The sequence below is a fragment of the Ictidomys tridecemlineatus genome, chromosome 3 (genome assembly GCF_052094955.1).
Source record: "Ictidomys tridecemlineatus isolate mIctTri1 chromosome 3, mIctTri1.hap1, whole genome shotgun sequence".
NCBI lineage: Eukaryota > Metazoa > Chordata > Mammalia > Rodentia > Sciuridae > Ictidomys > Ictidomys tridecemlineatus.
Genome location: NC_135479.1, coordinates 103,262,960 through 103,335,048, shown reverse-complemented (window position 1 = coordinate 103,335,048; position 72,089 = coordinate 103,262,960). Strand labels below are relative to the sequence as shown.

The following is a 72,089-nucleotide window of genomic DNA, read 5'->3' as shown; positions in this document are numbered from 1 at the left end:
TCCAGCGCAACTAATGTTCCTTCTCACAGAGGTGAGAGAGGCTGAAGGGACAGTCCAAGTTCATGTCTCCTTTTCTATGACAGATATGTTCCAGATAGAGGACAAGTAGGTACATTTTCTGAAAACCTTCTAAGTATAGAAAGAAGTTCACACATCTGACACAGGCTCATCATCTTATTTGGGCAGATGGTTACTATATCCTAGCTTCCACCCTGACCCCTGATGAGCATGCCTACCTCCTCCATGCGCAAAGCTTCCTTGCCCATCCTGTAGAAGATGCTGTCATCCCTGAAGTTGAACCTAATTGGGCATATCAACCTCAAGGTGCCAGGCTCACTAGACTCCAACATATAATTACTTCTTAAGGCATGACAAAAACTCTCATACCCAGTTTAATTATGACAACATCAGAGAAATCACCAGGGATGTGATGAAATCCCCGCCCTTGTTTTGGCTCAACTTTCTGAGGCTATTACCAGGTACACAAAGCTAGACCTTGATACTCCTCCTTGTACCCTCTTTCTCCATGTTCAACTGATCAGCAGGTCTGCACCTGATTTCTGTAAAAAGCTTAAACAGAGAAGGGCCCAGAGGCTCCTCAGCAATAGCTTCTAGATGCTGCTTTTAAAGTCTTTAATAATAGAGAAGACAAGGCCAAAAGGGAGAAAGAAAAGCATCTTAAAGCTAAATATCAGCTCCCGGCATCAGCCATCCTTATCTGTGGCCCTGCAGCCAGTAGCTTCACAAGATCTTCTAACACACCTGTTGGGCCCTGCTCCCAATGTGGGCAGGTGGGACATTGGGCAAAAGCCTACCCTAACCTGAGGTTCCAACCAATTCCTTTCACAACTGTGAGCAATGGGGACACTGGAAGGTGAACTGTCCCCAGGGAAAAAACCCCTCCCCTCAGTGTAGTCACCTGCTTCTCAAGTCCCATTGACTGAATTGCTGGAATGAGGGAGCCTGAGCTCCACTGCTACTACCACCTCAGATGGCACATCCCAGTAGCCCTGGGTCACACAGATGGTGAACAGCCACACAGTCTCATTTGTGGTTAATACTTGGGTGAGTCTTTTGCTTCAGACTAAATGGCATAGACTCACTTTCAAGGCAAATACCTCTATTAGGAGAGTCATAGGAACTCCTATATATCCACTAAAGACACCTCTCCTTTTTTTGCATGCTTGGGTCCCTCTCACTATCCTTTTCTTTTATAGTTGTACCAAGTTGCCCCATTCCCCTACTGGGTCTGGATCTCCTCCACAAATTAAAAGCCTCCATTATCACCCCCCCCTTAAGGTCCACTACCTTCTTTTTAATACATTCAATCAGAGATCTAGACTCTGCACACTTTAAGCCTCCTGATCATTCTTTGCTCTCTGGAATTTACCCCATAGCCTGAGATATCTTTCAATATAACATTGCTAAACACCATTACCCTGTTCATAGCCAACTAAAAGTCCCAACTCACTATATCACCCTTCCCCAATATTCTCAAACTTTTTTAATTCTCAAGAATTTATAGTCCATCATCTCCCGTTTTTACAGGCCCATATTTTACCAACCCACTACCCACACAACTTCCCCATCTTCAAAGTGAAGAAACCCAATGGGTCATGCTGGCTATTATAGAACCTCAGAATAATCAATGAGGCAGTTGTCCCAAGATATCCTGTGGTACATAATCCCTACACTCTTTTTCTCATATCCCATTCTCTACCACCCATTTCTCAGCATTAGATATGAAGGATGTCTTTTCACTATTTCTCCCCATCCTGCCTCACACCCACTTTTTGCCTGGACTGACCCAGACACTAATTTATCTCAGCAGCTCATCTGTATCATTTTCCCAAAGACTTCCAAGATGGCCCCCACTACTTTGGCCAGACACTCCAATGGGGTGCAGCCACCTTACATTTATCCCCCATCCACCTTATACAGTATGGAGATAAACTCATGCTCTTCACTAGAACACTCCAAACATCAAACTGCCATCCATTTTAACTGCCTGGCCTCTTGGGAGTATAGGGTCTCTTAATTTAAGACCCAGCTCTGCTCCCTTCAGGAGCAATATTTAGGCATGCTGTTAACTCCCACTACCCATACCATGCCCCATAAAGACTCTAGGCTTTAAAAACCAATGCCTATCTTCCACTAAAAGGGATATGCTTTCCCTCTTAGGGCTTTTCAATTATTTTTGCATCTGGATGCCAAAATTCTCCCTCATGGCCAAACCACTTTATGAAGACTCAAAAGGGTTTCTTTCAGATCCTGTTCTTTTTCTTCTATTTCAACTCTTCAGAGTTACTTCTCTAGTCCTAAATTCTTTATTCACCAAACCCTAGTAAGCCTTTCTTCCTGTCACTCAACTCAGAACAAGAACAGCACTAGGAGTTCTTTACCAATCAGGGAATTCCTCCCACCCCATTGCATTTCTATCCAAACAATTAGACTTAGTCTATCAAGGCTGGCCCCAATGCCTCAAGAATTTAGGGACAGCAGTTCTCCTCATCCATGAGGCCCCATTGATACTTTATATCAACCCATTACTCTTCTCACCACATACTCCATTGCAGATCTTCTTCACCAAGCCAGAGACCAATTACTGCATGCACAACACCTGGATCCCCTGGCTACATTCCAGAAAGACCCTTCATTAAACCCCACCACTCTTCTCTCAGAAAAAAACACTTCTCACACTTGTACTGACACTCTCAATGTTTTAGTAAAGTCATTTTAATATATAACTGATCAACTGCTTCCTGTCTCCCCAGACTGGTTCATAAATAGAGCCTTCCCAAAGAGTCCCTGTACCTTGCATGTTACACAATGATTCATAGGGAATATAGAGCAGATTCTCTGTTCATACTAACTCAAATAATTGAGGACTCCCCTCTCCCCTCAGACACAACTTCCCAACAGGCTGAACTAGTCCCCCTCACTTGAGCCTTATCACTAGCCAGAGGCAAATCAATCAACATATTTATTGATTCCAAATACACTTATAACATTATTCTTTCCAACATCTTAATCTAAAGAGAGCAAGGTATTCTCTCTCAGGGATGAACACTCATTCTCAATGCCACCTACATAAAAAAAATTGCTTGAAGCTGCTCTCTTACCCTGCAAGGTGGCTATACTTCACGGTAGAGAACATCAATCCACTAAGCAGTACATTTTCTTAGAAAATAATGAAGCTGACAGACTGGCTACACAAGTGGTTGTCTCTGGCCACCACTCTCAATCATCCCAAATTCCTAGTTCAATTTTATATTCAATTCCCACAAAACTCTGACTTCCCTCTGATGAAACTAGAGTTCCCTATTGTCCTACCTACACAGCTTATTCCACCACGACCTTCTCTCCCTCCACCTATTTCTAAAGAATTAAATAAACCTGTCCTTTTTAAAGTTACAGTATCTCCAACAAGTTTCTCAAACCTGCATCACCTGCCTCAAGGTTAATCCTAACTTCAATGTGAGACCATCCCCACACCTTACAACCAAGTGGAGGGAGTTCTTCCTGCCATGAACTGGTGACTTGATTCACCCACATGTGCCCTGTAAGAAAAATTAAATAGCTCCTATTCTTGGTAGACACATTTACTGGATGGGTGGAGGCCTTTTCAATTGCCAATAAAAGGGCTTCTACAATTGCAACACAACTTTGCCCAGATATAATTCCATTTTGTGATTTACATGCCACCTTCCCAGTTTGATAATGGCCCCAAATTTACCTATTCTATTACCCAAGAATTGGCTAAAAATTTATATATAAAATGAAACTTCCACATTCCCTACCACCAACAGTGCTGAGGAAATGTTAAAAGAACAAGTAGAAACATAAAGTCTACCTTATGAAACTATCTATAAAAACTCACAGTTCAGATTGAACTTCTCCCTTTGGCCCTTCTCTGAATTCAAACTCTCTTCCAAGAAGCCCCTCATGATTAGCTCATGTGAAATTCTCTATGGGTAACCTCCCTTTCCACCTACTATTCAACCTCAATCACCAACATTTCTCCTGATGTCCTAACCCCCCTCCTAGCTCACCTCATGATGGTTCTCTGTGAATAGGCCAACCCTCCCCTCCCCCACCCTCCTATTTTTGTAGGAAACTTCATTTACCTCTCTTCTTCCCAACATGTAGCCTCCTTATAAGAAAAAGGGAAGGGTCTCTTCAAAGTTATTCTGACCACCCCAACTAGGCCATCCATCTTGAATCTATTTGAGCAATTTAAATCTTGTTTCTCTTAATGCCTCTTATCAATCTATTCTCACAGACCCCACCTGAGTACCAATTACCCACCTCTCAGCCATTCCCGAGGAAGCTGCTGACCCTTATGCCCAAAATTACTAATGTCCCTTACTCAGATGTCCTTCTACCTTTTCTTAATACTCAAGAGATATATTAAATTTATCATATTTATTTCCCCTTCAACTTCCTACTCCCCAAATAGTACACCTCATTTGTGATCACTGATTTTAAGGAATATTCATTGACCTGAGCCCCACCCAAATTTCTTTATTCTCCTTATGGTTTCTACATATCATCTTTAAACTCACAAACAGCCACAACAGACCTGAAACAACAGAGACAACAACTAGCTCATTCCTGATAAACAGCTGATGGATTAAGTGGGAATCCCATCACTACAGGCAAAAATGTCAATGCCTCAAATTAGGAATGCACACCTCATGCCATGGGGACAGTTTAAGAAAACAACAGACATAACAGAGGGGCAGTAGAGATAAATGAGCAAGCTTATTATTCTTACTAATAGGTACCTCATGATGGTCTCCATCATATGTACTACTGTGAACATAACTGGTGACATGGTGATTTGTTGGGCCCACATTTCACAACCTGCCATAACTCACCCAGTTAAATGGTTTCATCTTCCCCCTTCAGTCTATCCTAATTCCACCACCTTTTTGCCAAGTTCTTTGTAAACTGCTGGATCCTCTCAAGCACTTCTTTTCAATTATTTAGGATTGTGCTCCCAACTGCCACTTTGAATTTTCCTCCATAACTCATATTGTCACCACACTGGGCCTCAGTCTTGGTTTGCATATAACCATGAAAATCAGAATCAAAGACCAGACATATATTCCTCACTGGCAGGGAGTTAATGCTACTTACTCAATAAAAGACCCTTATACTCTTACCTCGAACACTGGGACCCTTCAGATGAATTGTCATGATGGTGTGTGATGAAGTCCGGCTGGGAAAAATAACTGGGGGGGAGACAAGCAACTTGAAGGTTGAAACGGAAACACTTTATTGCGAGTGAACTCAGCGGGAACTGAGCCAGAACTCAAAGTAGCAGGCACCCAAGGTAGCAGGAGCTGCTTCTCTGTGGGACAGCAGAGGTACATATACCCAACTAATTACACACAGCTTAACTTAATTAACATCATCTAGATACAGCAGTCAGCAATTAAGGAATCCTAATCATCTCAATGGTTCGCTGGCGTTACTACACAAACCACTCCTCCTGGCAAACTGCCAGGCACCATCTTGACTTGATTTACATCTCCAACAGGTGTGACTGTATTACATCCCATGCTTGAAATCTTTCCCTTGTAGGAAAACATGCTGTAGTTTGGGTAACTGATTGGTGCTGAATCCAGAGCTTTGGTGTGAGGATTGTCTTACAGGTACAGTTTAGATCATGTTTACAGAACTGCTTTACATTCCAACTCCACTATTCACTAGTCAAAGGGAAGATTGTCATCTCCAACCATGAGAATGAATTTGGGATCCACTCAGGAAACTATTGAGATGGGTTTGATTCAGGAGCCATTTGGAGTCTAGAATAGTGATTATCATTACAACTGTTTTTTCAAAGTTACTTATGTGAACATTTTTCTTCATAAGAAATTCTATCTCACAGCGTGTGTATTCAATCTCTATGTTTTATTCTATGGACACATTCCAGTACAATATAATGCCCCCCAAAAATTATTATGTTAAGTTTAAGAACTGTATGCTACAAAAATGTGTCAAGTGAACTTTATGGCAAAGTTCAGGACAAACTGTTATAATTCTCAAAAATCCAGTAGCTATCTGGCTCTCTGTAAAATTTAAAAAATCATGGAATGTGACCCCTTTAGTAGCATTTATGCAGGAACTTCTGCAACATGTGAAAAACCATGCTAAACTCTTTTTCTGGTGGCTGATTGCTGACATGGATGTTCTTGATGGTACCATCACCCCTGCATCTACTGAAGTAGTGATATTACATCAGCAGGTACAACCTACTTATTACCTTCAACAATTCCAAAAGAATTTTACTGAGACCTGAAAAACTTAAATATATATTTACCAAAAAATTTTGACCAAATTTAATAATTAAAAGATTCTATTGTATGGCCAGAATAGTAAGTGCAAGATTTACAATGGGCTCAGAGACTTCAAAAAAATTATAACATTACCCAATTTTGTGTTACTAGAGTTCCATATAATGATACTGGGATTCAAAGGCAAAATGTATGTAATCACCTAATGGGTCTTGATCCTTTTCATAATGCTTCTTTGGATGTGTTAAAGTTACAATCTCAGGCTCTGGCCATGACTAATGGAAAAGCACCTACCTTTAATAATGGAAAAGTCTGAGGTATTTGTCTAAAGGAATTTCTTCCCTTAACCCTTTTATATACTTTTCTAAACATGTAGCTGGGTTCCCAGGTATAAATGTACTGGTAATTTTATTTATGTTATTGTTTTTCATAGTTTATCAAGTAGAATGGAGGCAATTAAAACTTCAAAAAACACGGTTCCAAAGTTAATCCTGATTGCTATGCTCCAAAGGACTTGAACTCCTGACATCATTGAGAGTGCACCTTGAATTTGAGTGGGACATGATGGTCTTGATTAAGAAAAACTAAGGTCTCAACTATATTACCTTCTAAGTACTTTACGTGTATGATTCCTGGCACTTTTGGAAGAACATATCCCATTTTGATACTGGGAAAAGTGTTTTCTTAACAGTAGCAAATCAGTTAACCTTAATCTCTCTTATAATAATCTTTCTTCTCCATATTCTTAATTTTGAACAGAAATAGTTTCTTAGTAAGATGATCTGCTCATCTCAACCTGCCTCTTGGGATTATGTCAAATCCATTCTCCTCCTGCACTCACCCTCTCACTCTCTGAAAACATAAAAAGACAACTTCACCTACAATGACCTCAAGGATCCTCCTGCATATACTCCATTGCATCCTCAGCCACCAGGGTCTCCATGTTCTCTTTCAGAACTCTGAAAGGAGGTGTCCCCTTATTTTTCTATTCTTAGCAGGAAGCATCCAGATCTGGTATTGGCACTCCAATTATTACCCCCTTTCAGAGTCTGGAAAATAATCTCCCCCATGACTTCCTGGGAGGAGAAATGGAGAAAGAAGGCAAGCTTTAATCCTTCCCAGTAACAATGGGAGGAGGCAAATACTGAGCCCTTGACTTTCAGCCTTTTCCATTGTAGAAGAGTACTGAAAGGACACTGAATAACAAAGGATCCCAGAGGAATAAGATAAGTCAATCAAACAGAAACCAAGTAAAGGTAAAAACCAAAAATAAAACAAAATGTGCAGGAATATAAATCATGTTTTAATAATAACCCTAAATGTGAATAGTCTAAAGTCATCAATTAAAATACATAGACTGGGGATGGGGTTGAGGCTTAGTGGTAGAGCACTTGCCTAACATGTGTGAGGCTCTGCATTTGACTCTCAGCACCACATATAAATAAATAAATGTCTATGGACAACTAAAATAAATTTTTTAAATGACATATTGGATTAAAACATAAAAAGACCCAACAATATGTTGCCATCAAGAGACTCAGCTCACAGGAAAAGATATCCAGAGACTTAAGATGAAAGGGTGAGGAAAAAACAACACTCACACTAACCACATAAACAAGCAGGGAATTTCATCTTCATATGAGATGAAGTGAACTTCAAACCAAAGCTAGTGAAAAGAGATTAAGAAGGACATTTCATACTACTTAAGGGATTTATACATCAACAAGACATAATAATCACAAATATCTATGCTCCAAATAATAGTGGATCCAAGTCAAACAAACTCTTCTCAAATACAAGAATCAAATAGACCACAACACAATAGTACTGGGTGCTTCAATACATTTCTCTCACCACTGTATATATCTTCCCATCAAAAACTAAATAAAGAAACTATAAAACTCAATAATGCAATCAATAAGTTGTACTTAACAGACATAAGTAGAATATTCCATCTATCAACAAGTGAATACACTTTCTTCTCAGCAGCACATGAATCCTGATCCAAAACAGACAGTATATTATGCCACAAAGCAACTATAAACAAATACAAGAGAGAGAGAGAGAGGGAGAGAGAGAGAGAGAGAGAGAGATACTACCCTGCATTTCATAAGATCATAACAAAATAAAATTAGAAATCAAATGTAAAATTTCAAAAAGGACCTACTCTAACACCAGGAGACTAAATAATACACTATTGAATGACCAATAGATGGCAGAAGAAATCAGGAATGGAATAAAAATAAATACTTAGAAGTAAACGAGAATAGTGGTATGACATATAAAAATTTCTGGGACACTATGAAGGCAGTTCTAAGAGAAAAGTTTATTGCATTCAGCTCATTCATTAAAACAATAGAAAATAACAAAATAAAAAACCTAATATTGCATCTCAAAGCCCTAGAAAAAGAAGAACAAATCAACACTAAAAGCAATAGAAGACAAAATAATTAAAATCAGAGCTAAAATCAATAAAATTGAAACAAAAGAAAAAATTCAACAAATTAAAAAAACAAAAAGGTGGTTTGTGAAAAAAAATTAATAAAATTGATAAACATTTAGCCAAGATAACAAAAAGAGAAAGAACTAAAATTATTAAAACTTGTGATGAAAAATGAAATATTATGACAGACACTATTGGATCAAAAACTTAGTTACTAGAACAGAGACCCTGTGTCTAACAAAAATAAATAATTAAATAAAATTTTTAAAATGCCCCATTTAAGCATGTTAGCTTAGGAACCAAATTTCTCAACAAAACACATAAAGTGCAAGAAATAAAATCAAAATCAATCAATAGACTGGTATCAAACTAAAAAACTTCTTAATAGAAAAGCAAAATCAAGAACATGAAGATGGGAGAAAACCTTTACCTCCTACACTTCAGATAGAGCATTAATCTCCACACTATATAGAGACCTCAAAAAACTTAAAAGCAGAAAAACAAATAACCTAATCAATACATGTTGTAATGAACTGAACAGACACTTCATAGAAGAAGAAATGTAATCAGTAAAAAAAACATAAAAAATTCAATATTTCTCACAATTATAGAAAGGAAAATTAAGACTTCACTGAGATTTTATCTCATTTGAGTCAAAATGGCAATTATCAAGAATACAACAAGCAACATTAGGTATCTGTGAGGATGTAGGGTAAATGTTACAATTATACATTGTAGATGGTACTGCACATCTGTGCAACCCCTCTGGAAAGCAGTATGGAGATTCCTCAGAACATTAAATTGAACCAAGATTTGACCCAGGTTTTCTACCCAGAGGATTTCAAATCAGCATACTACAATTACACAGCTACATTAATATTTATAGCAGCTCAATTTGCAATAGCTAAACTGTGAAATCAACCTAGGTGCCCTTGAACAGAATGAATAGAGAAAATGTGATATACGTAAACAATGCAATCCTTCTTCGCCTTAAGGAAGAATGAAATTATGACATTTTGCTTTAAATGGATGCAATTGGACACTATCAAGCTGAGTGAAATAAGCCAATCCTTCCCCAAAAAACAAAGGCTGAATGTTTTCTCTGATATGCAGATGATAATTCACAATGGGAGGATAAATGAAAAAGAGAAGTAGTTTGGATTAAACAAAGGGGAAGTGTGGGTAATAGAAATAGAAAATATATTAGAATGAAACATTACTATCCTACCTTCATGTACGATTACATGACAAATGTGATTCTACAACATGTACAACCAGAAGATTGAGAAGTTATACTTCATATACCTATAATATGTCAAAATATATTCTACTATCATGTATAACTCATTAAAACAAGGTGTTTAAAAAAATACAAAAAGGATGTTTCCAAATTAAAACTAAATGATAACACTATATAAATGTATATCCTAAACCATGTTTTAGAGAATCAGAAGCCAGGCTTGGTTTACACCAGCTTAAGAGACAGTCATTATTTCATTCCTTTTCTCATTACATATACTATGAGAGTCCTTAGGTCACCTTGCAAGGGCCAAGGCCACTTCTCCAAATTACACTTTTCCCACTGCTTAGGCACCAGGGAGCCCCTGCCTGTGGGTATAAAGAACATGGACGCTGAATGCAGACCAGGCTGGGGTGAATGGCCACTACACCACACACTTGCTATGTTTGGACCTCCAAGTCACACTGTCTATACTTCAGGCACAAGAAGAAGGCTTTGAGGACAAGCTAGGGGCAAGAATCACTCCTGAGCATCAAAGCCTCTAGGATGATGTTCCAAAGCACACCTTCCAGGGAATGGGGATTACAGGAACTCAAATGGGAAACACAGCAGCCAACACATGCAGGTACACAGAAATTCCACATTATCCCACCAGAGGGAGGGACTACAAAAGCTGAACACTGGTGTCTTTTGTCTCCCTACATGGGGAAACTGAGTCCAGTGGAAAGACTTTGGGGTCTCATCATAGGCCAAAGAGCACTCAGTTCCTACTTTCCCTTTGAGGCTGAAAGGCATCAATCCACAGTGACATCTGATAGAATTCTCAGGGTATTTAAACCTCTCCCAGATGCCCTTGCACTAGGTCCACCCATCATGCATTCACAACCACTGCATTCTACTTCCCTGGCTTTGGCTGTACCTGATCAACTCTGCCTATCACTTCTGCTTTAACTAGACCCCAATGGATACCTCTAGACCCACCCTGACCATCTTCTGGGTTATACTAAGTCCAAATTCTCATTATCTTCCATCAATTATAACAGTGATGAATGGCAGGATTAACCTGACTTCATGATCACTTGCTAGATATGACTCTGCCCATTCTGAACATATTCATATCTTATATATATATATATATATATATATATATATATATATATATATAATATCTTACATGTATTCACATATTCCTTCAGAAATGTTCATGTACATTCATCAGTATATACTTGTAAAATTCTGTACTGAAACCAACACTTAACCATAATACTGTCCCATCCATAAAGTATTAGCATATAAAACCATGTGTATTTACTTGTATATTCACATATATTTTCCAATATATTGTTATATATTCACTTACAGTAGTTATATATTTTAATATACATCTACATAATTGTATCCTAGCTCCAAACCAAATAATAAACTTCCTTCTGAGTAGAAAACTAACCATATAACATACCATATATATTTACATATTTTCTTGTATACTTTTACATTTTATTTATATTTATATTCATATTTATAGATATAAATGTTTAAATCCTAACACTAACCCTAGTCTGCAACTGAGAAATCAACCAAACACTTCCCAAACACATGATTATTTTATGTAAATATTATCCATATCCATATATATTGCTTCAAATACAAAATCAAATAAAAATCTTTAACTTTATATACATTTATATATGTGTGTGTGTGTGTGTGTGTGTGTATGAACCAAAATGGTAACCATAATATTCCCCCATATGAAACACAAAACTTAATCTAAAACCAATCCCTAATGCATATGAAACCCTAATCATATCCATGTATATTTACAAATTTATTATCATTTAAAATAAATATTTTAAATACACAAAAATATCTATATATCTATATATTCATGTGTATTTATATATGAATTACTACCATAACTCTAACTGTATCCCTAAAATTAAAAACCACATCAAATTCCATAACTAAACTCAATATTCACATATTCTAATAGTTATATAAAGACTTAAAAGCCCTTCTGCACCTAACCTTAACTCTGACCTGACATTCTGACAATTCTATATATACTCCTATATATGTAATTTTTAATTACAATAATGCATATACATATACAAATATATAAATTACAGGATACAATCAATACTAAATCTATAATTACACCATACATAATTATGGTTGTGCATATTTATGTATATATATTGATCTGTATTTTCATACATATACAGAGATTATACATTTACATAATAATTCATGTATCCTATCATATATATTTTTTACATACTTATACATTATTCTACCTAAAAATGAAACTCACTTTAACATTAAATATGAACATATCCATATCCAAAATCAGATACATAGTATAGTCTTACATATAATCTTACATATATTCACATATTACTTCACAAATGTATCCAGGTGTATTCATATAATCATTCTTATAAAAACCTATACTTAAACCAACACTTAAACATATTCCTAACATAACACTCCCCCATCCATAAAATATTCACATATAAATGTCACATATATATACCATAATCTTTAAAGAAAATTTAAATATTTATCAGAATGCTAAAGTAACCATATCCAATACCATATATTTTCATATATTATCTTTTATATTCTTATATATTTATTTATTTTGTTTTCATATATATAGATATAAATGTTCAAAGCCTAAACCTAACCATAAGCATATATATTTATAGACTTTCAAGTTCTTTTCACATATATATTCATATTTGTATTTATATATAAATATAAATGTATTAAATATAAACCTAAACCTCACACTATTTCTAAAATTAGTCCTATTCCAACAATAATGCCTTAAAATCTTTTATATATTACCCATGAAAGTATGAATTAATAGATTCACATAAAATTCTTATATATATATATATATATATATATATATATATATATATATCAGATTAAACACAAAATATAACAATATTCCTAACATTAAAAATATCCACATGTGGCACATGCCTATAATCCCTATGGCTATGACTTGGGAGGCTTAGACAGGAAGATTAAGAGTTCAAAGCCAGCCTCGGCAAAAAATGAGGCACTAAGCAACTCAGTGAAACCCTATCTCTAAACAAAATACAACATAGAAGTGGGGATGTGACTCAATGTATGTGTACCCCTGAATTCAATCCCTGAAAACCCCCATAATTATTATCAATATATAAAAGTGTATATATTTATAATTTCTATGTATAATTTAACTTTTATGTTCATATTTATATATACATATATTGATATATATGGTTCAACATTAACCCTCCTACTAAACCTAGCCTGCATGTCAAAACTAAACCTACAATTACTCCTAACTCTGAGCCTGTTATATATAAAATATAATGATTTCATTGAATATCCATAAATATTTTCACATACATTCATATACATCTCTATATACATTTACATATGTCTCTATATACATTTACATTTATGTTTGAACCATGATCTTACCCCTAAATAATATCCAAACTTTATAAAAAGAAAATCCAACCCTAATGAAACTGAAAACCCTAAAAGTACTCATTTATATTTTAAATCAGTTATGTTTGTAATTAATATTTATATACACATACAAAATGCATATCTATATAATGTTCATCTATGTTTATATAGAAATTACAACCACAACAGTATCTGTGGCCCTATGTTTAAACATCAAAACATAAACCCTATGACTACAACCCACATTCATTGCTCTTAGATGCTAAATTCTAAATGGTATATGTAGTCTTCAAAGATCTTCTAATTCTAACCCCAATCCTAAATATAGCATATATATCCAAGTCTAAAATTAATGTTAAATCTGTATTTAAAGCTAAACATCATGATAGTCTCATGCATATTTATGAGTTTATATAAATATTCATTGATTATATTATTCATAAAAAGAAAAATGCATTCACATTTCCAATCATGAATCCAATCACACACACACACACACACACACACACACACACACACACATATATATATATATATAAATATATATATATGTATATGTATGTACATGTTTATGTTATTATATATTATCATGCTCTAAATCTAAAATTAATAATACCCTCTCTGAATATATTCATACCTATAATAATATAAAACATGTACTTATAATCATACATACACTCACTCATTCTTTCACAAATATATTTATGTACATTCATATACATATTCTTGTAAAAATCTATACTTACACCAACACTTAAACACATTTCTATCTATAACACTACCCCACCCATTAAATACTCACATATAAACACACATGTATTTATACATATAAAACACATGTATTTATATGAATATTTATGTAATAAATAATAATATAATAAATAATAAATAATAAGTTCACTTTATATAAAATGACTCACAGATTTAAAGCAAATTAAAGTAGAAAAACATACTATGCAAACACCAACCAAAAATGTAGGAATGTCTCAATTGATGTAAGAAGAAATTCTAGACAGAAGAAAATTACTAAGGATCAAGGGGCATCACATAATGACAGAGGGTTTATTCCCTAGGATGATAGAATAATCCTTAGCACGCACAAGTAACCATACAGTATCAGTATGCATGAAGAATATTTTGACAAAACCACAAAGAGAAACAGATTAATTCATATTGTAATTGGAGACTTTAATACTCCTCAAACAGGAATGAATAGATCCAGCAGATAGAAATCAGTAAGGATATGGCTGAAATCAACAGTATCACCAATCAACTGGCTCTAATTGACATCTACACACTATTTCATCTGAAAGCAGAACTCACATATATATATATATATATATATATATATATATATATATAGAGAGAGAGAGAGAGAGAGAGAGAGAGAGAGAGAGAGAGCAGCATGTTGGTTACCAGGAATGGGGTTAGGGTGAAGTGGGGTGCTTGTCTGTGATTGATATAAAATTTCAATTGTATAAGATAAATAACTTCTAGATTTTTACAAAATAATTCTGTGCTTATAGTTTACAATACTGTAATGTGGACTTATAAATGTTTTCAAAGTACAGTTATCATATTTAGTGTTCTTACTGTTATGGAAGGAAGGAAGGAAGAAAGGGAAGGATAATGGAGAGAGAGGAGAAGTCAGGCAATGATTGGCTTACACCATGGGTGTTCCTCCTACACAGTCAGGATGCCTGCTCAAAGTGGACCTGTGTATGATTGAGTACTCTGATGTTGCTTTTATAAATTTTTTATTGATTTTTATCTTAGTACTTATTATTCAGAAGTGAATTTCAGTAAGGCAAAGGACCACATGTATGAACAGAGCATATACATGCAATCTGGATGTATCTGGCCACCTCATGCATATTAAAGAGTTTTAATTCCCATCAGCACAGAAGTCCAGTGGGCCAAGAAAATATGGGTGCTGAAATAGGGTCATGCACAAGGGGACTATGTCCTATCTACCACATCATTACAATTCCCTGGTTTTCCATTTCCCTTACTGGACACCCTCACTCTCTGTCTCCTTCATAGACTTCTCCTCTTCTCCATTGATAAATATATGTGTCCCCAGCTTAGAGCAAGGTTCTATGTGCTTCTCCAGCTTCACCCTTCACCCTTCACCCTAGGTCACTCTCAGTCTTATGGCAATAAGTATATTCCACATTCCCCTGCCTCCCAAATGTCCATCTTCTTTCCAGCCCTCTCCTCTCACCTTCAGACCTATCCATGTTGATATCTAGGAGGCATCACAAACAAAAGTGCAAAGCCTTCCTGAAGACCAATGTTCTTTTTCCTGCCTCATGTTGTCTTTCTGTCTCATCCAGTATTGAGTACCAGTAAACCCCTAGCTTGGCTCAATATAAAAATTTAGGGACTGACATTGGCCTTTTGGCTCTCACACCCACAGCAATCTGCCACAAATCCCTGTTTATTTTAGAGACAAAATTACACATGTGTGTGTGTGTGTGTGTGTGTATTCACAAAATTATAAATGCATAATTATATGAATATAATACTATAATTATAAATAAATAAGGTTCACCCAGTGTATCCCCTGTCACCTAGTCATGCCATCATGTTATATAATATGTATTTTATTGACACACATGCCCATGGTGGCAAGTTCTGCAAAATGACCACAAATCCTCCTCATATCAAAGAGATTTAAAGGCTGCTTTTGCTTTTAAAAGCACTGATTTTTCACTAAAGCCTATAGATGTCCAGTGGATAACTGCAAGTTAGATAAGAGATAACACTTGGCATGTCTGAGAAGTATGTAATGCATTTATTGGCTTGTATCAATCAGAGCCTAGGAAGGAACACAAAATGCCTCCAACATAAAGAAAGATTCCTGAATCTTCCCAGAAAAACTGCTGGAGGAAGAGGCCAGGACTGAATTCAGACCTTTCCTTCCCTTCCTAATGAAGTTGTTATATATATATTTCTATATATATCTATATATCTCCACTTTCTTCTCCACTGTGACAATAAACAATCTTGGTAGTACATTTAAGAGTGCTCCTTTTATTAGTGGGAATAATTAATTCTATATATAAAATTCATTGAGAGTTTCATAGGGGAAAAAAAGAACAAAATAAGCTGCTTGTAAAACAAGTACTGCGGGGCTTTCTAAAACTTCCAACCAAGCCAGCCAATTGGTAGGCACATACTCTGGTGGATTCTAGAAATAAAGTCCTAAGTAAAATTCTGGTGGCTTCTACTGTCTAATAAGAAGTTAGCACTTCAAACAAGAGAAAAAATCTCACCTCAAGCAAAGAGGTGTGAACTGGGAGAGGTGAGACAGGTGTTCTTGAATCCTTGAAGAGGGTGTGGATATACAACTGGAGAAGCAAGCAAGTGTCAGCTCCTGAAGGAGGCCTTTATCTCAGAACTAGCAAATAATTGTAGACAGATAAGTGACATGATGAGGGCTGCATTTTAGAATAATTTAGCAGGTGAAACATTGCCATGGATGGTAATATTGGACCACATGCTTAATGGGGTCAATGCCTGAATTCTTGGACCAGACCAATGGAACAGCAGTTTCTTAAGAGAAGGGAAGCAATGATTCCTGACTGATTTGTTTTTATCTATGTCCTGACTTTTTAGAACAGAGCCTGATACATAATAGTTTTTACTTTAAAAAAAAAGAATATATTTTCCACATGTAAATATTCGTCATAACACGTCCAGACATTCTATTTTTAAACTGTCTTAGAGAATCACAAAGCTGGGGCTTGGCTTCCCACCAGCTTGAGAGAAAGGCCTCACTCTTTTTCCTACTTTACAGATGCAGTGAGTCTCCAAAGGTCACCCCTGGAAAAGGTCAATGCCACAGCCATTATCTATGCTTCTCTCACTGCCCAGGCACCAGGAAGACCCTACTTGTGACAGAGGTGGATTGTGGATCTGAACCAGGCTTCAGAAAGTGACAGCTGTGTCACATATTTACCCTCTCTGAAACTTCAGGCTACACCATCTACACAGCAGGCACCAGGATAAGTCTCTGTAAACATGCCAGAACAATGGCCACTCCCAGAAAATAAAAATCTCTAAGCCATCATTCCACAGAACCTTTCCAAGAAATCCCATGGAATCCTAAACTAACTAATACACATAAATTTCACAGCATGCCGTGAGACAGAGAGACTGAGGAAGGCTGGGCCACCCTTCATTGCCTCATCTGTAACTGGGGAAACTGAAGCCCCAATGAAACAGACTCATGTCACATCTTAGGCTATGGGCGCCCAAGGGCCTGGTTCCTTGTTGGGCCCACACTGAAGGCATTTCCAGAGCATATGCATCTCTCTGGCTCCATTCTCCTGCTGCAGATGCACCCACCATGACCTCCACTCCCATGTTTGGCTCTTGGTTCTCACACTGAGCTTACCTGAGGAGCCCTGGGTGGAGCCAGCCCCCCACATGCTTCTACTAGCCCTCCTCTGCCCACTGCTGCTATGGGTTGCACCTAACTAGCTCCACTGGGTTCCTACCAGATAGCTCTGCCCCTTAACTGGGCTCCACTCAGCCCAGCTTGGCTCTGGACTACCAACTCTGCTAATTCAATCTTATCCACTCAGCTCCTCTTGGCTCCACCCTACCAACTATGCCCATTTTTGGGTTCTGCTGGAGTCACTCTACTTACCCCTTTGGCTCCACTTGCCTAGCTCAACTTCGTATCATAAGCTTTGTCCTACAGTTGGACTCCCCTTTTTGCCCTCTGCAGTACCATACCCATGTCACCCACTTGCTCCATGGCATTCTGCCCACTTGTCTTGTCCTCTTCTGTCATATTTAACATATTTGCATGGCATGCTTTCCCCTCTAAACCTGGAACATTTTGAGGTCCACCTTATCTGAATTCCATTGACATCAGCACCATCCCAAATAGCTCTCTTCTTCTTGACCAGCCTTGCTCTTCAGTCAAGGTCACTCCTAGACCTGCCACCCCCAAACCCACTTGAAAGCTCCACTGCTTCTTCAGAGCATCCTCAGAAATGAATAAAGGGGTTTCTTGCAGAGTTGCCCATGGTACCTGACACCCTATCCCTCAGGCTGTGGGACAATTGGACTTGGAGGTCTGTTCTCCTTGGGCCCAACATCACCAATGGATGTCCTTGGACTACACTTCTCAACTCTGAGTCACAATGTTTCTGTTTACAGTTCAGCTGGTGATTATACTTTATTATCATACATAAGAGCATGTTTTGAATGCCTTCTGTGTGTCAGATACAGTATAGAAGAAGAGGAGACACTTGTGATCAAAGATAGGAAGGTCTATGACCTGCTTGTGGAGGAACTCAGCCAGGATTAAAGAAGAGCTTGTGTGCACAGGAGCTTACGCTCTGGTTTTCTCCAGCTTTGTGGCCTTCAAAACCTTCTCTTAGCCTTCAAGCACAGGATGGGCACAGCTTCTGTGCAAAGAAGAGGCATCTGTTCTCTCCTCACCAACCAGCCCTGGACTGCTCAGAATGAGGCAGCACCAGTGTCTGACCATGCTCCATCTTTCTAAAGTTTGGGTCTTAGGAGGAGAGACTCTTCATCATAACCTCTGTGTAACTATCCTTCATTCTGAAAGTCTGAATCAATGCTGACAAGACAAGGCAGCAGCTGGGAACCTGGGTTGCAAGCTGCAGAATATGAACTGGGTGATTTAAATAAAAACAATTTGTTAGAGGACATTGGAGAGATCAAGGGAACGTGATAGCAAAGTTCAGTAAATGAGGAGCTGATCTGTGCCAGTTGTTGTCAGTGCCCCATCTCCTGCACAGTCTTCCATGGACATTTCTCTGTGCTGCTATGTGAGCACACTATAAGACTTTCTGCTATCTCTTCATCACTGCTCAGATTTTATATCTCCAAAGAAAAGTTCTAATTGGCTGGGTGTAGGTATCGGGAATTCTTCACATTCAAGTAGGCATTGAAGGATGAGTAGAAATTTGCTAAAGGGCAAAGGAAAGGACATTCCAGGTAAGAACAACCTGTATGGCCCCACAAAGGAATTGGAGGTCTCTTAGAATCATATGGCCATACTATGTCAGGTGCATTCCTCATTTCAAAGCCCCCATATCTTTCAAAACTAGTGTTAATTTTTTTGGAAAACTCATGATGTTGTCTTATAAAAATGCTAAAGGCTCTTATACAAAATTCAAAGTATATAGCAGAATACTAAAACACTGGGCAGGGGGTGGGGATTATGAAAACCTACTGTCACAAACACCAGAATCAGCTTTAGGCCACTTTATCCCAGATGCCTTTCTACTCATATAAGTGAGAAGAAGTGAGGGGGAATGGGAGAGGAAGGACAGGTAGAAAGAAGTAAAAAAATGATTAAAATGAAATCAAATGTATATGACAATTTTAAAATAAAACATTTTCACTTTAATTTAAGAATAGAAACCCAAATTCAGGAGAAAAAGAAGCATTTGCTAACTTTTAAGGTAGAGGGAAGTAATGGGAAGGGAGGGGAGGGAATGTGGGGATAGGGCATAGGAAAGATAGTAAAATAAAACAGACATTATTACTGTATATATATATGTGACTACATGACTGATATGATTCTGCAACTTGTACATTTTTTTTTTTTGGTGAGGAAAATACCTATTGATATGAGATCATGGCAGGGCAGTGATTAAAAAATTTCTCTCGCTAATTTTAAAAGAAAATATTTTTTTAAAAGGGAGTGATGTGTCTCAGTAGTTAAGCCCTGCTAGTTTCAATCCCTGATGCAGAATATAAACTAGGTGATTTATATATATATTTGTATATATATATATTTGTGGATCTTTTTCATAAATTATATATTTCAATTTTAGTACTTACATTTCTCTGTTGTGACAGATGAGAAAAATAAGTATTTCATATATTCTTTCATGCCCACACCCAATAATTTGCTGCCAGGATATTGTTTTATGTGAAGTTTTCTATTTTATCTGCTACCTTCCTTCCCTTCAGTTCTGGGACCCTGAATTTTTCATTTCTGTGTTCATTTAAATCCAAGTCTTTAGGTGGAACAAACTCACTATAAGATGGGAGAAACAAGGCTTTATTTTTTATGTCACTTTCTCCATGGCTAATCAGAGAAGGAATTGGGATTCAGACCTTTGTTTGCCAATTGTGGAGAGCCACAGGGGTCCTGAGATTTTGGACTTGAGTGTTCACATCAAGAGTAAAGTGACTTACTCTCTGAGCATTCTAGGAAGGGTGAAGTATCCTGAGCAGGACTCACAGCTAACTCTGTCCAAAGGGCTCACATTAGGGACTGGACAGATTTACTGTGGTGTTTCCATTCCATTCCCACCTCCAGAGATCTGAGAAAGGAATTGGCAACAAAGGTTGGTCCTCCTCTTGGACTAGATTTTTCTCAAATCTGAGGACTATGAACAGAAAGTAGAATGAGGAGGAAATGCAATAAATCTGTTTTTTTCTCTACTAGAAAAATACACCTGCCAAATACTGATTTTTTTTTCCTTTCACTTGAATAGAAGAAAGCCCAGAAGGGGGTAGTTTGGGCTTCTATGGCTACTGAATCATGCCATAAGGTTCCAGGACACTTCATGTTTTTCATTCTACCACTTTTCTCAGGACCAATATCAGGGGAATGGGGAAAAACAAAGGAAAAACCAAGAGCTAGAGGCCCAGTGCTTTCCATCCACACCTCATTGGCCAGTGTATAATCATAGCTATTCCTATATTCAAAGGATGTTGGGGAATTAACTTGTTTTTGGCTTTTGGTCATTGGTTCTGTTTGGCTTTTGGTTCTGGGGAAAGAATCCGGGAATGACTAAACACTGAGTCACGTCCCCAGCCCTTTTTATCTTTTAGAGATGCTCTCTCTAAGTTGCTTTGTGCCTCAATAAGTTGTTGAGGCTGTTGTTAAACTTGTGATCCTCCTGCCTCAGCTTTCAGAGCCTGTGGAATTACAGGAATGTGCCACCATGCCTGGCTATTTTATTTATTTATTTTATTTATTTAGATGCTAGTATGGGAACTGAAAGTCATGCACATGTTAAACACTTGTTCTACCACTGAGCAACACTGAACAACACTTACATGATTCTAAACCTGTTATTTTGTAGTGCTAGCAATATAATTATTAAAAAAGAGTCAAATAGAACAAATGAGGATTGTCTGGAGTTACCCCTGTGGTAATCATTGTTTACTACAACTTAGCTGCTGTTATTAACTTTCCATTTTTATGCTTTTGCTTGTTATTTCTAGAATTACATGGCAGTGGAATATATTTTTATTTATTGTATATTCATTGAATATAACTTTGGATTATTGTGGCTGTACATATTGTGAAGTTTCAGTGGTTGTATATTCATATATGAACATAGGAAAGTGGTGTCCCATTCATTTTATTGTCTTTTATATTCCCATTCCATCTCTCTTCCCATCATCTCCCAATCTCTAATCCAATGGACATCTCCCCACCCCTGTTATTGACTTTAAAAATTGTTGCTCTTTCTATACACTTGTCAATTTCAACAAGCCTAGAGGTGAAGTATCTCTTCATAGCATAAAGTAAGCTATGGAGCTTCAAAAGCCAAAGAGATCAGGGAGTTCAAAGCACAAGAGTAGAGCTTCAGACCTAAGGAGAACCACCCTGGATGCCCAAGGCTCTGCAAGGAAGACAAAGGACCTCACCAAAGGGTGGGGAGTAGTGTTTTTTGTGTACTTTCAGGTGTCCATGGGTTGCTAAAAGCTTTCTTTAGGTCTCTTGCTGTGGCAGCCAGAACTCTGATAGTTCCTGTTAGTTATATTTTATTCACGGATCTTAAGGGCTTTAGAGAGAATTTTTGATTATCCTCAGCAAGTGATGTCACCAAGAAAGGAAGCAGACATGGATCAGGCATCATTATAGTTTAACTTAATGAAATTTTTCTGTTAAATGTAAATCAATATTTTAAGACAAAGTAGGGTGGGTTTGCATGTGTGTGTGTTTCAAATATAGTTTTGGTAAGTTTTCCTGGGCTCAGTGATTCTTCCACCTCAGCCTCCTGAGAAACTGGGACTACAGCTGTGTGCCATTATACCTGCCTAACCAAAAGCATAATTAACAAGTGAATAAAGACTAAATAAGTCCTATTACTTTCAAGTCACTATAACAAATAGGTTTCTTTTGGTTCACAAGTTTAGAAGTTTCAATTCATCATTGGTTGATCATGTTGTCTTGAGTTTATAGAGAGGGAGCACATCATGATAGGGGCTATAGTGGAAGATTTCAAACAATTATAGAGAGGAGGGGGCTGGGGTTCCATGATCTCACTAGGTTATGCTCCCAATAACCTACTGTGTTCCATTTACCTATCTCTTTATCTATCTCTCCTTCAATTGAGATGAAACCCAAGGCCTTGCACATACTAGAGAATAACACCAAAGAGGGAACATAAACACCCAAAATCCAGACCACTCACACAGGAAAGCCAATGAGGGCTCTGCCACATGTTGAGGAATTACATGAAATAAATTGGGTAATACCTGCAAACATAGGAGAATATTTGGTGGTTTCCAGTAGAATGTCTATGCAACAGAACCATGCAAGAGAGGAAAAACAGAGTATAAATATACAAATAATATGAAATTATGAAATTTACAGAGCTGCTTTAAAAATTAAAAATATAAATTCCAAAGACATTTTTTTTCAACAAGAAGAAAAGTTTATCACAAACATCTTTTCAGTTTTATGTAAGTTAAAAAGAGACAAACAAACAAACACGTGGCTGTAGTGCAGAATTAGCTTGTTAGTGGCAGGGCAAATGGCCACATATGGCCCTTAGGTGATGTCATCATTTGGGATTAGGTATCTGAAGAGCTGACATCATGTTTCTCTTTGCTGTTTATTATGGTAATAGACTGGCAGAATTAACTTGGACATATATTCTCTATGGAAGTATGGCAGCTGCCATTCTTTGTGATCTTTGTGTCCCTGTCAGCTCCATACTACAGCTTCAGACTGCTTGACAACAGCTAATAGATAATGGAAGATAATTATGAATATAATCATGTGGTGATGCAATTTATAGTGGCAATTTCAAGCATCTTGATTGTGACTTATTAATATGTCAAATACTTTTCCATTCCCATTGGTAATCAGATAAAAATGACTTTCCATTATATAACAGGGTTTGTAATTACTTTGACCATCTTGCCCTAGTGCTATAACCATTCTCTTCCTCTCTATAATGATAATGTCTTCAATATACTGGCAATCTTGGTATAGTATTTGACATCTGACAGAACCTGTCCTGCAGTAGGCAGAGAGGGAGTCTCAAGTGGAAAAGAGAAAAAAGAAATTCATTTCATTCTCATACAATAATGAACAAGCACCATCTGAATCAAAACTTTTTGATTATACCTCTCATTGTCCAAGAAAAGTGACTCTGAGTTTTCAAATGGGTATCAATCTTAAAAAGCCAATTGATGGTCTCGTGTACGTGTATTACAAATGGTAGGACTTATCATAAAATAAAGTGTAATAAGAAAGATATTTAATGTTTTTGAATATATATATATATATATATATATATATATATATACATTTTGAAGATATATGTCTGAGGTCTGTCTACTGAAATTAGGTCAAATTAATGCCAAACATCATCAATTCATGTAGCTCACAGTGAGCTTTGAGTTCTAAATGCCTTGGTTGTGAGAAGAAAATATGGACACCAAACTGGAAAATATAGGCCTCGTATAATAGGAAGGAAGAGACTGCATAAGATTAGGAGAAAATACAGATGGAGGAAAGAAAAATAAGAAGGAAAGAAGAAGTTTATGACTAATGGTATTACTGTAATTGGACATTGACCCAAGATTAAAGAGGCCTCTTTCTTGAGTAAGCCAGTTTTCTCTGCATTGAGGTGATTGTAACTTCCCTCAGTAACTATGGGTCCTCAGTTAAACTCCCATTTTAGTCAATTTCTTCACTTCTCTCATTCAAGTTAAGCTTCAATTTGCAGATCTGTTCTCATTATTGAATACCAACTCCCAAGGAAGGTACATGGGCCATGGCTCTTCTTGGAGGTAATTTCTGCAGCTTCTGTAGATTGTAGCTTAGCCAAAAGCAGGTGCTGTAAGAACCATGGATGTCAATCCCTAAATACTGTCTTCTTCCCACTTTAGTATCTGCAGAACAGAACACCTTTGCTGTAAACTTTGGCTAAGTAATGTAGGTTATGCTTATGACTAGCCCTTATTGTGTCTTCCTATTATGAGGATACAGAGGAACTGAGCTGGCTAGAATTGACTCACAGGTCCTGATCCCTGCTTCTGGTTGGTAGTGTCAGTCTCCACAAAAGTCTAGAAAAGGATCACTCACAAGAGAAAGATTATGTTATTAGAAATATAGAAAAACAATATGGGGCTTCCTCAAATGGCAAATATGATTATTCTCTAATCAACAATTCTGTGTTTTTAATAACATCAGCCACAATTTAATTGTTTTTTAAATGTGCATCAGCACACCTCTTTATGTAAATTATCTCACTGAATTTTCATGTAAGCTCTTTCAGGTGTACAAAAGTATAGTATTCTTATTTTATATGTTACATGGTAGTAGTGAGAAGGACTTTAAAAAATAAAAACATTCCATGTAATTTTCTCTTTAGCATGAGTGTAATAAAGTGATTTTTTAAAAAAATCTACCTCAGTAAGGAAGGACTATCAGTATTATAGGGAGCTAACTCACTACTCATGTTTGAGTAAAATTTGACTTTGAATATGTAAGTTACTGCTTTTCTCCATAGAGTCATTTGTTTACTTTTCTGAATAAAGTGAGTGAAAATTTTAAACATAGACTTGATTGGCCTTGTGTGTATTCCAAATGAGTTAGGAATATATTACCAAAAATTCAAAGAGAAGACAGGGTTGTTGTGCATCATTAATTCTCAGCACAAAAGCATATATGTTCAGTAGGTAAGGCTAGCAAACCTCTGAGCATGTTCTGTCTGTTCTAATTAACTCACTTTTGTAATTAGGGCAGTTTTATATTTATGGAAAAATTGAGCATATAGTCTAAGCTCTCATATGCATTTCACTGCCCCCTTTCCCTCTCTTTTTATTAGTACTTAGACACAATACTTTTTTAAATTATTTTTATGTGGTGCTGAGGATTAAATCCAGGTCCTTGCATGTGCCAGGAATGTGCTCTACTGATGAGCCACAAACCCAATCCTCCCTTGTTTATGTTTTGCATTACTGTGATACAGATGTCACTCTTCCCAAATTAATATGTTATAAATATTGAAATATCAGTTATAGTTACTTGCTGTGCAGTCATATATGTATAAAGAAATTCAGAGTTGTGAGTATTCACATTAGAGTAGCTGACAGAATAGACTGGGAATCTGAAGGACCCATAATCAAACTCTTTACCCTCTCCCATATTCCCTGAATCACTGACAGCAATTAATTATTTTTGTTGTATCTTGTTTTGCCTTTTTCAGAAGGTCATATTGTTGTCTCACAAAAATTTTGCAGTTCAGACCACTTGTTACCCTAGCAACATAGGTTTATGTCTTTTCATGTTCCCCTAATTTTTTTTTTTATTGCTGAGTGACACTCCACTGTTTGGATTTCTCACAGGCTTTTAAAATTAATAATACATGATAGCTTCTGGAGGATATCTTGGTTTCTTTTTGTTCTTAGCAATCATAAATAAAGCAATTTAAACATTTGGGTGCAGGTTTTTAAAATTTCAACTCCAGTGGATTATTAGCTAGGAATGTGATGGCAGAATCATATGGAAGACTAATTTTCACTTTGTAAGAATCTGCCAAACTCTCTTCAGGGTGCCTGTGAAATTTTGTGATCCCATCACAAGTGTAGGAGACATTGAATTTCTCCTCATACTCGTTAGCCATTGGTGATTTCAGGTTTGGGACTTTGCCCATTATTATAGTTGTGTTTAATTTACTATTTTGTAATGATGTATGAAGTTCAGCATCTTATGCTTATTTGCCATCCAAATGTATTCTTAGTAGAAGTGTATTCAGTCTTTCTTATAAAAAGAACTTTATTCAGGTAAAAAATGATTTGCAATGAACTACATATATTTACTGAACCATTTGCTGTTTTGTGATACACACACACACACACACACACACACACACACACACACACACACACTGGTAAAACTATCACCATCATCACGATAGCAAACATTGATATGACAACCAAAAGTTTTATGATGTCCCTAACTTCTCATTCTTACTTTCAATTCAATCCAGGAATCACCATTGACTGGATTTTTATCTTTGTAGACTAAACTGTAGTTCATACTTCAGATAAATCTGTACTCAGAGCCCTAGGCTGCATGGTAGGTGATCTTGGGACAGTATGTCACCCAGCCCTAGTTCTTCAACTATACAATGAGCATTTCTCCAATCAAATCTGAAGACCATGGGGAAGATTACCAATAAAGTAAATAATAACCTGGAACAGCTGCAGATACATAGTAGGCTCTCAGTTTCTGGAGTGTTACCAGTTACACTTTGGGTAGGTGGTCCGGGAGTTTGGGGGATTCCGTAGCTACACAGTGCATTCCAACCACCCTTAGCTTCTATCCCTTCAGTAGAGTATAGTTCATTGTTTTCATTGTTTAAAAGATATTTTATTTGAGGCTAAATTTTCATAAAAGTGACCATTTCAAATGTGTAATTTAGGTACATTTACAATGTGGTATTGAAATTAACACATTTTCCTGTTTCTGATCTTATTATTATTATTTTTTAATTTGTTCTACTTAGTTGTTACATGAAACATAATGCTTTTCAATTCATCATAAACAAAATGGAGTGCAACATTTCAATTCTCTGGTTGTACATTATATAGAGACACACTATTCATGCAATCATACATGTACTTAGGCTAATGATGTCCATCTCATTCCACCATATTTCCTACCCCCATAAAACCTCCCCTTTGCCTAATCCAGAGTTTATCCATTCTTTCCATGTCCCTCTATCATAGATCAGTATCCACTTATCAGAGAAAACATTTTGCCTTTAGGTTTTTAGGGTTGTCTTATTTTTATTAACATGATATTCTCTCATTTCCATGCATTTACCTGCAAATGCTATGATTTTATTTTCTTTTAATGCTAAGTAATATTATATATATTATATATTTTATACTATATATAAAATATTATATATATACATATATATATATATATATATATATCATAGTTTTTTTTTAATCCATTCATCTGTTGCTGGGCATCTAGGTTAGTTACACAGTTTAGCTATTGTGAATTCAGCTGTTATAAACATTGATGTGGCTATTACTATAGTATTGGTTTTTAAGTCCTTTGAGTATATACCAAGGAGTGAGATAGCCAGATCAAATGGTGGTTCCATTTCAAGTTTTTTGAGTAATCTCTACACTGCTTTCCAAAGTGGTTGCACCAAGCTTCAATCCCACCAGGGTTATATGGAGCACCTTTTCCCCAAAATTTTCTCCAAAACATGTTATTGCTTATATTCTTGATAACTGCCATTCTGACTGAGGGTGAGATGAAATTTTAGAGTAGTTTTGATTTGCATTTTTCTAATTAGTAAAGATGCTGAACACTTTTTATATTTTTGTTGATCACTTTTATACCTTCTTCCGAAAAGTGTCTGTTCAGTTCCCTAGCCCATTTATTGATTGGGTTGTTAGTTCTTGGGGAACTAAGTTTTCTGAGTTCTTTATATATCCTAGAGATTAATACTCTATCTGATGTGCATGTGGTAGAAGTTTGGTTCCATACAGCAGCCTCTCTCTTCACCTCAGTATTGTTTCTTTGGTTGAGAAGAAGCTTTTTAGTTTGAATTCACCTCATTTACGGATACTTGATTTTATTTCTTGCACTTTAGTAGTGGTGTTAAGGAATTTGGGGCCTAATCTGACATTATAAAAATTTTGGCCTACCTTATTCTATTAGATTTAGGGTCTTCTGGTCTAATTCTTAGGTTCTTGATTCATTTTATTTGAGTTTTTTTGCATGGTAAGAAATAGATATTTAATTTCATTTTGATACATGTGGATATCCAGTTTTCCCAGCACCATTTGTTGAAGAGGCTATATTTTCTCCCATGTATGTGTTTGGCACCTTTGTCTACTATGACATAAGTGTATTTATATGGCTTTGTCTTTGTGTCTTCTATTTATACTATTGGGCTACATGTCTATTTTTGTGCAAATACCATGCTATTTTTGCTACTATTCCTCTATAGTATAGTTTAAAGTCGAGTACTGTGATGCCTCCTGCTTCACTTTTCTGGCTAAGTAGCTTTGGCTTCTCAAGGTCTCTTTTTTTTCCAAAAAAAATTATGATTGCTTTTTCTAGATTTATGAATAATGTCATTAATATTTTAATAGGAATTGCATTACGTCTGTATGAAAGTTTTGGTAGTATGGCCATTTTGGCAATATTAAATTTGCCTATTCAAGAGCAGGGGAGATCTTTCCATCTTCTAAGGTATTCTTCAATTTTCTTCTTTATTGTTCTTTACTTTTTATGGTAGAAGATTTTCACCTCTTTTGTTAGATTGATTAGCAAGTATTTTATGTTCTTTGAGGCTAATTTGAGTGGAATAGTTTTCTAATTTCTCTTGCAGTGGGTTCATAATTGATGTAGAGAAATGAATTCTGATTTATGGGTATTGATTTTATATTCTTCTACTTTGCTGGATTCATTTATTAGTACTAGAAGTTTTCTTGTGGAATTATTTGGACCACTAAGGGAAAAATCATGTCATCAGCAAATAGTGATAGTTTGAATTCTTATTTTCCTATGTATATCCCTTTAATTTCTGCTGTCCCACTGTTTGCTCTGGCTAGACTTTCCAGGACTATGTTGAATAGAAGTGTTGAAAAGGGGCATCTTTGTCTTATTCTGATTTGTAGAGGGAATACTTTGCATTTTTCTGCATTTAGAATGGTGTTGGCCTTGGGGTTAACATAGATAGATTTTATAATGTTGAGTTATGATCCTACTATTCCTAGTTTGTCTAGTGTTTTGAATATGAAGAGGTGCTGTATTTTATTGAATGCTTTTTCAGCATCTATTGAGATAATCATTTGATGCTTTTCTTTAAGTCTATTGATGTGATTATTACATTTATTGATTTCCATATGTTGAACAAACCTTACATCATGTCTTCTTCCCAAACATATAATCACCACAAAAAATTCTTGTGATAATTACAAAGTCACTCACTCACATGCCCTCCCAGGTGCTGGTAGCCACCTTTCCACTTTCTGACTCTAGGATTTTCAAATTATGGATATTTTATATGGATAAAGCATATAATCTGTGATTTTTTTCATGTCTGATTTTGTTTTCTTAGCTTAATAGATTTGAGATATATTCCTTTGATTATTCCATGGCAGAATAATATTCTAGAATAGATATAAATTATCTGTATTCTTACATATTTATACATGCATGTAAATACATGTGCTTATTTATACATTTATTTATATGTGTGTATACATTCACACACACACACACACACACACACAAACATGCCATGTTCATTATTTTGTTGATGTGCATTTGAGTTTTCACCTTTTAGCTTGCATGAATGGTACTGCTATGGGCATTCATGGACAAGTGATTGAGTATCTGATTTTAATTCCTATTTTTATACAGCTAGGCAAGAAATTTGTGAGTAATAAGACAATTTCCTGATTATTGTCTTAGAAAACATCAAAATTCTTTATACACTTATTCTCTCATTTATTCCCATAAATATACAGGGCCACTTTCTCTACAACATTAGTAATACTTGTTATTTAAATTTTCAAAAAATAATACCTTCCTAGTTTGTGTAGAGTGCTTTATGTTTGTTTTTTTTTTTTGCCCTAGCTATTTGTTAAAGGGAAACAAGCCAATACAAGGTCTACAATGAGCTGCTACCCCAGCCTTGATTAATATTTTTTGTTGTTGTTGTTTCTTTTGTTTTCTTTTCTTTTCTTTTTGAGTCAGTTTCTCTGTTGCCAAGTGTGGCCTCGCAGAAAAAATCCCCCTGTTTCAACCTACTAAATAGCTTTAATTACAGGTATGTGCCATAATGCCTGCTTGCTAGAATATTCCTTTAAAAAGAGTGCACCATAGCTATTTTTGGAGAAGTTCATAGACGTCTAATAGAATTTCAGTAAAATAATTTTTAAGAAATTAAAAAAATGAATAAACATTTAAGATACAAATTAAAAAGAAGCTAAAAATTTGTTCATTAATATATAGGGTAAAATTATACATAAAGTTCTTGCTTAGCCATATGTATGATTTTTTTTCTGAGAAAAAATTGACATATTACATTACTTAATTTATTTTGAAGAAAAATTTCTGTATCATAGAGAAATATTTTTAACAAGAGTAATAAAGTTGCCTTAGATCAGTTTTTCAGCAGCTGGCCTTTATCTCCCCATACAGTTTCAATAACTTTTATTATTTGAGTATTGGCACTGATCAGCACCAAAGAACACACTGTGCCATAGCCATTGGCCACAAGCATGTGAACACAGGTCAGGATGAGATCCATGGTCTGTGTTATGCCTATTGAAAAGGAAATGATGACGTCTGCTCAGTACAAGCTGGTACAGAAGCTAATGAGCACCAGAAAGTTCGGAGTGGCCCTTTGTTATGGGGAGTGGATTGGAAAGAACTGGAAAATGTGAAAATGCTGGAACAATTGTGTGTTTCTGTAGAAGTACTATGTACCCACTGAAAAAAATCATAAGCCCTACAAAGAAGACATCATTATATGTTATCTGACTTATAAAGAAGTCCTTGTGGATATAGCTCATGGACAGAAAGGAATAGTGGCCTGTGACTAATAGAAATCCAGTTTGTGTATTATTGGGCATGACCACAAGGCCAATAAGTTGGTACCTAGAGATGAAAGTAGATAAGATCCATAAGAAGAGAAATAGCCACAGAATGGGATTCATGAATTTAAATTTGAAGTTGGCCACCCAGGAGCCTCTGGCGCTAATGATGATGGCCTGAAGCACACTGCAGGTACAGGTGGTACAGTTGGATAATCCCCTCATGACCTTGTGCAGAAAGACAAGCACTTTGCACTTGAACTCACCTGGAATGTCCTGTGCTTCCCAAATGTCTGTAGATACCAAAAGCCCCATGGTGAGTAGCATGAGGATGTAGATTAGAGCCCAGTAGATGATGGGGATGTTGGTGTGTCTGGACTTGGGACCCACAAGGACAGAAATGGTGTGGAGGCAAAACAGAAATGTATTTTCTGAGATCCTAATGCCAGCCTGAATATAGAAAACATTGCTATGGCAATATAACTTAACTGTTTGTTCATCTTCATGTAATGTTGAACAAATAATGTGTTTCTGGAAAGAAAAACAGAAGTGTTTGACAGAAGCAGCATTTTCATTCAGGTCATTCAATTTCCTTTTTAAAAAACTTACCCTTTATAATATCTGGAATTATTGTCTAATTAAATGAATTATTTATAAGTAGAATAGTTTTTTATGCCATATGTAAATTTCAAGCCATGAGTGGACGTGTGTCTTAGTGGCAGAACATTGGCCTAGCATCATGAAGCTCTGATCCATCTCAGTACTGATAAAAAGATCCCAGCAGCTCAGGAGGCTGAATTAGGAGGATTGTGGGTTCAAACCCAGCCTCAGCAAAAGCAAGGCACTAAGAAACATACTGAGAACCTGTCTATAAATAAAATATAAAATAGGGTTATGAATGTGGCTCCATGGTCAAGTGCCCCTGATTTTATCCCCAGTACACACACACACATGCACACAAACGAATAAAAATTTCAATTGAAGAATATCTCATTCTTCCAAGGAATAATTTTGTATATCTTCTGTTTAACTCATGGTGATTCTCATGTCTTACCCTTGTTTGTGAGCCTGTAATGCATAGGTTATTTTTCTGTATAGAATAATTCATATTATATTGTAATCATTTGCTTGTTTTTCTTTTGTCCAGATTTTTTAAGGGTAACAATCCAGTTTTATTTGGCTTTGGAATCATAGTATTCAAAATACTGCTATATACATAGAAATTGCTCACACACACAAAATAACTGTCAGTTTAAAGTTTGGGTAAGTGCAAATGAATCTTCCAGGGAGATATTCCCCTCATGCTCATTCTAACAGTTTCTTTATAGATGTGAAAAATTCTGAATGGCTTAGTAATATATGTCTGCACTCATATAGATTTATTTAATTTAGGTCACATTACCTACTATCTGGATGAGCAATGTTATCTCATGTAACTACTTTTGTCTCGGTTTATATGATGACTAAAAGAAGGACATGGATAGCACTCTTCAAGCATTGTTGGAGTATCAAGTAAAGATATGCTTAAGATATATGATGCACTAGAGAATTGTTACCACTGATTAGTCATCTCAATCTAACATCCTTAGGAGAATCAATGCGGCAGATTAAGGATTTTCTGGCTTATAGAAGAATTGCCTACCATGAGACTGATCTTCTTTGGCAACCTTCTAACCTTAAATGTTGGTACTATTCTAGCTTCTCCCCCACCCAATTTATAATTTCTCCAGGAAAATATTCAGATGTTTACACACTCACAACACATTAAAAGGAAAAAGGAAGATAATTTGTAGTGTACCTTCTCCTTTTTTATCTGTAGTAAGGAATACCAATGTTTATGCTTTCATTCTGTGCCAGATATTTATTGGAGAAAATAGTCCCACCATTATCATGGTGCTGGGGGACTTTCTTACATCAAATGTCTCATACTAGTTGTTCAGTCACATCTTGAAAGATGTCTAGTTGTTCTGCAGTACACATTGACATCAAATGTCCTTCAATTGGTCTTTCATTGGATCTAGAGTTCTGCATGTACATGGTAATTATTGAGTAGGAGGTCCATGGTTCCAATTTAGGACCTTTACTCCAAGTTTTAAAACCAAGTCCTTAAAATGTTTTCTTCTGACCAACACTATGAATTGGTTGTAACTTTTTCCTGAGTCTTCTATGAATAATGTTGAAGAGGCATATAATATTTAATTTTCACTTCACTCTTATAAAACTTCTCTTCTAATGGAAGTTAGTATTGTTGAGATTCCATGTCCTTGGTATAATGCTTATGAAATAAAGGACAAATCATAGACATTGGTACAGAGAATCACAGGGGGCTCAGTGAAGCCACAGAGCCTCTGTGTAGAATGTCCAAGTCCCACATGAGCAGAAGGACACTCAGTAGGCACTTTTGCATTAAAAGGGTTGATTACATGAAAGGAAAGGTGGTGCAAGCATATTTTTTTATTTGTTTTTTTGGTATTTAGAGTTTTGAGTTCTTTATATGCCCTAGATATTAGTGCTCTATCTGATGTATGAGGAGTAAAGACTTGCTCCCAAGATATAGGCTCTCTATTCACCTCAAAGACCATCACATTTTATAAGTACTATATCATTATATATATATATATATATATATATATATATATATATATATATATATATATATATATATATATATATATATATCTCAGGAACAGCAGAAGAGTTGAGAACAGCAGAAGGCCTTTCAGACCCTGAGGAGTGAACAAGACCACAACTCCAGAGGGTTGGATGGTGCAGGTGCATTTGTCATTCTCTGTAGCAGTAGCTGAGTCCCATGAATATTGAAAACTATAACACTTTGCACTTGGGAGAAATGACTGGCAACTGCATCTAAATTGAGCAGAGTAGAAACACTGGGATAAAAGAATAAAAAAGTCAAGATTTTAAAAAAAGAGGAAAGGGACAGAGCAACAAGGATATATTCTCCACCACTGTGAAATGAAAAATGATCTTGAGAATGTGCAACTAGTAATGCTGTTCTGGCTCATAGCTCTCCCCTGGGGAAAAAAAAACAGGAAAACCTGTTTCTTTTAATAATGGGAAACAACAACAACAACAAAAACAAAAGCCAGTCAATTTCTCCTTTAATAAGAAATTAAAACAGAGAGAATAAGGAATAGAAAAATATTCTTATAGAGAATGAAAACACATCAAGAAGACACACAAATTGTAATGCAATTGTTTATTTTATTTATTTTTTTGAAATGCTGGGGATTGAACCCAGAGCTTTGCTCATGCTGGGAAAGTGCTCTACCACTGAACTATACCTAGTAACATTTTTAAATGAAGGTTATAATAGCAATGGATAAAAAACAAGTTAGAATCATGAAAATTCACAAATTAGGTGATTAGTACATGACTTAGGAGAAGAAAAACTTCCACAAAGGAGAAATGAAAGGAAAATTTATCTTGGAAATAAAGAGTCAACTAGAAGGAACACAAGAATGCATAAACATAATGGCTTCTATTTAAATAAATCGAAGATGTGAAAACTACAAAGTAATGAAAAAAGAATTCACAAAATATTCAAGAGAAAAAATAGGCCAAGAAGATCTAACACACATGTGTTTAGAGTCCCCAAAAAGGAAAACAAAATGAAGAGGATTTTTGGAACTATAATTCAAGATAACTCTCTCTTGAAAGAAATATTGAAAGTATATTCCAAAGTCACCTTTGGTACCTGGAAAATTTTACTTGGAATGGGGTAATTCTAACACTTTTGATTAAGTAGAGTCAGTGGTTTTAAAACTTAATAACATTGTGAAGAAGGGGCTTTTCTTGTCATAGCAGGTATTTTTAATATAGTAATTAGGAATATAATTATGAAGATTATTAAAACAATGGTCAACCTAAGGCTTGAATGATATTACTAATTAAAAATTGAAGTTTTAGAAATTTGGATATATTAACTACAAATAGAGGTGCATCTTTTTACATATATCAAATTAACAATAGAATTTAAAGTTTCTAAGGTAATTCATGTGTTTTTAAATGATTTACAAAAAATACATGAGTATTTTTTATTTGTTGAAAAATAAAAAAGCTTTGTAAATCAGGTTAAATTTCCCTTTTACGGCCACATTCTTCCAACTTCCAAGGGATCACCATGTTGCCATTTATTCTTGCAAATGATTAGCATATTTATGTGCAAACACATATATGCACATAACAAATTTATGATTTGCACAGATGTCTTAAAACACCACAGAATATATTGATTGTTTGTTGAGTTTAAATATGGCTTTCCACTATATGTTTTGTTTTTTTTTCTACTTTTTCAGTATTACCAATAGTAGCTGACATTTTTTGAGTAAGTACCATGTGCGAGGCAGGATACTTAGTATTTTTCTTGTAATTTAGTCTCATAATCTTCATAATGACCTTCAGAGTATGTTAAATGTTGGTTTTATATGAATAAAACCCCACTTTTTATACCCTACATTTACATTAAATTACTTAATTAGTAATTTGGCATTCACACTTCATTTAGAATGATTGTTTTAATTTGGTAAAAATATAAGTCTGAGTTCTGTTAATTTTGTTATTATTGTGTAGCTGGCTTTTACCAATTGCCTGGAGGCAGGTATTTTCTTGTTGTGCAGAAGGTGGGAGTGTGAGTCTGACTCCTGCTCACCTTTTAAGAAAGATAAGGTGTAGTATGTGTCATATTGACCCATTCTAAATGAGTAACAAACAACCTCAGACATTTCTTCACTTGTCAATGGTTTTAAAAGCCCATCTCTGTGTTGATCTCCTTATTTTGAGGACAGTAATATGATATAAGAACTAGTTTTAAGAAGCTTTGACTTTGAAAGATGCCTTTTGCTGTGCCTTTAGTCACAATGGTATGAGAAGATTTAGGCTTCTGAAATGGAAACACTTGAGAATTTTCATGAGAATTGGTATGAAAGGGATTCATATTGGCTGTGTTGAAAGAAAAACTGTGCCTATTATGTATAATAATCTTTGGAGTTTGGATGAGAATAATTTCAACATTACCTGACAAAGTAAAGAACTTCTAGTGAATGGAGTATCTCTCAAAAAAACTTAAGTCTCAGCTTAGCTGCTTAAGTAGTAGCAGACCTTGAAAAAGCCTCTTTATACTGTTTTAATCAAATCATGATAATAATATCTATTTATATAGTCCTGGGATTTAAATTACATAAAGTATTTTATACATTGCTAAGTACTGTACAGATGTGCCAATATTAGGCAGTATTCTTATGATTTTCAATGTCAAAAGGGTTGTTAAGGCTTATTACAATTTGCTTCTATTATTGATGCCTCTTTACCAAAGACTTAACCTGCTTGTTTCTGTCCTTTATTAACTTGAAAGACGTGAAATCTTATTAGAGTTCTGTTATTTTCAGAATAAAGAGACCCTGTTTCTGAGTAATTTAACAGATGTATATCAATCAGCATTTCTTATGGCTGAATGCCAGAAGAGATCAGTTAGAGTAACTCTCAAGGAGAGGAGAAAGTATATGTTAAAGTTTCCAATCAATAACATCTCACTATTAGCAATACATTTGTGTTCCTAGGTCCTTTTGATCTTAAATATTTTAACAAATATTAACGTATATCCACTTACTAAAAAACGTGTCAGTAAATTTTGTTTTAGATTTTGTTTGCTAAGCAGAACACTTAAAATTATCAAATTATCTTGTTTTGGTTTCTTTTTGGTTCTAATTCTTACTTTACTTTGAAATCTTGAATAGTGTTCAAGGAGGAAATGAGGTTTTTATGTTTAACAAAAGAGCACAAGTTAAAAATAGTTAAGTTTTTATTTCCAGAATATGCACTCATTTCCAGATGAAGAGACTAAGCTCCAGAAAGTTTGCATTTGTTGTACATTTTGGTCCAATTATAATGGGGAAATGGAAGCCCAATCAGAAGTCTGGCATATTTGGGTTTGGTTACTGTTTTCCTCTCTCTCATTCTGCTAATATTTTCCCAGTACAAGTGTTATAACCATTCAGAATATGTGAATGACTACCTTTAGCTTGTTATAGTCCAGAGATGATGTTCTCTTTGTCAGTACTAGAGAAATTAAACTCCAGTTAAGCCAATTGACATGCCAACAATTTAAATCTCATTTGCTGTTTTGAGGAATGTGCCATTTATTGTACATAGGGTATTCCTTGAAGAAGACTGTGTGCTTCAGAGGAAGTACATAGCTGAGAAAGTACTTGTTGTTGTTGTTGTTCCTTCTATGGATAATTTTGAAAGGTCAACCCTTTTGATATTTATTGGTGATTTGCATTGCCATTTCTGTATTAATTTTCTTCTTTTTTTATACCTACTCTTTATGGCAAATTGTCCTAAAGTTATAGTAATAGAAGAAGTTAAATCTTCTTTCAGAGTGATCTATGAAAGTCCATTCCTTATCTTAAAATTAGTCCATTTGGAAATATCACTGTATTTCTCCATTTTATCTGGTTTCCTCACCTATGAGGACTGTGTGTGTATGTGGGGGAAGGGGAGCATGCATTTTAGTTAATATATCTTAAATTCACCTGCTTATGGAAACTGAGCATTTCTCCTCTTTCTTAGACACAGGTGTGGTAACAATGTCTTTTTTTGTTTGTTTTCTTAGGATCCCAACCAGGGGTCTCTAAAGGTATCTAAGATCTGCAGTTACATTAGCATTTCCAAGTTAACAACTAGAAATATTTTAACTTGACTATAGCTAAGCTACTCTTTCAAATACTGATCATTTGAATTGTCTTAAGTTTCTGACTTAGAATATTGAAGAAAATTTACATTGATTAGATAATGGATATAATAAGAATTTCTGATTCTATTGCCTGTTATTTACTGTGGAGAGAATACTTTCCCTACAGAATGACTAGGAATAAGATAGTAAAAAATGTAAGCTAGGAAGGAAAGCCATTTTTTGGTCAGCTTTATACAAGACGTGCTTCCCTACTTATGAATCTTCCAGTTATTCCATATACCCATCCCTGTATGATTCTTCAAGTTTCTTTGAAGAGTATGCTTAGTGCTCTGTTGAGTAAGGTAGTAATGCAGTGCATGTGTGGAGATGTCAAAAGCTGAAGGTTGTTTCCTAGAGCAGCCGTATTTTTATATTATGAACTTTTACTTTGCACTGTGTGTGTATGTGTGTGTGTTTGTGTGTGGTGTGTGTAAGAAATGTCTTTTTTCCCTTTTGTCCAATCATTCTCTGCTCTTGTATGTTAACAAAATAAGAAGGCAGCAGGACTGCATTTGTCAGAGGCAGTAGGAGGAAGTACAAAATTACGAAAGGGTTACTGTTCACATTTCCCTCTAATCTTACTGAGATGTAATTCCTTTCTCTTCTTTTTGGATAGATACTGCTCCAAGTCCCTTTGTCATTAAACAGTTAATTACTTCATAATCTCATGTTCCCAAGCCCTAAGGTAGTCTATACCTCAGTGGCTTAGCCATAACTTTGCTCTCTCATAGAAAAAAAAATGATGTGTAGTCATCAGTTATTTAGAGATAATACATCAACATTCTTAAAACTGATAAACAAATTCATTATTTTCATAGTAGAAAAACACTTCAAAATAAGAGAGCTCTTGTATAATGGCATAATTTGGCCTAAACATACTTTATAAACAGAGTTACAAAAAATTGTGCTGTGAATGGATAATTATGAATGTAACACATTCCACTATTGTCATGTATGTAAAAAATAAAAAAAGAACTAAAAAAAAAAAGAAAAACACTTTTCCCAAAGATTAACTGTTATTAGGTGAAACTAAAGAGTAGTGTCAGTCAACAAACATTTACAGAATATAATATAAGCAGCATTGTTCTTGGAATTGTGGGCTCTCCAGGTATGTATACTATCTTATTTGTGTCATTCTAAATTCCCCATACTTCTCAGGAATCAGGACATGTATACTAGTCAAACCAAACACTAAATTAAATTACACTGAATATGGTTGGATGCTAATTGAGAGGCATGAACCAGAAGCAGATAGTTTAGGGAAGGGAGAAATGATTTGGGATTGAATTAGAGAGTGGAGTGTAATTTATAGAGAAAACAAGAATAGGATGTTAAACAAATAATTAGTATTTGTATATAAGGAGTGAGTAGGCTAACATTTATAAATAAGGGGAACAGTTCTCATACCTCTTGTTCCCAGCAGCAATATATCAAAAATGGCAAAACCTTAAATGGGTGGTGGAGACAATACACTTGTATTCTCCTGAAGTCGACTTTTAGCTTCCACTTAGAACCCACAACAGCTATTTTAGCTACCATAAGATCACTTCCACAGGAGATGCTTCTGAATTTCAGTAGAAAGATAGAAATAGGAAAGTTATATTGAAAAGCTGTCATTCATGACTACACAAAGGTTCATCCAATCTCAATGAAAAGTTGAATGGTATTCATTGCTGAGTGATATCTTGACTTGAATTCTAACATGTAAGAAGGTATTTCCAATTTCACTATTATTTGATCATATCTAGGTTTCTGTAGGTACTCTAGATAAACTTCACAGCATGTTTTTGTTAACCTCTTAAAATTTTTTTAGAGTAAAGTAATTATTCTAGTAATATCACAGATTATTTTCATCCCAGTCCTTACTTTTGTGGAAAAAATTATAGAATTTACAGATATCTTTTAGATGTATTTAATTTTAAAAGGCAAATACACTAGCATATTTAGGGTCAATTTTTTTCTTTCATTGCACAGCCAAAGGGAAAATCAAAAAGTTGTACAGAAATGAAGCCAGTTTTATTAACATAGTAAAGACAGAATTTTAAGGCAATCTGCTGATTTTATTCTTTTAGTTTTGAACAGTGGCAAATTTATGTGGCCCTGTGCATGTTTCTGAATCTCCACATATGTTCAACTGAATGAACTGCTTTCAGTAAGACAATAGAGAAGAAACTATAACTAACTGGTTTCTCATACAATATTTTTGTAAAGTTCTATAGTTTTTAAAAATATTACTAGTTAGTCAATGATTAAAGGGCTTAGTAGTCAGTTACTTTTAGAAACAGTGGGAACAATCACAGTATATATGGATATTTTATTTAACCCAGAATTTAACAAATTTATTTGAACTTGGAAATACTCCATCTTCCTTCAAACTTCCATTGTTTCTTTCCTTTAAAAGCATGCTTATTAAAATCTCCCCCAGGACAAATCAGGAATTGTCACTAAGAAGTTTCCTACACACAGGCGTGTGCACACATATTATTTTTGGTTCTTTTACTTTAGATTGCTCTGAATAATCAGGAGTTAACCAAGCATGGTAGAAGTTAAAGTTATTTCTGGAGGATAGAAAAGGATAGGTTAGAGATAAAAATGAAACGTTCCCTTTGTAGCCTGAATACTTGCTGTATATGCTCTTTCCCATTCGTCTAAATTCCTTTTGTAAAGTCAAGAACAACAATAACAAAAAACAAGTGAAAAGATGCTTGTCCAATAATAGCAAGTCCTCCAGGCCAGCTGCCACTGCCAACAGAGCACAGAAAAGGAGGAGCCACAGGAGCCACAACTGCCTCCCAGAAGGAGTGGCCAAAGCACAAGAGACAAAGCTGCCGCTGGAGAACAGGAGCTGCTGGAGCCAAAGGTACCGCTAGCTGGAGGAGCCACCGCCGCCTTGAATTTGCTGGAGTGCAGGAGGCAATCCTGCTGCCAGAGTGAGGGAACCAATGAGGCTGCCACCAGAGTGCGGAACCCAACATCACCTTGTTGGTGGCATCAAGAATTCAGAATCCCTCAAGGCTGCCAACAGAGTAGCGGAGATGTTGGGGTGCAGGACCCAATGCTGTTGCAGCTGGAATGCAGGAGCTGCTGCCACCAGAGCTCAGAGCCGCCTTCTATGGGACACAAGCTGAAGGAAGTGGCAGCAGCGCCTCTGTGAAGACAGATGATGAACCCAGATGTGGCACCAAGCAGGGACTACAGAACCTAAGGATAGTGGCTACATGAACATGACCAAGAGATGCTGGACCACACGACCCCAGCATTTTGACGAGGCACAAAAGACCTGTGTGCGAATGCCACCTTGAGCTCAGCTGCCAGGTAAGGACTGCACTCATTACCTGATGCTCAGTCAAGCGAATGGCAGTAGTGGTTCCTTGGTTTAGCTCCTTGCTAAAGGAGGAAAATATTTTATGCGCTACTAGGAAATAGGAAATGTTTTTGCTGGAGAAGTTGAAAGAAGAAACTTCGGAGAGAACAAATAAGATTGTTTTGTAAATTTGGGGCTGGGTTGGGATTGAACCTGACAAGGCAGTCTGCTGCCTACAAAATTAGAAAATCCTCATGCTTGCTAACATTGAAAGAGATTGGCATGCCCGCATTTTACCATTGATTTCCTTTCCTATAGTTTATGTTCACTTAAAGTGCTTAATTCTAATCTAATTACTATATACCTTGTGAGAAAGCATAAAGTAGAGATAAGAGATTAGAAAACTTTAATGTTTAACATGGGATTTTTTCAAATCCTGATTTCTTTTGTGTAATGGCTTCAAATCTGATGATTGATGTTGGTGGTGTATTATATATGGAAGTGTTTCTATAGTATTTTTGAAAAATTTGAAATATTCAGAGTTAACATATTGGTCAGAAAATGAGTCTTTCAATCAAAAATTTTATACTGTAGTTAGTTGTATGTCAATATTAATAAGTTTGATATTGCATCTTTTAACCAAATTCAAATTCTTGCAGATTATACTTTGAGCACTTATTTATCTGCAGAGGATGGAAAATATTCTATATGTTACTGTTTTAGAAATGTATGTTAAATAAAAATATACTAAAATGCATTGAGAAGTCTATCTGAGATTTTAAAAAATTTTCCAAAATCTTGATAAGTTCATAAAGTGTAGCTTTAAAAACAAATTTTATAAGATATAACAAAACATTCTTTTAAAGTAGTAGTCAGAATTCTTTTATTTTGGTGGAGGAAAGAGTGAAGGAAAGCCACAACTTTTTAAAAAACAAAATTGGTGCAAGAAAATCTTTTGAGTAATATATATAAAACTGCACTGTTCCGTTTATTATCCATTTTACAGAAGGAAAGATGCAGGATTTTTTTCCTGCTTTAGGTAAATTTTAAGTCTGGTGAGTTGCCATTTTTAACTTTGTTTTCTTTTATGTGAGATTCAGATACACAGTGATATCTATCTGGTTCTTTGAAAGGTTTTTCAGCTGCTGAGGAAGTGTATTTATGTTTTCAGTTCAAAAGAATGGATTCCCTGGAAAGCACTGAAAAAATGAGGATATTTCAGAATTATTTTCGGATTATTTTTTATATTCCTATTGATGCTATAAGTTATTATATCTGTTAGAGTTAAAAAGCACTTTTTTAGAATCTTTATTTTTTTAGGTATAGATGGACACAACACAACACGTTTATTTATTTATTTTTTATGTGGTGCTGAGGATCGAATCTGGTCCCCCCATGCTAAGCGCTCTACCACTGAGCCGCAATGCCATCACTTAAGCACTTTTTTATGAAGTAAAATTTAGACTATATTTAGAAAAAAAATAACTAGCTATATCTGATTTTTAAAAGATGTTTTGTCAAAAGCATAAATTAACAGAGGTGACAAGTTAATGGAGATGGACAAGAAAATACCATATGCTTGCTGATATCAGAGCACGTACAGGATTCCCTGGAGCCCTTAGTTTGGGCAATGATTTAGCAGATAAAACTACACATGACATATATATTTTCTCTACATAGAAGAAGCTACAAATTTTCATGAAAGGTTCCATGTCAATGCTAATACTTTACAAAAGCATTTTAAAATAACTAAGGAACAAGCTAGACAAATAATAAAACAATGTTAAAATGCTGTGACCTTTTTACCACAAGTTAATATTGGAGTCAATCCTAGAGGACTGGTACCTAACCATATTTGGCAGATGGATGTCACACACTTGCCAGAATTTGGAAAATTAAAATATTTGTATGTTTACAGTTGATACTTCTTCTGGATTTTTAGTGGGCTCCCTTCATGTCGGAGAAAAAACTAAAGATATTATAGCTCATTGCTTACAAAATTTTTACCACTGTTGGCGTTGCGAAAGGGTTCCAAAATGGTAACACTTCTACCTCTTTTAAACAATTTTGCTCATCATTTGGCATTACTCACATAACAGGAATTCCATACAATCCACAAGGACAAGGCATAGTTGAAAGAGCTCATCAAACTATTAAAATGTACTTATTAAAGTAAAAAGAGGAAATTGGGAAGGGGCACATATCCCCCAATGTTAAACTTAAAATAACCCTTTTTTCTCTAAACTTTTAAAATTTGGATTCATCAGGGCTTAGTGCTATGGAAAGGCATATGTATCCAAAAAATGTACATAAGCCTAAGGTACTTTGGAAGCATATTCTAACAGGACAATGGAAAGGTCCTGACCCCGTAATTGTCTGGAGTTGGCGGTTCTGTTTGTGTGTTTCCACTGGGAGAACAGCAGCCAATTTGGATTCCAGAGAGACTAACCAAAGTGATTTCTACAGACCAAAAAGAAGATGATTTGACTCAAATCCATAACAGCTGATATCCAGAGCTCCAGCTTGGCTATTCTTACATCTGTGACAGTGATTCTCCCACCCCTAGAGGCTAATGAATAATGAACACCATTAAGGCCTCTTTCAAATGTAAAAAACCTTGAGGCTTGCTTGTGGGAATACCTTCAGACCCATATGCAAGTTACAGAAAAAAGAATGGGATATCCAAATAAGAGTCAAACCCAGGTGGTAACCAGGATGCTTTTTTCAATATCTATTTCATTATTGCCTTTTCCCACATCATAAAGTTCTATTTCATTTTTTGAGCTCATACAGACCTAGGTTAATGTTTTTCTGATCAGTTTTATTTTTTGACTGTGGAGTTTTTAAACATTGCAATGGAGATTTCACCTGAGTAAAGCTATAAGGCCTTTACTATTTTCTTATATGTTGTATATTTGTGTGCACACTTGTGTTTTGTGTTGTATGTCTGTATGTGCGTATGTCCATACATCATATATGAGGAGTGCTCATGAAAAAATGGATCCAAATTTTTTTTTATTCATGTGACTTAAATGGTTTAATTTAAATTGGGTAAACAGCTGTTGAGGATTTTTTTAATATGTGAACAAATAAGGAGGTTAACAAATCTGTTTGTTTACTATCACCTTTTTTCATTATATTTAATAATTCTGCTCAGGATAATGTAAATTGTTCAGAAAATTGTTTTCTTAGTGCCTGTTTGCATGTTACATATTTTTATTTTTAGCCATTATTGCTAGAATTCCTATCTTCATCTTAGTGCTGGTGAAGACAAAGATAAAACCAAACTACAGCTTCTTTGATTGCTATTACAGTAAACTGTATAAACTGATACATCAATGGATAATAATTCAACAAGTAATGCTCAATCAAGGAGTCAATTTACTTAGGGAGGGAATGGACTTATTGATAGATTCCTCTACTTTGAACTGCTTGCAGAACTTGCCTGGACTATGTATCACTTGTATGCATTGTGAACTATCTGTTGGTGCAGCGAATTTGCGTAGTGCCAGAGTGATTGTGTCACCAGTGGTACAGTTTTTCCAAAGGAGCCATCATTTGGGTCCTCCCTTCTGCTAGTGATGGTCTAATATTTGGGGGCCAAAAGAGGTGAGGCAAAGAACCTAACCCTGCCACTGTCAAAGGCCAAATTGGAGGCCAACAGTTGAGAGGCAAAGAACCTCACCCCCCCACTGGTGCATAAGCCTATCCACAAGTATGGCTGTATGCTGGACTGGTAGTCAGTGACAAGTAAGATCCAATTGCAGTGGTACCAACCTACTGGGAGGCTGAAGCCTTGTGGTCAGCTCATCCAATGCAGGGTAAGGACTATATGTAGTATTGGACAGCCTAACAGGCATGGTCCCTAAGCCACATTGTTTGTTGTTTAATTAAACAGAAGGGGGAGATGTTGAGAGCCATGGCAGGTCAGAATGATGCCTGGAATTTGGCAGAGGGACTGTTTGAAAGGTGACTCCCACTCCTGGGAACCATTGAGATGATGATTTGAGTTAAGCTATATATAATTGCTGTGATGCTGGATTGATTGTATTGTATATTTGAACTTTACTGTTGGACAATGGGGCGGCTCTTGCTGCCTCTGGCACCCGCTACTTTGGAGTTCTTGTAGGGATTCCCAGAGAGTTCCCATTGGTTGGGGAAGTGGCAGACAAGGGACTTCTGGAGGAGGGATTTCCGGTTGGTGTGTGATTTGTCCTGGGGGAAGGGCCCCGTTGGTGGCATTGGCGGAAAAGCACACATGCACTGCCAGTGAGAGTTGAAATAAAGTTGTTGCTGTTTGAACTTACAAGGTTTTGTGGCAGCTTGGTTATTCGTGCCCAGCCAGACTGTGGCACTGCCTTTCCAAATCAATAAAGTCACCTGTTTCTAAAAACATGTCCACAGGTGTTTGAAGATACTGCCTCCAATTCCTTTTTCTCTTCCTAGAACAAAAGTCTGTCCAATATGACCACCTAACTAAAAAATTCCCCCAATCAAGCAAGCTCTAGCAATAGAAATTCAGTCACTTGGTGGGAGTGGTTGAGAGCAGAAAGTCTCAAGCAACCATTGAATTAATGGTGAATTTGGACCACAGACCTCACAGGCGTTTTTTAACTCTTTAATAGTTTTAAAAGGAATTACCACGTGGAGGTGAACATGCTGGTCCTGATCATTAACCTGTTGAAGAACTGGAAAGAGTTGAAAGTCACTAGTATCTTACCCAGCTTCCTATGCCTTTCTAATTCCCCACTGGAACAGAGTAAGTAATGTCATCGCCATCTCACAGTATCTATTAAAATTCCCCTTTAATAGACAATGGCTGAATTCAAATGGACACGGAAGGTTCTGTTAAGCACAGCCTGTTAAAATTCCCTGGAAAATCCTGGACTTCACAGTTTGATTTCTCTCCCTCAGATTGCGATTCCTCCATGGATTCTTTCCTGTTGCCATCTTGAATCTGAGCTTGTAAGTCTCCTGCAGGAGGACTTTCTATGTCTCTATGAATCTCCTCTGGATTCTCCTCTCCAGAAGAAGGACCTTTTATCCCCCTGGAGGCCCTCTCTCTATGGTATTCTTTCTGGCTACTCCCATTTGATTTAGGCAAGCCTACATTTTTAATTTTCGTGTTTGCTCCCAAGGTTTTTTGTTGGATATAATTTGTTTTAGTCTTTAACTGGTTAGAGGAAAAGACTTTTCCTTAGCCTCAGGCAATTTTTCTATTTGAATAGACTCAATGGCTCTCTGAATACCTTTCAGTAGATCTTCAGGTGGCCACAGACTATGCTCCATGTAATCAAAAAGATCTCTAAAGCAGGTCAAACCTTTTGAATATTCTCAAAATTTCCAGTTAATTCAATAGAAAGGCAAATTTTATGTAATTTCCTTCCTAATTTGTCCCACATATGCAAATTTGGTGAATCTTGGTCACAAAACTGAGGGAAAAATTCACTTACAACCTTTAAGAATTGTAGCAACTGAGTCTTTTAACTTGCTTTCCCCTTCTGATTAATTATTGTCTCTAAAATAGTCAAATACATATCTTTATCAGTAGAAGATAAATTGCCCATCACATGTGAGGATGGCCTCCCACAAATATTGTTTTGTTTTACTTAACTGTCATTTACAGAGTTGGAAGCTGATTTAGTAAGTGGTGTTTTGTTTAGAACAGCCTTTCACCTTTTTTCTCTTGAAGCAAAATATTGTTAGAGGACTGTATCATGGTATTTCGCTATTTCCGTTCAGATTTATACCTGAAATTAGATTCTTTCAAGTTGACTGGTATAAAACATGAACTATATGAGAAAATATTCACCAATAGTAGTTAGGGCAAAAGTAGTTCTGGATAACAATCAGTGAGTGATCATCAGTTCATTTTATACAGACCATAACTGAGGAACTTTCATCCACTCACTTAGAGAAAGTAATATTTTATGCTGGCAAGTAAGGACTGATTTGACAACCAGTGTGACTCTTGAGGGAAAACAGAATTATTAGATTTATTAAAAGTGTAGACTTTCTTTTGCAAGACCCGAATTTTTTTCTTTTCTATTAATTTTGGGCTCAAGTATCAGGCAGATTCTTCACTGTGCTTCAAATGTTTTAATAGAGATGCTTCTTATTTTTAAGAAGGAGGTTATACTACTGCATTCATTTTAGGTTTAAATGTGTACTTTAAACACATGCACACACACATTTATAGAGCATATTTAACATTTGAATAAAGCTTTACCTATAGTTAGGGTATTTTTAATACATGTTAGTTCTTTGTCTCTATTGGGTAAAACTTGTTGGAAGTGTTCTCTGTGTATTGGTGCAGGTTGGCCAATTGTCACTTCTTGGCAATGATATAGAAGTAGAAAGTGAGAAGTTCAAAAAACTTAAAGTAGTTTAGCAGAGTCATTTTTTGAGTATCAAATCTAAGAATACCAAATGCTGAGAATTATGTGTCTGATTCTTGTTTCAGTGTCCTAATAATTCATGTGTATTTTAGAAATCTCTCCCCCAAAACCAAAGACTAGGTAAACATATATCAGTGAATGACAGCAGAATGCAATTCTAAATTTCATGAAAATGGGCATAAAATATAAAAGACAGGAACTGTGGTTGTGGGTCAGTGGAACAGCACTCCCTTAGCACATGCAAGGTACTGAGTAGGATCCTCAGAACCACATAAAAATTAATTAACTGATTGAGTGGTTTATTAATTAAAGGTAGAAGAAGAACTCAAAGATGAAGAACACGAAGAAAAATAGGTAGAAGAAGAAGAAAAAGAAGGAGGAGGAGGAGGAAGAGAAGGAGGAGGAGGACCATGAGGAGGGAGGAAGAAGAAGAAGTTATCAAGATGACTCAGGGAAAATGGGAACAGAGTGAGTTTAAATTGTGGTTTCCAATTTCCAAAATGTTTCCTGAGAACTGCAACTTTCTTTGTATTTGAGATCTCCTACTTCCATGACATGTTTAGTAGTGTTTTCTGGTTTACTCTTAATATGCTCTAGTTATTGTTTTATAGGAAAACTAGTTGACATGCCACACAAGACAGAAAATCAATAAAAATCTTTCATTAACCATAAAGTACCTTACACATTTGCTATAATAATAGTAAATACACTTCTTTGTATAAAGGGACTGCCTTTGTTGGGCATTTAAAATATCCCCAAAGGCTAGATGACATACATGAAAATCCCATTGTTGTTTATAGAATAGTGGATTAATCAAATTCAATGCTGTAATCTTTAGAGTAAAATAGAATGGAAATAATTTACTCATAGTATCATATTTAAACCATCTTTATTTCCAAAGTACTATCCTAAGAATTATAGTTTTATTTAGCTTCAATCAGAGCAAAAGTATAATCACTTACTTTAGTAAAAACAATTACTTAAAAACTAAAAATGAGAGGTAAGTCAAATTACTTTTGAAGAGAGATCAGAAACATCAGGTTTCTTGTTGATGTTCAGTAGCAGGCTCACTTGAAGACTGAATGAAGCCTGAAGGGCACTCACTTCTACTTTCAGAATGTGGGGGTGGGCAAAAAAATCCAGCTCTTGGGGGAAGGTCATGAGGAAAATACCTCCATTCATAGACATCTGGCATTGGAAAAAATGGAGGGGGTGGTGGGCCTGGTGGAAAATAATCTCGAGGTGCCCCATACCTGTTTCCTGGAGGAGGCGGAGGGAAAAATGGTCCTCTTCTCATGAACTGACTCCTTGGGTCCACAGGAAACAATTCATCTCTGACTGGAAGGAAAGGTGCCAACAATGAGCCAGAGCCAGTTGCTTGGTTTTCAGCAGGGAGAGATGAATCGAGCACATTGGAATCATCATGATTGATTTTGGTCTCCTTTCTACTGGATAGACTTTCTGAAGACATAGGCTCATTCTCTTTATCCAAAGAAGGCATATTAGAACCTCTGAGTTCTGCTGGTCGCGATGGTCTGCCATAATTCGAATAACATCCACCTTGCCAAGGAGGACCCAATGGTGAGGGACCATTGGAGGAATGCTTTCTGCCCAATGCTGCATTTGAAACACCAAGTGCATAGGGATCTTCCTCTACAAGTTCCAATTGAAGCTCCCTTTCAGTTAACTTTTGTCTATTGCGAGCGTTTTGTTTCATGAAATAATGGAGGTTTCTTTCAGCAATCCAAGCCGCCAACTCACTCTCATGTGCTTTTTTCTCAGAGTAAATAATCTTCCCCTGACAGGACTGAATGGTTCTCTCCAATTCTTCTTTAAGATATTTGGCTCGCTTTCTGTAGATCTCCAGCTCTTCTCTTGTATGGTCCATCTCTTCTTTGACCTTGGAAAGTTTCTCCTCTTGCTCCACCCGGTAATTTTCCTCTACTCTGAGTTTCCCATGGAGTTTCATAATATTTTCTTGATAGCATTCCACCATGACTTTGAATTTCTGCTGAAGGTTCTCATTCTCACTTTCAAGCCATGTATTTTGTGACAGCAAGGTGGCCTGTTCAGTCTTCAGACTTCTAATCTGTTCTCTAAGGTCCTTTTTTTTCTCTACTTCAGATAAGAAAGCACAAGTTTGATATCTTTGTCCTTCTAAGGTTTCTAAGGAGGCCTTTAGCTTAGCACCATACACCAGTTGCTTCAAAGATCCTTTGGGCTCATCATCCAAGTGAGCACCAATTCCTGATTCACTCGTCATTCCCCATTCCAAGTTCCCAATGTCTGTTTGGGCTCCCTTGGTTGGAGAAGACCTATCTTTCATCTTCAGCAAGCCTTCAGTCAGAGAATCCATGTGATTTTCTTTACCAGTTTGAACTTGTTTTGCATGGATTAGAGAGTCTTCCAATGTGGTGCTCTCTTTACATTGGACACATCCTTGTTCTCTCCATGCTTCAGCGTCTCCTTGTAAGATCGGTTCCTGACTTTGCTGAAGCTGGGAACATCCATCCAAGGCTTCCTTCATTGCCAGCTGAAGTCCTTCCTCACTCATTTGAATTAGTCTCAAGTTTGTTTTAGTTTCAGCTATTTTTGATCTGATTGATTCTGATTCACTTTCAAGGGATTTTATCCTTCTCGATATATCTGCCATGATTTCATCCTGTTTACAATGTTTGGCCTTTTGTTCTTCTATCTCTTTTTCTAGAAAGAGTCTTTCATCCCCATGGCTAGGTTTGGACCTATGCAGCTTTTCATAGGTTGCCTCCAAATTGGGGACGTCTCTTGGACCCTTCTCAGAACTGCTGCCCTTTAAAGTTGACTCTAAGCCTTCAAGCTCTTTTTGAAAAAGGCTAACTTTTTCAAGTAGTTCAAATTTCTCTTCAATTAGTCTAGAATGTTTTAAAGCCAGCTGTTTTTCTCTTCCCACATAAAGCCTGCTTCTAACACACTGAAAACTTCTCCACAAAAACAAGAGAAGAGCAAAACATCCAATAGCTCTACACATCACCAACTCCCAAGGAACACCATAAGAATTAGGGCCTGGCTTCATGTCTTCAGACAATGCTGCCACAACCCTGCCTACTTCTTTCAGGACCACCCGCTAATATGGCTGTAGGGCAGTCCTTGGTGCCTCCATCAAGCTAAGTTGGCTTTGGCTCTTGCCACCACAACCACAGCCTGCCCAGGCAGGCCAACGTAGGCTATGGACAATCAGGGGTTTGATAAGGAACTCAAGCCTGCACCAGGCAATGGAACAGACCACTGACAACCCATGCAAGGGGGTGTTGTGATGGTGGGGAGCTGGGGTGAAGGACTCCCAGGAGCCTTGTGGTGCTCAAGTGCCCATCAGGGTAGTCTTGGCCCCTTCCTTCCCTAACCAGTGCATCCTGAAGTGCCAGGGGTTCAGGTCCCTTCTACTCCAGCCAGACAGAACTCCTCTCTATGCCTCCCACCCCTGAGTTTGGTTTAGGCCAGGCCAAGGGGGAGCTTCTTAAGTTTCTATACAGTCATAATACCACTCAGTGTGATGTCATGCAAATTCTAAAGCTTTCTAAACTGTCTCAACAGATTTTATGTCATATATTTATATTTGTACTGCTTGCCCTTTTGATTTAATGACCCATTGCTTTCCCTGCTTTTGTTCTCTCTCCTTTTTCTTCCTTCCTTCCTTCCTCCCTCCCTTTCTTCATTTTTTCCTTTTTTCTTCCTTCTTTACTTCCTCCTTTCCTCCCACCCTTCCTTATTTTTGTTCTCCCTTCCCTCCCTTTTCTTTTCTTGCAGTATTGGGCTTTAAACTCCAAGGCCTTCTGCATGCTAGGCCATCCCACTACCACTCAGCTATATCCCCAGACCTGCTGACTCTTTCTAGGAAGGTCATTTGAATTATTTCTAAAGAAGAAAACTCTCATGATACTTTCTTTCTCTTTTTTTAAAGCTGGGTTAATGACTTCTTTTTCTTTTTTTATTTTTACCCATAACATTGTTTTTATTAAATTTTATTTTTTTATAGATCAAGCAACCATAAAAATTAAACAGCTGGTTAAATAAAAACTATTATTTTTGATCATTGTACTGTTTATTTTTACTTTATTTTAAATTTTTTTTAGTCACACATGACAGCAGAATGTATTTTTACATATAATACATACATGGATTGTACATACATCAATCATATTGTCTATTTTATTCTTCTGCCCGTCCTATCCTCCTTATTCCTCACCTCCTCTCCCATCCTTTCAGTCTTTCCAATCTAATGTGCCACACTTTTTTTCTTTTTCTCATTAGAACATCATATATGTATTCTGTATAACAATGTGCTTCTCCTTTCATCTTCTGTGCAACTTTCCTTCTCCTACTCTTTCCCTCCCAACTTTCTTCCCTATTTAGTGGTAGTCTTCTTCTCATGCTCTTCCTCCGTATCCCATTTTGAGTCACCCCCCTTATATCAGAGAAGACATTTGACATTTGTTTTTCAGGGATTGTCTCACTTCACTTAGCATAGTTTGCTCTAATGCCATCCATTTGCCTGCAAATGCCATGATCTTGTTATTTTTTAGTGCTGAGTAATATTCCATTGTGTATAAATGCCATATTTTTTAAATCCATTCGTCTATTGAAGGGCATCTAGGTTGGTTCCACTTTCTAGATATTGTGAATTGTGCTGCTATAAACATTGATGTGGCTGTGTCCTGTAGTATGCTCTTTTTAGGTCTTTTTGCTCTAGCCCGAGAAGGGGAATAGCTGGGTCAAATGGTGGTTCCATTCCCAGGTTTCTAAGGAATCTCCATACTGCTTTCCAAATTGGCTGCACCAATTTTCAGTCCCAGCAGCAAGATATGAGTGTACTTTTTTTCCTGCAACCTTGCCAGCACTTATTGTTGTTTGACTTCATAATGGCTGCCATTCTTATTGGAGTGAGATGGTATATTAGAGTAGTTTTAATTTGAATTTCTCTGATTGCTAGAGATGATGAGCATTTTTTCATGTATTTGTTGATTGATTGTATATCCTCTTCTGAGAAGTTTCTCTTCAAGTCCTTGGCCCATTTGTTGATTGGGTTATTTTGTTGTTGTTGTTTAACTTTTTGAGTTCTTTGTATACTCTATAGATTGAGCTCTATCTGATGTTTGAGGGGTAAAATTTTGTTCCCAGGATGTAGGCTCCCTATTCACCTCAGATATTTTTTCTCTTCCTGAGAAAAAAACTTTTTAGTTTGAATTTGTTCCATTTGTTGATTCTTAGTTTTAACTCTTGTGCTATAGGTGTCTTATTAAGAAATTTGGGGCCTGCCCTCACGTGATGAAGATTAGGGCCAACTTTATCTTTTTTTACATGCAGAGTCTCTGGTCTGTTTCCTAGCTCCTTGATCCATTTTGAGTTGACTTTTGTGCATGGTGAGAGAAAGGGATTCAATTTCATTTTGTTGCATATGGATTTCCAGTTCTCCCAGCACCATTGTTGAAGATGCTATTCTTTCTCCATTGCATGGTCTTAGCACCTTTGTCTAATATAAGGTAGTTGTAATTTTGTGGATTTGTCTCTGTGTCCTCTATTTTGTACCCTTGGTCTACCAGCCTGTTTTGGTGCCAGTACCACACAGGTTTTGTTACTATTGCTCTATAGTATAGTTTAAAATCTGGAATCATGATACTACCAATTTCACTCTTCCTTCTTAGAATTACTTTAGCTATTTTGGGTCTCTTGTTCTTCCAGATGAATTTCATGATTGCTTTTTCCATTTCTGGAAGAATGTCATTGCTATTTTGATGGGAATTGCATTGAAACTGTAAAGTGCTTTTGGTAATATGGCCATCTTAATAATATTAATTCTACCAATCCATGAGCAAGGTAAATTTTTCCATCTTCTAAGGTCTTCTTCTATTTCTTTCTTCAGGGTTCTGTAGTTTTCATTGTATAGCTCTTTCACCTCTTTTGTTAAGTTGATTCCCAGGTTTTTTTTTTTTTTTGAGGATATTATGAATGGAGTAGTTGTCCTCATTTCCATTTCAGAGAATTTGTCACTGATATACAGGAATGCCTTTGATTTTTTGGTATTGATTTTATATCCTGCACTTTGCTGGATTGATTTACTAGTTCTAGAAGTTTCTTGGTTGAATTTTTTGGGTCTGCTAGGTATAGGATCATGTCATTGGCAAATAGTGCTAATTTAATTTCTTCTTTTCCTATATTTATGTTTTTAATGTCTTTCATCTGTCTAATTGCTCTGGCTAGTGTTTCAAGAATTATGTTGAATAGAAGTGGTGAGAGAGGGCATCTCTGTCTTGTTCCAGATTTTAAAGGGAATGTCTTCAATTTTTCTCCATTGAGAAAGATGCTGGCCTGAGGCTTAGTGTATATAGCTTTTATCATTTTGAGGTAATTTCCTGTTATCTCTAATTTTTCTAGTGTTTTGAACATAAAGGGATGCTGTATTTTGTCAAATGCTTTTTCAGCATCTATTGAGTTGATCATATGGTTCTTATCTTTAAGTCTATTGATGTGGTGAATTACATTTATTGATTTCCGTATAATGAACCAGCCTTGTAACCCTGTGATGAATCCCACTTGGTCATGGTGCATGATCTTTTTGATATGTTTTTGTATCCAATTTTCCAGAAGTTTATTGAGGATTTTTGCATCTAAATTCATTAGGGATATTGGTCTGAAGTTTTCTTTTGTTGAGGTGTCTTTATCTGGTTTGGGAATCAGGGTGATGTTGGCCTCATAGAATGAATTTGGAAGTACTCCCTCTTTTTCTATCTCCTGAAATAGATTGTAGAGTATTGGTATTAGTTCTTGTTTAAAGATCTTGTAAAACTCTGCTGTGTATCCGTCTGGTCCTGGGCTTTTCTTGGTTGGTATTTTTTTGATGGCTTCTTCTATTTCCTCACTTGATATTGGTCTGTTTAGGTTGTTTATATCATCCTGACTCAATCTGGACAGCTCATATGCCTTAAGGAATTTATGGATGCCTTCACTATCTTCTATTTTATTAGAGTATAGGGTTTCAAAATAATTTCTAATTATCTTCTGTATTTCTGAAGTGTCTGTTGTGATACTGCCTTTTTCATCCAATAAGCTAGTAATTTAGGTTCTCTCTCTTCTTCTCTTTGTTAGCATTTCTACTGGTCTATTAATCTTTTTAAACTTTCTGTATTATTTTATAATCTCCTGATATAGTTTTCTTTTGTAAATGCTGTGTTGAACATAAATAAATGAAAATTATTTTGTCCTTTGTCTGACTATTTGCTTTAAATTACTTAATTTGTACAATATTGATTTCATATTTTTCCTATATGAGGGTTAATTGCTCTTGACCAATATTGTACATTTCTAATTAAAAACAGAATAACATATGCTTGAAGTCTGGTTACAATATTATACACATAGCATTGATTTCAGTGCCTGGCAAATGCTTCTCAGAGTGAATGACTGAAGCAACAATGGCTATTATTATCACCAGTTCTACTGTTATTATGTTACACCTGCAAATAGCTTTTTTATTTCTTGACCTTTAGCTGACTGTGAGTTACAATATATTACATAACCCTAGGAATAAAACGGAGCTTTATTCATTGAAATCTTTGCCAACTCCAAATGAATGACGTCATCATAATTACTAATCATTGAAAGATTTAAAGTTTGTAACTCCACTTTTGGGACAAGTGATTTCTTTATTCATTTGTTTGTTTTTCTTTTAGACTTCCAAATGATTTACAAAGATAAAGATTTGATCTTACAAGATGTATATGTCTTTTAGTGTATGTAAACTAGATATCAAATTGGTAAAATGTAATACAATGGCTTTTTAAACTAAATTTATTAAAATGCCTAAGTTTGAAGTTATTTCTCTTATTTTAGAGCAGCCCTCATATTTGCTGTGGAACACAAATCAACACAAATATTTGAGCTGCTTCTTCAATGTGGTGTTAATGTGTCTGTTTCAGATAATTGTGGAGACAAGAAGAAGAAGAAGAAATAATAATGCAATTCCCAGACTAGTAGAGGTAAAAATACCTAGCCGCAACACAACACATCTTCAGTGTGCTGTATCTAAAGCTCCAGGTAGCTCTCCTTTTTCCATCCATACCCTTGTTCTATTGTGTGTGGATGCAAACCTGTAAAAGACACCAGCCTGCAGGGATCCTGATGTTGTATCATCAAACACTGATCCCAGTTTCCCAGAACGTGTGTTGGTAAATGTGTTACTTATTTTTTCACACAACACCCCACTTTTCAAAGGGAATTGTAGCAGCAGGAAGGGGTGAATCCTAGGTTGACAACCAATTTCAAGTGGTCGGGAGAAATTTTAGGTAGCCAAGGAAAAAGAAGCATCATCTGTGAACTCTGCCCCACCCCATCTCAGGCAGCAATGTGGTGGCTGTTTGTGCCCTCGTGTTTCAGTGGAGGCAAGTTGGGTCAAGTCAACAGCATGACTGCACTTAAGAGCTGGCTATCAGCAGTGCCTGCAAAACATGCACATGAGAAATGACTTCATGGTTGGAGACCAGCTTACCATCAAGCATATTAATTTAAGGGAAAATGAACACAGGACCTAGATGGAAAACAAAACAACAAAAAATGAAGTAGTTTGGCAAGTAGAGTCACTCAAAGAATGAGTAGTCACCAGCAGAGGGAAGGTTCAGACTTCTTTTAATATAAATAATCTCAATTAGGAAAATATGAACATGTGTCTATGCATGAATGTTCTATGAGTTCCTGAAAAGTATGTGGAATTTTTCTCCTTTTGGATAATATGCCTATAAGAGACAGGAAAAGGGACTTTTTCTTTCTCTTTCTAGAGGTATACTCTTGTGAATATCTACTTTTGATGGCTAACTTTATGGGAAAGGTCTGTATTTCTTTAATTTTGATGGTTAACTTATCCCAAAGGACTTAATTATGTCTTTCATTTTCCCCTTTTCCCTTTGGTTTCTAATATGACCAGCATTAGACCTTGCTGCTGTCTTTTGGTGAAGAAATTCAAGGTTTGCATCCTAGCGAACTGGAGAGTTTATCATTTTAACAAGGGGACCATCTATGTAGGAGGGCTTTGTTAGTCTCCTAATTGCTCAATCAGTGGTGTGTGTGTGTGTGTGTGTGTGTGTGTGTGTGTGTGTGTGTGTGTGCATGCCACATGTACACACACATATGCTGCCTCTCCCAATTCTATACATTCTTTGAAGGTATGTCCTTGCCATGTGGATGTCCTCAAGCACATTGCCTATCAGTGTCCATAATTCCTAAAGATAGTCCCAGATTTCAACTTCTTTTGACATATACCATAAATACATTTATATTATTTAGTTTGATCTTTTTGCCATAGAAAACACTGCCCAGAGGAAGTAGGTTCTCAACTAGCCTTTCTCTTGAAATCCAAAAATTAGTATTTGGAAAATCATGCATGTTTATTCAACAAGCATTCTGAAATGCCTACTGTGTGCCAGAACAACAGAGCCCATCCCATAGATCAGAGTTAACTGGTTGTTATTTTCTCCAGGTCCAAAGGAATCCCAAAAGCAAGCAAGCTTCTGTATTTGTAATAATGGAATTGCAGCAACATGTTACTTATTTTAAACAATAACAAGTATTGAGATCCACAGCCAAGTTGGGATGGCGCCTAGCATTTTGCCAGTACTTTTGAGTTCTCGTGGAGTTCCCATTGAGTTCCAGTTGAGCTCTCCCAGGGATTCCTGGAGAGTTCTCATTGGTGGGTGAAGTTCTAGTAGAGGGAGTTCCGGTTGGTGTGTGTAGTTCCTGGAGGTGCCCTGTGGGTGGAGTTCGGGAGAGTTCCCAGGGAGCGTGTGTGGAGTGTGCTGGTAGAGTTCAAAAATAAAGTTTGTTTCTGCTTGAGTGGCTGGTGATTTGTGCCCAGCCAGACTGCGGCAAACAACTAACTCATTGCCTGGATGTAGCCTGTGTTCCCAGCACTCCAATATGCATTACAGAGCTCTGTGGTGCTATAAGCATGGGTTACAGAAGTTGCAAAAGGATACTTTGTGACAATGTGCCAAGCAAGACCTTATTTCACATTTAATGCCTTGTAGGAAGAAGAGAACAGGAGAGTAGTCTTTGGAGCACACAGGAGAGTTCAGTTGTGTAAAGCAAGGAATCCATGCCCTCCATTGCTTGAGATCTCCAAGTCACTCCCTGGTTTTACTGAGCTGGGTCTATGTGCGATCTGGAAAATGGAAGAGAATATTTACAAAAGAAAATACATTTTTCAGGTGGGTCTTTTGTGATGTATTCCTAAAAGCTGTGGTGGAGATAAGTTTCATAATGGGTCTTTTTAGCACTAGCTCTGAACCTTCTATTTGGCCCTTTGAATTGAATTATAATCTGTGGTCCAGATCAAACCTCCGGTGTTTCTTATAACTAATAACCTTATTTCCCTAATCTTAAAATCTATCTTCTGTTTAAAATAGATGCTTTTTTAAAAAGAGAGTGTAAGAGAGAGAGAGAGAGAGAGAGAGAGAGAGAGAGAGAGAGAGAGAGAGAAAGAGAGAATTTTTTAATACTTATTTTTTAGTTTTTGACGGACACAACATCTTTGTTTGTATGTGGTGCTGAGGATAGAACCTGGGCCGCACACATGCCAAGTAAGCATGCTACCTCTTGAGCCACATCCCCAGCAAAATAGATGCTTTTATAATTGGGCCCCTCATACTATGTGGTCCACAAAGCATGCATTGATCCATGCAATGACCTTCTTTGTTATTTTCAATGAAGGAAAAACTCCTGAAACCCCCCCTCCCCCCATTGCCAAAAAAATACTAGGACCTTGACAAGAAATTAAATCATATAACAACCTTATTGATCCACATTCATCTCGTTTTCCTCCTTCTCCCAAGCCAAAGTGAACCCTCATCCTGAGTTATGTGGTTAATATTCCCTGGAATTCTTTTCCAAAGGATTTTATCAAGTCTTCTTTGTGGGGGCTGGGAATATAGCTCAGTTGGTAGAGTGCTTGCCTCACATGTACAAGGCCCTGGGTCCAATCCTCAGCACCACAAAAATAAATAAATAAATATAAAAAATCTTCTTTGTGTTATACATATTTCAAAAAGTATGTATATGCATACATGTTGTTTTAACTTTCAAAAAGAATGTGTAATTGTAGGCCTTACTTATATTGGTAAGATCCACCCTGGTGATGCATGTGGCAGGCATTTGGTTTGGATTTTCTATAATATTTTATTATATGAATATATCAGAGTTTATTCACCAACACTGCCTTTCCTGGTTGTCTGGGTTACTCATAGGTTATTGATATTATAAACTGTGCTTTTATGAACATTCTTACATCTATTCAATCTTATCCATGTTCAATTTAAGAGTGAAATTAGGTTAAGGGTTACATTCATCTTTAGGAGAGAGTGTCAAACTGTTTTTTAATGTTTTTATTGATGCATTATAGTTTATATAATAGATATATAATCATATATACATGAAATATAATTTCCCCATTTTATTCCCCAGTAATTCCTTTTTCCTTCCCCTCCTCCCATACCTGTTCTCCTTCCTCTAATCTGCTGGTCTTCCTTCTCTTTACTTATTGCTTCTTTTTAAATTGGTGCTGTATAGCTATACCCAAAGGTGGACTTCACTATGGTGTATTCATAGGTATTCATAGCATAATTTGGTCAATTTCATTTCACCATTCTTCTCTTTTTCTGGGCCTTCTACCTCCTTCTCTACACCAATGATCTCTCTATTTTTCTGGAATCCAGTCTTCTTTTTAATTTTTTTTCATATTGTGTTCTAGCTTCCATATATAAGAGAAAAATGTCCCTTGAATTTCTCAATCTGGCTTATTTCATTTATCATGATGTTCTCCAATTCCATTCATTCATTCAATTACCAATAAATGCCATCATTTCATTCTTACTCATAGCTGAATAAAACTCCCTTGCATAGATATACCACATTTTCTTCATTCATTCATGTGTTGACAGGCACCTGGGCTGGTTCCATAACTATGTTATTGTGAATTGTGTTGCTATAAATGTTGATGTGGCTGCATCCATATAGTGTGCTTATTTTATATATTTTGAATAAATATCAAGAAGTAAGTTAACTGGGTCTTTTGGTGGTTCCTTTGAGGATTATCCATAGTGCTTTCCATAGTGCTTGTACTAATTTGCAGTCCTATGGACAATGTTTGAGTATACCTTTTCCCCTCATCCTCATTTTCTCCCTAATATGCCTGGCAGGTTGATAAGATGCCTTGAGTCAAGTTCCCAGAATAGGCCCTGGGTCACATACCATTAAAACTAAAAGAAGATTTAGTGATAGGAATGAGGAACCTAACTGAGTATTTATTCAACATCTATTAATCAGGACTAACTTGGTCCTAACTATTGCCCTAAGCCCTGGAAACTTACTAGAGAATGAGTCAAAAAATACCTCCACTTTCCTGAAGTTACTTTCTCATTTTGGGTGGGAATTGGGGTTACAGTTTGATTAAGGTACTTTGAAAAACACAATGGTTAGATAGGGAGAGAGAGAAACAGAAAGTACTGTTCTCAGGCCTCCCTTATTCTTCTTTGCCTTCCTGGGAGCGACCCTGAATAGTAGGGCATCTATTAGCACTCAAACTCCCATCTTAAAACACTTCCAACTGCTACCTGGCTTGCTATCTGGTATGCCAATCAAACCCAGTAGTACAGCCCCAGCACCCAAGCTAGGAAAACATGATTCAGAGAGCCATGGAACTATAAATACACAAGTCTGGATACGTTCTGAAATCCACCTTTGTCAAATATGCCCTCACTGAGCACCCACTGTGTGCCAGGGCCCTGTGGCATGTACCAGGGCTACCAACATAAAAAACGTCAGTGCATATGTTCTCCAGGAATTCACAATACCCTGGATAAGTCAGAAACACATGGTGACACTTTCAAATCAATGCATGTGATACAATGGAGACATGAATGGAGTTCACTGGGAACCCAGAAGAGAAACATCTAGTCTGGTCTCAGAAGTCAGGAAGACTTCCTTCAAGAAGAGATGCCTGCTGGAATAGTGTGTGCTCTGTAAGGCCACCAGGAACAGAGAGCTAGTTGGGTGCTAGAGAGTTAATTCTGAGGTTAAGTACACAATTTAAGCTCTGGCTTAAACAGCCTCACTTAATATCTTACATTACCCAACCAACGAAAGCATTCATTTTCTCATCTGTAAAACAGGGATGATAGAGAACATATGTTCATTATAAGAATTAAATTAAAATGTGTCAAGTACTTAGCTCTTAGCCAATTCTTTTTATGACCAACTTACAGCAAATCAATTCGGTTGGCCAAATTACCAATACACTGAATTTGCCAAAGTTACCAAGTAGCTTAATTAGAATATTCAGCTGCGAGTGTCTGATTGTAAGGTATGTTTTACTATTAACCAAATTTAGCTTCATAATTCCACCCAGCAAATGAATCTTGTGTAAAGTGACATATGCAAAGCCCTGGGTTCAATCTTTAGCACTGCAAAGGTGGGGGTGGGGAGAGATGGAAAAGCAGAAATAAGTCTAAGCTGATTTTTTTTCTATGTGAATTGATATTTTCCAACCAAATAATAAGCATTTTATGTCAAACAAATTTGCTTCAGTTTCTTCAAATTTCCTTTTGATACTCATGAATGTCTTTTTCTGTTCTTTGAACTGTCAATTTTTTAATGATCTTTCACTAGTTTTTTTCATGGTATTTCAGGCTTAAATTTAAATTCATTAAGTTTAAAATTGAATTTTGTTGTAATTCAGTTTAAACAAGTCAAATTTTAATGCAAAAAATCCCAAAGATATCTGAAATCTCAATTAAGTTTAAAAGCATATTAGAGAAATCATGATTAGCCAAAACAATTCTTTCCTAAGAAATGCTGAAAATTTTGACTCTAACAAGGATCATTTGGAAAATGTGAATAAGTAGCAGTTTGCATAAACATTTGACATAAAAATGTGTTCAACAGTTCAAAAATGAGAAAGTTAATTTTCTCAGAACAAAATAGTGTAATGAATCACATTATCAGTACTTCGTTTCTGATATGCATTGACCATAAATAGAAACTTTAAAGGAAACAATCAACAAAACCAGCTTCATAAAACCCCAAAATGTTAAGTGATCATCAAAAAGTTGAACAAGGATTGTAATCAAAGTATTGACCATATTCTTAAAAATAAAGGAAGGAAGGAAGGAAGGAAACCTCAATGTAACCATTTTACAATCTATATAATGGGTACATGGGAATTTATGGTATAATTTTTCCCCATGACTGGAGACTAAACCCAGGACCTTACTCTCTAGGTAAGTACTACTATGCTCTACCACTGAGCCTCACTCCACATCCCTGTATATACACAGCCCTGATATAATGTTTATATAAGTTTGAAAATTCTAAATATGCAAGTAATTGGGTGAAGTTGATATAAAATCAAAATTTTCTATAAGAAATGCTGAAAGCATATTTCTATCAATAACATTCAAAACTAAACATTGCCTAAAGTTACAAAATTTTCTGGTAAAAGCTACTGAAACATTTTTTGTTGTTTTAATGAATATCCAAACCAACTAATGTTGGCCATTCTGGAAAACTAATTTGATAAATGGGTGTCAATAAATTAATTCCTGGGATATTAAGTCCAAAGAAGAGAATGCAGTCCTGGGAGAAAAAAAAAACAGAAGGTAGATATGACAAAATGGAAGCAAAGAATTTAGCTGGAATTCTGCAACCAGGAGAGGGAAAGAAATTTCAGTCTGCCTGAAAACAGACTGAAATCTATTTACTGATTTTTCTATGCATATATGTATACCTATGATCAAGTTTGTAAATTAGGTACACTAAGAGATTAACAGCAATAATTAATAATAAAATATGACAGTGACAGCAATATGATATATTTGCAAATGTGCTCTCTCTCTCTCTCTCTCTCTCTCTCTCTCTCTCTCTCTCTCTCTCTCTCTCTCTCTTTCTCTCTCTCTCTCTCTCTTTAGTTGAATGGAACTTCAGTTAACTGAAACAGCAGACATCAAAATGCTGGATAAGAGGGGTCTGTCCTTATTAGAAAATATGATCAGGAGATAGATAAATAAATATGTGTATGTAAATTTTTACTAGACATATATCATTTTCAGCACTTTAATGTGTATCCTAGACTTTTCTTCCATCATTACTCATATGGATATTATGGAATCTTCTCATATACAGTATATTCTAGTTTGTAAGTTTTCTGTCTAACACTACGTATAGTTCATCAATGTTATAAAAGTTCATCTACATCAATGTTTGAGTGGTACAGAATATTGTATTGTGTGTGCAATGTCTCAACTGTATTCCAAATGTGCATCACAGTCACCAACCAATCTCAATGACTGCTGGTTAGTGCTCTCATATACTTTCATTGAACGGGGCTTTACTGAGCCAATCACACTGTGCTGACTTTTACATTGTTTCCATTTGTTCCCAACCAGCTGCAAGGATGAAATGAGTATCTTGTACACTAAACCTTTGTGCACAGCATAATCATTTTCTATGGAGACATTTTAATAAGTTTAATAATAAGTTTTTAAAAGTTTTATAATTCTTAATCAAAGGCATTTTCATGTTTTAACTTTTATAGTATATTTAATCAAATTGTTCTCCAAGGTTTTATTAATTTACATTCACTTTAGCAGGAAACAAATTCCTTTTTCCACACTCTGAGAATACTACTGTCAATATTCTAAGTTCAAATAACATTTCACTAATTCAGTTTGCATTTTTTCTATTACTATTTTGATAAAATTTTCCATGTTTCTTGGTCATTTTGTTTCTCTGTGTGGCCTGCCTGTTGATATTGTTTCTCCTTTTGTCCACCGAGTGTCTTTTCTCTTATTTATTTGCAAGAAGTGTGTCTATTGAGAGCATTGTTTTCATTAAAACTGCAAACCTTTTATAGAAATTTGCCTTTTGTCTTTTTTCTATAACTTTGTATTTTAGATTCTTAAAAAGGTTATGTTGTTAGTCTTTCAGTATTTTAAAATTCTCTTTTTGTTTGAATGAAAATATATATATATATATATATATATATATGTATATATATATATATATATATATATATATATATAATACAATTTTTCTTTTGGCATTCTTTTTTTCATTCTCTTTATTTAAATCTTGGTTCCACTGAATATTTATGTCAGTATGAGATACAATGCAGGGATCTAAACTTTTTAGAAATGGTAAGCTTAGTGGTCGAACAACATTTATTGAAAATATTCTCTTTGTCTCCTGATTTTAGTTGGCACCTTTGTCTTACATTGTACATCTGTTTGCAGCTGGATATATTTTTGTTATTTCAATTATATTTCTATGTTGATTATTCTTCTAATCGTATATGTCTATCATTCTGCAATAACTTTTAATAATTTGTTGAATAGTTGTCATTTTATTTTTATGCTGTTTGAAATTTTTGTTGGCTAACAGGCAATCCTTAAGCATTTATTCTTCTACATGAACATTCAATATTCCTTTTGTCCATTTTTTAAAAATTGTGTTTAGATTTTTCTTGGAATTATGTTACATTTATGTTATTCTGGTAATTATGGGCATCCTTACAATATTAGGAAATTATTGATTTGTCATTTGTTGAAGCTGTTTTTCATGTTCTTCAGTCATATTTTATAGTTCACTCAATAAATATTGAGAGATTAACTTGCCCAGTTAATTTGAAGCGGTTTATCTTTACTGCATGTTATGACAGAGTTCTCCTCCCTCTGCCCTGCCCTCGCCATCCTGTGAAGTTTTATGGGTTTTGTAACTGACTATCTTGCAGAGTTCTCTCACTATTAATATTTTTTCAGCTGAAACTTTTGAATATTACAGGTAGACCCATGATAACTTTGTGCCCTTCTTAATATTCATATTTTTTTCTCTTCTCCTGAACATGGTTCAGAAATTCACAATTGTTGGGACACTTCTTATCCCACCTCTCTATCCCTGAATCTACTGGACTATAGTAGCATCCTTGTTTTTCCTTCTCTCTCTCCTCAGTTCCTGATTTTCAGGACTGGGACCCTTAGTAAAATTAATTGGGACACTTTTAAACATTTTTATAGCCTTAAGCCAATTAAATTATATAGAAAGCGCCTCTTACCTTAATGTGTGACTGAATTTGTGCATCCATCCCCAAAACATCTGAGCCTCTATCTCATAGAAGTGGTGGGGAGTTCTTTATCAGTTTTTTTCCATGGCTTTTAGTTTCATCAGATTTTCTTCTCTCTCTTCTTGAACAGGTTGCTTTGCCTTATTGGATTTTCATAAATTTAAACAAGTATGCTTTCTTTTTACTATATTTTATTTTATTTTATTTTATTTTATTTTTTTTTATTTTATGGTACTGGGGATTGAACCCAGGGCACTTAACCACTGAACCACATCCCCATCCCTTTTTAATATTTTATTTAGATACAGGGTCTTGTGAAGTTACTTAGGGCCTTGCTAAGTTGCTGAGGCTGGCTTTGAACTCGAAATCTTTCTGCCTCAGCCTCTCAAGCCACTGGCTGTTTTCTACTTTAGTTTTCTTCTCTCTATATGTTTCTAATCCCTTCTTAATTCTAGCATTATTTATTATGTTTTCTTTTTTCACATGTAAACTTGCTAGAGGCTTGCCTCTTTTGTTTTTTTGTTTTGTATTTTTTTGTTTTGTTTTGGTACCAGGGATTAAGCTCAGGAGTACTCAACCACTGCACCACATCCCCAGTGCTTTTTATTTTTTTATTTTAATACAGGGCCTTGCTAAATTGCTTAGGTCCTTGCTAAATTGCTTAGGTACTCACTAAATTGTTGAGACTGGCTTTGATCCTGCCTCAGCCTCCTGAGTCACTGGGGTTACAGGTGTGCACCTCCCCCTTGCCTTTAGTGGTCTTTTAAAAGAGTTAGCTCTTTGATTTCTCATCAATTCTATTATTTTCTGCTTTCTAATTTACTTATGTCTGCTTTTATCTTTCACTTTCTGTTTCTACTATCCATTGTATCTTGTCTCCATTGTTTAGTCAATTGCTAAGTGTTTCTTTTTTATCCTTCATTTTTATTCAGTTACAAAACCACTTAAAGTTTGTCTTTTCTCTGATAAGTGATGAGAAGAAGTATGCACAGAGATGACACTGTAGCTATGAGAGCAGGCTCAAAAACAGAGATCAGTACTGCATTTCTCTGCTGGGCACCTGGCTCTGCCTCTTTGGTGCTAGCTCTTCAGGTGGTACCATTATGGACATCATCTCTTTCCTAATTTTCTTCCTGCTAAATGTTAATCAGAGAGCCAAAGTGACTCAGGGCTGCACTCCATTTTTGGAAGTCATGGAAACGAAGGCCTTTCCAACTTTATCACTTTTTCTGAAGCAGTTTTGTCTCTTTTGCTTGACCCTGTGTCCTAAGTGGTACTTACTTGGAATTGTATCTATTAGCCTGAGAATATGACCATTTATGTTACCATAAACAACAGACAACCTTATGTACTGAGTGTTTCTGACACCCTGGCACAGGAGTCACCTTGCACTGCCCTACCCTGCCCAACCCCATTTTACCCCAACCCCCTCAGCCATCTCTCATCTCCTGGCTTTGCAGGATTTATAGAAGAAGGACTGTGGTATAGAGAATTAAGAAGATGTAAGGGAGCATGGGAATGGATTTTATTGGAAATATTAAACTGTTGAGGAGGAGGGAAGGATGTACAGTGTAAAATACTCTTCAGTCAGGCCAGGCTAAATCTATCTGTGACATCTGAAGAGGCTTACTCTCAAGGCATCCCAGGGCTTCCAAAGAGAACCTTAAGGAACCCCAGATTTTAATCCATGATTCTAGTGGAACTCCATGTAGGACAGTGTCAATATCTATTGGCCTTTTGCATATGGTGACTAGCAGGGAGGAAATTCAAAATTGGGGGATGGAAGGAGGTGGGTGTCTGCAGATGCTCGATTACACAACTTCCCTTCTTTATGGAATGCATATCTTCACTTCTAATCAATTCCTTGTGTGATAACAGTCCCTGTGTTCCATTACTGAAATACTTAGCACTGATAAAAGTTTCCTGAGCTTTTCTATGTGCCAGATATTATGCTTAAGTATAAATATCTTTACTGGGACAGAATTTACATGCCATAAAATTAATTCATTAAATATGTACAATTCAAATATTTTCAGAAAATTTATAGGATTGGGCAGCCATTATTAAAATCCAGTTTTAAGATGTTCCATCATCTTATGAAACTCCTTCAAGTCTGTTTGAAGTCAGTCCTCTAACCCATGTTCAGCTCCAGGCAATCATTAATCTGCCTTCTGTGTCTACAAATTAGTCTTTCCTAGAAATTTTATATAAGTTGAATCATATAATGTATCTTCTTCTGTATCTGGTTTCTTTCCCTTGGCACAGTGCTTTTGAGATTCATCTATGTGATAGCATGTATCAGTATTCCATTTCTTTTTATTGTTGAATAGTATTCCACTGTATTGATATACCACATTTTGTGTATCTATTGACAAGATGATGGACATTTGAATCACTGTAGCTTTTTAGTTATCATGAATAATGTTGACATGAATGTTCACCTACAAATATATATGTGAACATGTGTTCTTGTTTCTTTTAGATAGATATTTAGTAGTAAAATCATTAGGCTGCTTAATAAACTTCTTTTTAACTTTTAAAGAAACTAATGAACTGTTTCCCTGAGGGACTACACCATTCTCACAAACGATATATAAAGATTCTAGTCTCTCCATATTCTTGCTAATACTTGGTGGTGACTACCATTTTTATTGTAGCCAGTCACATGAGCATATAGAGTCATCTTATTGAGTGTGTTTTCCTATGCTTTCTGCCCCTGTACCCTCATCAACTCTATTAGTCAGGATAGGCTAGGTTATGCTGTGGTAACAAGCAACCTCCAAGTCTCAGTGACTTAAAACCATAAAGGATATTTCTCACACATGCTGCATAGCTAGTGATGACTAGAAATGGAGAGGAGAAAAAGTGCTCATCAAAGTCACCCAGGGACCCAGGCTGATGGGAAGTCCTGGAGGAGAAAAAGGCAGACTACTGTGGTTTCAACGTCCCTGCCAATGCTCATAATGAAATTTAACTGCCATTGTAACAGAGGTGGCACCTTTGAAAGGTGGGATCTTTAAGGGATGATTAGGACAAAAATGCACCATTCTTGCCAATAGATTAAGCCTTTTATTGCAGGAGTGAGTTCATTATTAGTGGATTCTTGGTGAAAGAATGAATTCAGCTTGCTTTCTCTACTTGCATTTTTCCATGTTACAATGCAGCACAAAGGCCTGGCCAGACACTGACGCCATGTTCTTTTTTGTCTCAAAAAATGTGAGAAATTCTTTTCATTTTATAATTTACCTAGCATGTAATATTCTGTTAAAGCAACAGAACATGGGCTAAGGCACAGGCCAAACCAATTCTCAAACTTTCTGCCTGGCAGTGACAAAGTCACTTTCATTTCTATTTCACTACCTGGCAATTCACACAGTCACCTTTAACTTCAAAATTGGCTTAAAAGGGCTGGGTCTGTGGCTCAGTGGAGTGCATTTGCCTGGCATATGTGAGACACATTTTTTTTTAAAGATAAAGAATTTTTTTAATTTTTTTTTTTTTTTTTTAGTTTTCAGCGGACACAACATCTTTGTTTGTATGTGGTGCTGAGGATGGAACCCGGGCCACATGCATGCCAGGTGAGCACGCTACCGCTTGAGCCACATCCCCAGACCAAGGCATATTTTTTTTAAAAGTGAGGGAAATATGGAATCATCATTTTATTGAGAGGGGAAGGTAAATTGGAATATTTGTAAAAATATAATTCACTTCATAAATGCTGAGGAAAATATTCTCAGCTTTTTACAGACTAGAAAGCCAAAGATCAGTGCTGAAGGGCCTTGAGGAGGAAACACTGCTAATAATTCAAGCAGAAGCAATTCACCTCCCAAGCCTGTGTTTGTGTGTGTGTGTGTCTTTGTGGGGGCACCAGAGATTGAATTTGGGCCTACACGGCCACTGACCCATATTCCTAGCCCTATTTTGTATTTTATTCAGAGACAGGGTCTCACTGAGTTGCTTAGCACCTGGCTGTTGCTGAGTTGGCTTTGAACTCATGAATCTCCTGCCTGAGCCTACCAAGCTTCTGGGATTGTAGGTGTGCACCATGTTGCTTGCATTCTTATTAACTACATTGACACTTTCACTGAGATACTGTTTTCTACAGAGTTTTGAAATATCCCCACTGAGTAGTAGGATACACACACACACACACACACACACACACACACACAAACACATATGAACAACTTTGGCACATGGCTTTACTCAGTCCTACAATGAGATCGAGCTCACATCTAGAGAGTCATGTCATGGTCTCTAAATACTGACTCTGCTTCCCTGCTTCAAACCACAGTTTATGTAATCATGTAATCACCTCCTTTGAGATATAGAAGACCCCTGATCCTGTCACCACCTTCATAGCTACAGGTCATATCTTTTTACTATCTATCCCCACATACAGAGTACTTTTACTCTCAAAAAACTCCAGACCAAATTCCAAACAGAAAATCCTGTGTGCTTGGAATGGGTCAAATAAATGTGTTAATTAAAAGCCAGCAAAGAAAAGGAGAGGCACTTTATTGTAAATAGGGAAGAGCAGCACATAACTCCAAGCTGACTTGGTGCCTCAAGGAGAGTATTGCCGTGGGTTTCCAGTTTCCTGTTCTGAAGACCGCATCATGGTCAGGTGTGCAATGCATCCTCCAGGCCTGGACCTGGCTCTGTTGGCTGGCTTTGAAACCTTGCACAACTGACTCCTCTAAGCCTTTGAAACCTTGCACAGCTGACTTCTCTAAGCTGACTCCTCTAAGTTTCCTCTTTGGTAATTGAATAAGGAAATATGTGAACATCCTTTTCAGGTCTCCTGGAGCTTAGTGAGATTTCAATGGTCATGCTAACCATGGGTATCATTGACATCATCATAACATATTCAGGTAGGTGTAAATGGAATTTTCCAGATTTGGTGTTCAGGGACACGTTGATCTTGGAAACATATTCTAGGTTGAAGTTACTCTGGGATGACTATCTCTATTTATGATTATGACTACTTTTTCCAACACTAGTCCAGGGCAATTTTTGATAAGTTGAGGGAAAGGAAAGAAAATCAAGAGGGCGTTGAAGGGAATAGGAAGGGGCTCTTTCCTTATGGAACAGGAGTGCTAATGATTACCTTGAGGGGGGAAGCAGCATCCAGTGGGATACTACCTCTGGGGCCCTAAGCAGCTCCCCTTGCCTGTCTGGTCCTCTGGGTAGGAGAATTTAAGCAGTGAAATTTTAGTTTTGCCTCTGGTGTCTCTTTAAAGTCTCAATGGGGTGAGTCATTATCCCCACACTGGATAAGAAATTCAGGCTGGCACCAGAACATTTCTTCTCATTCATGGTTTTAAACATTCCTTTTATTCCTAAGTCACAGAGTTAGTCTCGTTTCTAATATCAGAATGTCCTACCTAACACACTAACCTATACTTCAACCTTTTTGAAGAGAGCCTTCTTCCTCTTCCTCCATGTGGTCTACTGTAGAGGGTTGCTGATCTTCTGGAAAGAGGAAAATATATGCCATCTCCCCCAACATGTGCACATGGGGGCTGGAAGTGGGGAGAGGTAGGATTCATGAGGGTGAAAAGGAAGGTACTTACTTGGGTGTGCTCGGGCACCATGTGGGTCAATAATTGGGCATGGTCGGGGGACTGGGGTTATGGCTCAGCAGTAAAGTGCTCACCTAGCATGTGTGAGGCCCTGGGTTTGATCCTTAGCACCACATACAAATAAATAAAATAAAGGTATTGTGTCCAACTACTACTAAATAATAATAATAATAATAATAATAATAATAATAATAATAATAATAATAATAATTGGTCATGGAAGGTGCCACCAGCCCTGAAGCAGCTGCAGCTCTGGCCACCTTAGGAATTCTTTTCTGCTTTGAAGACTCTGGTGGCCCACCTTTATGTGTGTCTGATGGGGATTCATGCCCTCTATATTATCCCAGGAGACCATATCTACAATGGTCCACAACACAAGACTGTCTGCAGCAAACATACTCTGTCAGGACCAGCTTTCAGCATACAAATTCACATTCATTTTTGTATTAGACAGCTTTCCTTGACTCTAACAAATACCTAAGTTAATACATTTATAAAGAGCAAAGGACTTTTTTCTTTTTTAATTCTGTTTTTGTATTTTTGTTTTGTTTTGTTTTTTTTTCTTTTTGGTGAGGAGGGGGAATGCCAGAAATTGACCTCAGGGTCACTCAATCATGGAGCCACATCCCCAGCCCTATTTTGTATTTTATTGAGACAGGATCTTACTGAGTTGCTTAGTACCTCACTTTTTGCTGAAGCTAGCTTTGAACTTGAGATCAACCTGCCTCAGCCTCCTGAACCGCTGGGATTACAGGCATGCACCATAGCTCCTGGAAAGAGAAGGATTCTTTGGCTCATAGTTTTAGAGTCCATGACTGCTTGACCCCATTGCATTTGGGCTTGTGGTGAGGGAGCACATCAATACAGGAGGTTGTATTAGGAAACCCATTCACCTCAAGGCCAAGTGTAACAGATGCAGGCAGAAAAAGACTGAGGTCGTATAATTCTTTTGGGAGGAAACCCTCAGTTACCTAAACCTCTACTTTGCACCATTGCACCATTGCACCATTGCACCATTGTTCTCTCTCTCTCTCTCTCTCTCTCTCTCATCTCTCTATTAAATCCAAGAGTGTTCTACCACCTAGATATACACCAGTGCTTTTTGACATTTATTTTTAATCAGGTTTTTCTAAGTTGCTAAGGCTGGCCTTGAACTTGCGATCCTCCTACCTTAGCCACCTGAATAACTGGGATTACAGACTCTCCTAAACTCGACTGGGTCCCACCTCTCAAAGGCTCCACAACCATCACCCAATAGCATCAAGCCATGGACTAAGCCTTTAACTCATGGGCACTGGGTAGATATTGCAGGTTAGAGACCAGCAAGGAAGCCATAGCAGCTTACTCACTGGTCTCTAATCTTCTGTATTCTCAGGAGAAATTTTACACAATTCCTGTGCCTCCACCTCTCCAGTCTCAGAGCATCAAATTCTCCACAGCCTCTCAAAGAAGCTGGACTAGAGGTGCAGAAATAGGTAAAACACCCCCAAATTTAGAGTATGCATGTGTTTATCAGAAGGTGAATAACAGTCTAATGTTTGTAAAATCCTCTAATACCTATTCTTTTATATCCTCTTTGTGGACTAGGGATTTGTGAAACTGGCAGAATTTGAACAGTGAGACAAGTTCTAA

General features: G+C 36.4%; 1 pseudogene; it reads right to left on the bottom strand.

Moving 5' to 3' along the window:
- Window positions 1-48,777: 48,777 nt before the first annotated feature.
- On the bottom strand, window positions 48,778-50,793 carry LOC144375698 (melanoma inhibitory activity protein 2 pseudogene; annotated as a pseudogene).
- Between the last annotated feature and the right edge of the window lie 21,296 nt (window positions 50,794-72,089).